General features: G+C 49.8%; 1 protein-coding gene across 1 annotated transcript; it reads right to left on the bottom strand.

Moving 5' to 3' along the window:
* Window positions 1–22,084: 22,084 nt before the first annotated feature.
* On the bottom strand, window positions 22,085–23,179 carry GPR25 (G protein-coupled receptor 25). The gene has a single exon (XM_073319604.1). It carries the CDS (start codon window positions 23,177–23,179, stop codon window positions 22,085–22,087), a length of 1,095 nt encoding a protein of 364 aa, XP_073175705.1.
* Window positions 23,180–69,034: the final 45,855 nt, after the last annotated feature.

Raw genomic sequence — 69,034 nt, forward strand, 5'->3', positions numbered from 1 at the left:
TAGATTTCCAGAAAGCCTTTGACAAGGTCCCTCACCAAAGGCTTTTACGGAAATTAAGTTGTCCTGGGATGAGAGGAAGATCCTTTCATGGATTGAGAACTGGTTAAAAGACAGGGGATAAAGGGTAGGAATAAATGGTAAATTTTCAGAATGGAGAGGGGTAACTAGTGGTGTTCCCCAAGAGTCAGTCCTAGAACCAATCCTATTCAACTTATTCATAAATGATCTGGAGAAAGGGGTAAACAGTGAGGTGGCAAAGTTTGCAGACGATACTAAACTGCTCAAGATAGTCAAGACCAAAGCAGACTGTGAAGAACTTCAAAAAGATCTCACAAAACTAAGTGATTGGGCAACAAAATGGCAAATGAAATTTAATGTGAATAAATGTAAAGTAATGCACATTGGAAAAAATAACCCCAACTATATATACACAATATGATGGGGGCTAATTTAGCTACAACTAATCAGGAGAAAGATCTTGGAGTCATGGTGGATAGTTCTCTGAAGACATCCACGCAGTGTGCAGCGGCAGTCAAAAAAGCAAACGGGATGTTAGGAATAATTTAAAAAGGGATAGAGACTAAGACAGAGAATATCTTATTGCCCTTATATAAATCCATGGTACGCTCACATCCTGAATACTGTGTACAGATGTGGTCCCCTCATCTCAAAAAAGATGTACTGGCATTAGAAAAGGTTCAGAAAAGGGCAACCAAAATGATTAGGGGTTTGGAACGGGTCTCATATGAGGAGAGATTAAAGAGGCTAGGACTTTTCAATTTGGAAAAGAGGAGACTAAGGGGGGATATGATTCTCATGGGTGACTTTAATTTTCCTGATATCTGCTGGGAGAGCAATACAGCGGTGCATAGACAATCCAGGAAGTTTTTGGAAAGCGTAGGGGACAAGTTCCTGGTGCAAGTGCTAGAGGAGCCAACTAGGGGGGGCGCTTTTCTTGACCTGCTGCTCACAAACCGGGTAGAATTAGTGGGGGAAGCAAAAGTGGATGGGAATCTGGGAGGCAGTGACCATGAGTTGGCTGAGTTCAGGATCCTGACGCAGGGAAGAAAGGTAAGCAGCAGGATACGGACCCTGGACTTCAGGAAAGCAGACTTCGACTCCCTCAGGGAACGGATGGCCAGGATCCCCTGGGGGACTAACTTGAAGGGGAAAGGAGTCCAGGAGAGCTGGTTGTATTTCAAGGAATCCCTGTTGAGGTTACAGGGACAAACCATCCCGATGAGTCGAAAGAATAGTAAATATGGCAGGCGACCAGCTTGGCTTAACGGTGAAATCTTAGCGGATCTTAAACATAAAAAAGAAGCTTACAAGAAGTGGAAGGTTGGACATATGACCAGGGAAGAGTATAAAAATATTGCTCGGGCATGTAGGAATGTTATCAGGAGGGCCAAATCGCACCTGGAGCTGCAGCTAGCCAGAGATGTCAAGAGTAACAAGAAGGGTTTCTTCAGGTATGTTGGCAACAAGAAGAAAGCCAAGGAATGTGTGGGCCCCTTACTGAATGAGGGAGGCAACCTAGTGACAGAGGATGTGGAAAAAGCTAATGTACTCAATGCTTTTTTTGCCTCTGTTTTCACTAACAAGGTCAGCTCCCAGACTGCTGCGCTGGGCATCACAAAATGGGGAAGAGATGGCCAGCCCTCTGTGGAGATAGAGGTGGTTAGGGACTATTTAGAAAAGCTGGACGTGCACAAGTCCATGGGGCCGGACGAGTTGCATCCGAGAGTGCTGAAGGAATTGGCGGCTGTGATTGCAGAGCCATTGGCCATTATCTTTGAAAACTCGTGGCGAACCGGGGAAGTCCCGGATGACTGGAAAAAGGCTAATGTAGTGCCAATCTTTAAAAAAGGGAAGAAGGAGGATCCTGGGAACTACAGGCCAGTCAGCCTCACCTCAGTCCCTGGAAAAATCATGGAGCAGGTCCTCAAAGAATCAATCCTGAAGCACTTGCATGAGAGGAAAGTGATCAGGAACAGCCAGCATGGATTCACCAAGGGAAGGTCATGCCTGACTAATCTAATCGCCTTTTATGATGAGATTACTGGTTCTGTGGATGAAGGGAAAGCAGTGGATGTATTGTTTCTTGACTTTAGCAAAGCTTTTGACACGGTCTCCCACAGTATTCTTGTCAGCAAGTTAAGGAAGTATGGGCTGGATGAATGCACTACAAGGTGGGTAGAAAGCTGGCTAGATTGTCGGGCTCAATGGGTAGTGATCAATGGCTCCATGTCTAGTTGGCAGCCGGTATCAAGTGGAGTGCCCCAAGGGTCGGTCCTGGGGCCGGTTTTGTTCAATATCTTCATAAATGATCTGGAGGATGGTGTGGATTGCACTCTCAGCAAATTTGCGGATGATACTAAACTGGGAGGAGTGGTAGATACGCTGGAGGGCAGGGATAGGATACAGAAGGACCTAGACAAATTGGAGGATTGGGCCAAAAGAAATCTGATGAGGTTCAATAAGGATAAGTGCAGGGTCCTGCACTTAGGATGGAAGAATCCAATGCACCACTACAGACTAGGGACCGAATGGCTAGGCAGCAGTTCTGCGGAAAAGGACCTAGGGGTGACAGTGGACGAGAAGCTGGATATGAGTCAGCAGTGTGCCCTTGTTGCCAAGAAGGCCAATGGCATTTTGGGATGTATAAGTAGGGGCATAGCGAGCAGATCGAGGGACGTGATCGTTCCCCTCTATTCGACATTGGTGAGGCCTCATCTGGAGTACTGTGTCCAGTTTTGGGCCCCACACTACAAGAAGGATGTGGATAACTTGGAGAGAGTCCAGCGAAGGGCAACAAAAATGATTAGGGGTCTGGAACACATGACTTATGAGGAGAGGCTGAGGGAGCTGGGATTGTTTAGCCTGCAGAAGAGAAGAATGAGGGGGGATTTGATAGCTGCTTTCAAGTACCTGAAAGGGGGTTCCAAAGAGGATGGCTCTAGACTGTTCTCAATGGTAGCAGATGACAGAACGAGGAGTAATGGTCTCAAGTTGCAGTGGGGGAGGTTTAGATTGGATATTAGGAAAAACTTTTTCACTAAGAGGGTGGTGAAACACTGGAATGCGTTACCTAGGGAGGTGGTAGAATCTCCTTCCTTAGAGGTTTTTAAGGTCAGGCTTGACAAAGCCCTGGCTGGGATGATTTAACTGGGAATTGGTCCTGCTTCGAGCAGGGGGTTGGACTAGATGACCTTCTGGGGTCCCTTCCAACCCTGATATTCTATGATTCTATGATTCTATGATATGATAGAGGAGGTGTGGAGAAAGTGAGTGGTGTGGAGAAAGTGAATAAGGAAAAGTTATTTACTTGTTCCCATAATATAAGAACTAGGGGCCACCAAATGAAATTAATGGGTAGCAGGTTTAAAACAAATAAAAGGAAGTTCTTCTTCACACAGTGCACAGTCAACCTGTGGAACTCCTTGCCTGAGGAGGTTGTGAAGGCTAGGACTATAAGATGGTTTAAAAGAGAACTGGATAAATTAATGGAGGTTAAGTCCATTAACGGCTATTAGCCAGTGTGGGTAAGGAATGGTGTCCCTAGCCTCTGTTTGTCAGAGGGTGGAGATGGATGGCAGGAGAGAGATCACTAGATCATTACCTGTTAGGTTCACTTCCTCTGGGGCACCTGGCATTGGTCACTGTCGGTAGACAGGATACGTGGCTGGATGGACCTTTGGTCTGACCCAGTGTGGCCATTCTTGTGTTCTTATCCCCTGTGCTACCTCTTACTCAGAAGTATTTTTTTGAAGAACTGGGTGTTGTGAGAGTGGAATAAGCTTGTTAATTTTACATAAATAAATAATATGTGACTATGTATGCTGAGAAATGTTTGAGGACTTCATCATTTTTTTTGCAATATGTCATTCATACTTAGGCCCTTCCCCCCATTAGCCTTAGGCCTCTCATAACCTCAATACAGCCCTGCCTAGGGGATGGCCATTTCCCTCCCGTGGCATGTAGCCATCCCCCACATGGGCCCACAGCTTCCTGCAGCCACAGGCTGGGATGGTCTCTGCGCCTCCCAGGACCCTGGTTCTCCCCTGGCTGGGGAGTCTCCCTCTCTCTTGCTCTGGAGTCGAGGTCAGGGCGGACTCCCCCGTGCTGCAGTGCCGGAACAGCCAGGTCACAAGCATGTGGCCCAGACGCCCCTCTGTCTTTACGGTGGGGCAGCAGGTCAGATGTGAGTGGCACTGGGATCGCATGGCCAGAGCAAGGCTCCAGCTGCAGCCGTCCTGATTTAGTGTGGGACCCCTGCTTGTGAGTGGTCAGGCCAGTCCCCTCCCCGCCCCGGATCTGGCCCCTATGGAACTTTGAGTAAGTGCAAAAACCTTTGGGGTGGCATTCGCCCCCAGCAAGCCCCCTATTTGGTATCACTCATGCCCCTGCTCCCACCTCCCTGCTCCCTAATGTCCCAGCCAGCCGCGTGCTCCAGAGGGGTCAGCCAGGGCAGATTGGGCTCAGCGAGGGTTTGACCCCTCTGGGTGCTCCTGACCTTTTCAGAAGGGGGCAAGTGACCTCAGAGTGTCCCAATGTGGGGGGCAGGAACAAAGGGGCAGGACAGGGGAATAGTTACAGGCTCAGCTGCTGCTCTGAGACCTTCCCCAGAAGGCACAGGCTAGCACAGCTCCCCTCGCACAGCGTCCCATGGGCTCCCACAGCTGCAGTCCCACGGCAGAGCCCAGCACATTGATCCTAGTGTGGGAGCAACACAAAGAGCTCACTGAGAGAAGGGAGAGAAAGGGGTTGGGGAAGGAACCATTCCCCAGAGGGCCCCACCTTGGAGGACAGGGTTAATTAAGTGGGTCTCTGGGACAACATCACTGTCAGAACCATGACAGTGCTGGGGACCCAGCTGCTAGTGGGCAGAGGAAGATTTCAGGAGTTCAGGCCCCTTCCATCCCTGCCCCTGGAGGAATCACTCCCCTCCTATTAGCAGGGCATAGCCCAGAAGCCATCTCCTTCCCTATCCTACGAGAACATTTCTTTCCAGCGGTGACAGAATACATCCCTGTATTCACACCCAACACACTAGTGTAATAATCTGGGTACATGGTATGCCTTGGAAGGTAACATTTGAAAGTCATAATTTGCTGGTCAGTATTGTCCTGGTAAAATATGTGTGGCAACACTGTATGTGAAGTTATAAGATTCTCCTGTATGAGGTTATTAACACACGTTCCAAACCCTACAGCCCTACCCAGTGTGATGGGATCCCTGGGGTACAACCTAGGACTGTGGGACCGCTGCGCCTTCTTAACTCTCTAGCCCGAGCTGTCTTTCACAATGCTTTGCTAGGGACAAGTAGTAAACCCCTCCCGGCACTGTTATCACTCAGCACAACAGCACGTGGAGCCCCACACCCAGCCAGATTGCATGAATGCTCCCAAAGCCACTCACAAATCACACAGAGAAAGGCACCAGCCAATTCCCCCCTGCTCCCCAGCCTTATACCCCAGAGCTGTACTGTCTTGCCCTGGTCAGAAGCCTGACCAGTGTAAATTCATTACCCAGTCCACTCTTCCCTTGATGTGGAGAGGAGACAAACAAGCCTTTGTAACCTGAGCTATTTCCCAAGCACTTCAACCAAAACCCACTGTTTTAGGGAAAATGTAAAACAGATTTATTAACTACAGAAAGATAGATTTTGAGTGATTATAAGTGGTAGGCACAAAATGTCAGAGATAGTTACCAAAGAAAATAAAAAGATAAGCACACAGTCTAAATCTTAAACCTTCTTAGACTAGACAATATTTGGATCAAGCACTTTTTCTCACCTCACTGGATCTTGCAGGTAGGTTACAGCCCTGAATACACAGGCTTGCCCCTTAAGCCTGGACCAGTCTCCTCAGTTCAAGTCTTTGTCTTCCCAGGGTTCTTGTTGCCTCTGGCATAAGTGTGGGAAGGAGAAAGGCCAAAGCATGATGCTACTGTCCTCTATTTTATATCCCCAGCCCATGTACCTTGAAAACTCTAGTCCAGACATGTCCTGGTGGGTTTTGCTGAGTCACAGGGTTGAGCAATCCCCCATTGTATGATGTTTGCACAGCCCTCTTACAACATTGTAAATCCCTTGATCACAACTTCCCTGCTGATAAATGGTCATTTAACACCCTTCTGTGAGTGGGTCACCTCCTTTGTTGTCACTGGAGAAATAGAGAACCCTCAAACTTACAACATATTTCAGAAACAATCATACAAGAAAAATCTCATAATTTCATACACTAAAGATATACATATTGTGACAAAATAATGACTTTTGGCAGATTGTGACCTTTCCTATGATATCTTACATGGCATATTTTGGATGAATGATGAATGATGCATATGAGGGTTTTAGGGTGCTGTTTTGAGGTACAAAGTGCCACACCCAGGCAGAAATCAGGTCTGTCCTAATCAAAAGAAGCAATGTGTTCTTGCCTTAATTTGCATTTAAGCAGGAAACAGGTTCATCAAGCAGGAAGGGAAACAAAGGAAGCTCAAACAGGTGAAAAAACCATCAGGGAACATCCTTCCACATAGACTTTTTGCCTCCTGGGTCTCAGCTGGAAATGTTTTTCAATAGGGGGACTGAAACTATAGAAAGGAGGGACAAATATCCCTCTCTCTTTCCCTGCCCACATAATTTTCTGCACCTGAGAAGACAAAGGGAAACAGTGGTTGGTTTCTGGGGGAGGAGTCCTGACCTGAAAGTTTGGTGAATAATCTGCTTGAGCATATGGTGAGAATGTTTGCTTTGCAATTAAGCTAGTTGCTTAAGTAGATATTAGTTAGCATTTTATCTTTATTTCTCTTGTAACCATTTCTGACTTTTATGTCTCATTATTTGCACTCATTTAAAACCTCTCTCTTTGTAGTTAATAAACTTCTTTTACTGTTTGATCTAATCCAGTGTGTTTAAACTGGAGTGTCTGGATAACTATTCAAGGTATCAAGCTGGCATGTTATTCCCTTAAAGGAATAACAGACTTAATATATTTGTACTGTCCAGGAGAGGGCTGAGCAGTACAGGACATAAAGTTCTGGGTTGGAAACTGGGACTGAGAGTGTGTTGGGGTCCCCCTGCAGTATAACCAAGGCTGGTGAGAGCCAGGGTGTAACTGGCAGGCTGCAGTTACACACGGGTACTCAGGGAGTGGCTTGCCTGCTGGAAGCCTGTTTGTGAGCAGCCCAGGTGGGAGCTACTACAGTATGGCATTGTGAGGCACCTAAGGTTGCAGGGCAGGAGTGACACAGCCCCCCACTGGTCTGGACTGTGCCCCAGTATCTCACAGTGATGCAGTGAACTCAGGTGTTTGCACAGCTTGTTACTGTAAATGAGGTTTATACCTTAAGCCCTGGTGTAGCAGCTTTAAGTGAGTATCAAGTGTGGTGGCTTCAAACAGTCACAGAGAGGTAACAGTTTGTTGTTTTTGTTTGCTTATTTTGGGTACAAGAAATAGAAACAGGAAAGTGTAAATGTGAGCCCCAGCAAAACAGCTGCAAAGCTAGAACTGGCCAGGCTGGAGAGAGAAGAAAGAGAAAGAGCCCCTAGAGAAGGAGAAGGAGAGGAAGCATAATCTGGACATGATGGCAAAACATGGCCAGACCCCACCCTAACCCTAACCCAACACTAGTCTCTCCCCCACTCAGGAAGCCTCATCTGGGTCAAGTTGTGCCCTGCACAGAAGGGAACAGATTGCACTGAAGAATACCTTACCACTTTTGAAAGGTTATGAGAGGTTCATAATATTCCTGAGGACAAGAAAGTCCCCATCCTGATTGCAACACACTCTGGTAAAGCTTTGAATGTATTTAATGAAATGCAGATTGAGGAAGCTTTGAGATTTTCTGAATTTTAAAAAGCTGTTTTGCAAAGGTTTAAAATTACTCCTGAAGTGTATAGGTTGAAATGTAAGAATCTCAGGAAAAGTGCTGACATAAATCATAGAGAATATGCCTATAAAATGTGAGCCCTAATGGGGAAAGGGATGAGGATGTTTAATCTCTTTGCCCAAGGACATTACTTAAGTACCTGCATTGACGAAGTTAGGAATATGTTATGGGACAAATCTTTACATTCTGTGGAAGCCATGCACACCCTGGCTGACTGCTTTGTGCAAGTCCAAATGTCTAATGAGCACCAGCCACAGAAAGAGGAGGGTACAAACCCAGTGTAAAGGGGGGACCCTGTTTTACATCTCAGAAGGAGGGTGTTGGGAGCCCAGGAACTCACCCCCCAGAATCGCTCCCCTCCTGAAAATCCCCATCACAACCCTGCTGTGAAGGAAGAGGATCCAGGAAGGTGTTTCCACCGTGACTCCACTGAGAAATCAGCTAAACTCCGTCCAATCCAGGGCTTAACGCAGAAGCCCCAGAGCTCACCTGATGAGTCTTAGGAAGGCTGATCCTGAGGGCATAGGTATGGAATTTATTCAAGTTGACAGAGAAAATAGCAAGGAGTGTGTAGGATGGAGAGACACTGGAGCCCAGATTTCTCTGCTCTCTGGAAGTGTGGTCCAAAGACTGGTATGTTGCCTGGCCGGGAAGAGGAGCATCTGCCAGTGGGGGACATAAGATTCCTGGCCCTCTAGCCATGGTGCACATGGAACAGGAAGGCTTTGAAGGTGTTTGACAGCAGGTGTTTGACAGCTTTTATGAACTTGGTGGTAATAATAATTTGCACATGGCTAAGGCTATTAATCTGGTAACCCTCAGCAAAAGGGAATGTTGTGCTGGAACCCCAGAAGGGAGTGGGAAACCTCACCGACTGCTGGTGGGGGAAAGGGAAGGTCTCTCTAACTCCTCTGCAGCAGAATGACCAGTGTGTTTCCAGGTGTGGAAGGAGCTGAGGCTGGCCAGGGGGAGGAGATGACCCCTGTGACTGAAGAAGCTGTCCCAGATATCAGCGTTTTGCCATTGAACAAAGGATAGATCCTATTCTGGGGAGCATAAGAGGGTGTGTCCTAGAGAGGGCCCCAAGCAGGGGAAACAGGGAGAAGAGTTTTGAAGAAGATGGAAAGTTGTATTGGGAGGCTCCTAGGGGAAAACAAAAGCTCTGGGAAGCCCTATAAGCAGTTGGTTTTGCCCACCCAGCACCATAGAGAGTTAATGGTGTTAGCACATGATTGTCCCTTTGCTGGTCACTTGGGGGCACAGAGAACCTAGAAGAGGTGAAAGAAAAATTTCTACTAGACAGGAACACAGAGGGACTGTTGCAGATCTTGTGCCTTGTGTCAAGAGAGAAAGAGACTTGCAGGACCCCAGAAAGCTCCCCTGTGCTTGGCCTGTGATACAAGAGACATTTCTGAGGGCATTTCTGTGGGCCCTATGTCATGTCCTACCCAAAGGGGAAAGAAATAATCCTGGTGGTGGTGGATTTTGCCACTAGCTATCCTGAGTCAGTAGCTCTGCCTAACACTGAGGCAGAATCTGTAGCAAGAGCCCTTGTCACTATCTTTAGCAAAGTGGGTTTCCCTAAAGAGATGTTGCCTGACCATTGGTCAAACTTCATGTCTCAGCTATTCAGTGAGTTATGGAGTTAGAGTGGGGTGAAACAAATACATGCCACCCCATGTCAGCCAGAGACAAATGGTTTGGTAGAAAGATTCAATGGGACTCTAAAATCTATGCTGGGGATGTATGCAAATAAAAGGTTTCATGATTGGGACAAGTTGCTACCATATTTTCTGTTTGCTTACAAAGAGGTATCCCAAGAATCAATAGGGCCCTCCCCATTTGATCTCCTATATGGAAGGAAGGTAGGGGACCCTTTGATCTCATCAGAGACTCCTGGGAAAGGGACACTGAGGCAGAGCCAGTAACTGAATACATACAAAGGCTCAGGATAGAGTTAAGACATGATGGGTATTGTTCAAACTACCTTCACAGACATTCAGTCCAGACAAAAGGTGTGCTATGATAAACCTACTTGCAAACACTCTTTTGTGATTGGAGTGTGATAGGCATTGGTGTTAAGCCCTGTCGGAAAAGTACAAAATGCCAAACTCTTGGGAATAACCCTTTTAGGTGATAGTAGTGGTACTGTAAATGAAGATACATATGATGTTAAAAAGCCTCATGGTAATGCCATCCCACAGCTCATACATGTAAACAGACTTAAAGCCTTTCACAGCAGGGAAGCTACAGCAAATATCTGCTGTGTAGAAGGGGAAACCAAGGCACATCACCTCACTGATTTGATGGCTGAATGCCAGACTGACTCATCTGTGGAAAGCATTGATGTCTGCAGTGAGTTAACACCAGTTGAAAGGGAAGAGGTGTTGTCTGTGCTGCAAGAACACAAAGAAGTGTTTTCTAGCAAGCCAGACACTTGCTGAAAAACGACCACAGCCACCTCCCAGCAGCTCCTACCCAGTCCTAGCAAGGTGCAGGAACTAATTCATACAGAAACGCAAAGCATATTAGATGTGAGAGTAATTAAAGAGTCTGACCATTCTTAGTCATCACTTGTGTTCTTGTTCACTAAAAAAGACACACTCCAAGATTTTTGTGTTTATTATAGAAAACTCAATGCTGTTTGTGATGTTCCCCTGATGTTATCGGGACCGGTGATCTGCTAGGTCACTCCAATCCTTGACTCTGGGAGCCAGCCTTACCCTGCTCTGCTGAGAGAACCCCCACTCCTGGGCTGTTCACACACAGCCTCTGACATGTGAGCTGCTCCTTGGATTGTGCAACCGAATGAGACTAGCCAATATCTCCGATTCCAGACACAACCCTAGGAACCTCCGTCTTGCAGTGTCCAATTATGCCCACTGGACACTACAAACTTATATGAGTTCGTCAATTTAACAAAGAAATTGATACGTACCAGGCTTGTGATCCCAAGGGGAGTCTCTGACCTGCTTCAAACCAAACACACTGCTTCAGGTAGAACAAACAAATAGATTTATTAACTACAATAGATTTTAAGTGATTATAAGTCAAAGCACAACAAGTCAGATTTGGTCAAATGAAATAAAAGCAAAATGCATTCTAAGCTGCTCTTAACACTTTCAGTGCCCTTACAAACTTTGACGCTTCTCACCACAGGCTGGCTGATTGCCCTTCAGCCAGGCCCTCCCCTTTGATCAGTGCTTGAGTCACTTGGTGGTGATGTCTGTAGACAGAGGAGGAAGAGCCTGGCAAACATCTCTCCCTTTTATCATGTTCTTTCTTCCCTCTTGGCTTTGCCCCACCCTTTCGGGGTCAGGTGAGCATTACCTCATCATAGTCCCTGACTGACCAAAGGAAGGAGGGTGACTCACTTGAAAGTCCAACAGATCTTTTGTTGCTGCCTAGACCAGTGTCCTTTGTTCCTATGAGGCTGGGCTGGGTTTGTCCCATGCATGCCCTGATGAGAAGTAAACTGCCTCTCTGTTCCTGGAGAGTTTTGCCTGGGCTTGTTTTAAGCCATGAGTGGGGAGCGACAGCTCAGTGGTTTGAGCATTGGCCTGCTAAACCCAGGGTTGTGAGTTCAATCCTTGAGGGGGCCATTTAGGGATCTGGGGCAAAAATCAGGGATTGGTGCTGCTTTGAGCACGGGGTTGGACTAGATGACCTCCTGAGGTCCCTTCCAACCCTGAGGACCCTTCTATGAGGACACATTTTTAGCCTCATAACTATATATGTGAAATTACAACCTATAACATTACTGTAACAACAATGCTCAGTGCATCAAGAGCCTTCCGAAGACACCCGACATGAAAAACTTTGCATTGATTACCACACAATCATATTATAAGGATGAACATGGGGGAGCAAGGTGTTCCCCGAGATACAGCGTGTCACACTGTCATAGTCCCAGATGTATATCCTATGCTTAGAATAGATGATATATTGGCCATTTTAGGCAAAGCTTATCTCAGCTCTTTTGATTTAACTTGAGGATATTGGCAAATTCCTTTAGATAAGGATGCACTGAAAACGTCTGCTTTCATCACTGATATGGGATTCTGAGTTCACAGTGTTAGCATTTGGCGTAATTAATGCAGGAGCCACCTTTCAGAGACTCATCAACCAAGTGTTAAGTGGTTTGCAGAGGGTGAATCTGGACAACATCGCAGTGTTCACAATACTCTATGTGATTACAAAAATCACTTGGGAATTGTGCTCTCACCGCTCAGAGGCAGGGCTACCCGTAAAAGCCTCTCAGTGTAAAATTGGAGCAGCCAGAGTTCCTTACTTGGGACACTGGATAGGGGAAGATAAAATATTCCCTGATCCCTTGAAAGTTGATGTCATTATAAATTGGCCTGTTCCCCAAACCAAAGAACAGATCCAATCTTTCACAGGTCTGCTACGCTCCGATGGAAGGTTTGTGTGGGTTCAGTGGCATTGTATCTGCAATCACAGATCTGTGTAAAGAGACTAAGCCTAACAAAGTTGTATGGACAAAGGCATGTCAAGAGGGTTTTAATAAGGTAAAGAAAATCTTTTCTAAGAAGCCTGTTCTAGCCAGTCCAGATTTTGACAAGGTATTTAAACTGTGTACAGATGTATCAGACACTGGGTCAAGAGCATACAAGATTTTGATATGGAAATTGTGTATATAAAGGAAAAATGCCCTGTCCAGAAAAAAAGGGCATGACCTGCTGCCTCCAGAGGCAGGTGTGACAGAATATGCCCCTGTGTTCACATCCTACACGCTAGTGTAATATTTGTACAAGGTATGCCTTGTAAGATATCATTTGAAAACTCAGAATTTTCTGGTCAAAATGTGCTGGTAAAATGTGTGACAATGTTTCATGAGAAGTTATAAGATTCCCTTGTAGGATGTCATTAACACATGTTGCAAACCCCACAGCCCTGCTCGGGCAGAAGTCAGATGTGTCGTAAACAAAGGAAAAATGTGTGCTCGCCATGGGCAGTGGGTGAACGCACCCCTGGGGGAGGCTAACCCTTGGCCCCTCCCCCTCTGCCCAAGACCCCACCCCTTCTTCCCCCCTCCCCTGTGGGAGCTCAGAGCACACCCACGGCCATCGGCCCCCAGCCCCAGTGCTGGGCGGGCAGCGCGGCCAGAGCACCCCCCAGCGCTGGGCGGGAGGGCAGGCAGCATGGCTGGACTGCCCTCAGACCCAAAGCTTGGGGGTCTTGTACGCACCCAGCTCCCAGGCTCAGCTTGTCTGCCCCAGCTTCTGGGCCACCACAAGGGAACAACACCAGGCAGGTAGGAGCTGGCTAGGGTGACCAGACGTCCCAATAAAATCGGGACTATCCCGATTTTTAGTTCTTTATCCCGCATCCCGACTGGCTTTGGCCACTCCGACTGCTTTTTTTTTTTTTTTTTTTTGCTTCCCCCATGTGTCCTGATATTTTGTCCGTTTCATCTGGTCACCCTAGAGCAGGGCTGGGGGTAGAGCATGGGCAGGGCCACATCAGGTAGTTTGGGTAGGCTGAGCCTTCTCTTGCTTACGAAACCTGCTGCCCATGGTGCTGGCCTTAATTTGCATTTAAGCAGGAAACAAGATCATCAAGCAGGAAGGGAAACAAAGGAAGTTCAAACAGGTGAAAAAACCATCAGGGAACATCCTTCCACACAGACCTTTTATCTCCTGGGTCTCAGCTGGAAATGTTTTTCAGGAAAGGACCTGACACTATAAAAAGGAGGGACAAACACCCCAAGGCACCCCTCTCTCTCCCCCTGCCCACCTCATTCTCCGCACCTGAGAAGACAAAGGGAAACAGCCGTTGGCTTCTGGGGGAGGGGTCCGGACCTGAGAGTTTGGGCAGTAATCAGCTGGAGCATGTGGTGAGAATGTTTGCTTTGCAGCTAAGCTAGTTTCTTAAGTAGATACTAGTACGTGTTTTATCTTTTTTTTTTAACCATTTCTGACTTTTATGTACTTGTACTCACTTAAAATCTCTTTGTAGTTAATATACTCCTTTTACTGTTTGATCTGAGAGTCTCATTGGTAGCCAAAGAAATAACAGACCTAATATATTTGTTCTGTCCAGGAGAGGGCTGAGCAGTACCGGACGTACAGTTCTGAGGGAAGAGCCAGGACTGGGGGTGTGCTGGGGGTCACCATGCAGTATAACCAAGGCTGCTGAGAGCCAGAGAGTAACCCAAGTGTGGCTGGCAGGCTGTAGTTACACACAGATGTTCAGGGTGTGGCTTGCATCCTGACAGGCTGTTTTTGAGCAGCCCAGATGGGAGCTACTACAGCAAGGCATTGCAAGGCACCCGAGGCTGCAGGACAGGGGTGACACAGCCCCCAGTGGTCTGGACTGTTCCCTGGGGTGTCACACGAATGTGAGCAAGGGGAACAGAGGGAAAGCCTTTGCACCAGGAGGCAGTGTTCAGTGATCAGGGTCTGTCTGCCAATCTTGCAGTTCTGCCTGTGTCCAGCAGGGGGCATCGTGAGCCATCTGCCCTTCCCTGCAGCCGGCTCTTCCCCTGCTAGCTGCTGCCCCCCTACCCCGCTGCTGGGCTTGGCAGGGCACGAGAGGCCCCTGAGCCCTGCGTGGGGCTGCCCAGCCAGGACCCGCCGGCTGGGGCAGGGAGGGTGCCGAGGGTAGGAGCTGGTAGCAGGGGCAGGAATGGGGGCAGGGGTGGCAGAGGTGCCACCCGGTGCGATATTACCGTGATGCAAGCCGCCCCATGCTCCAGCCCCCTCGCTAAAACTGGCCACCATAGCCCATTGCTCTCACAAGCCGGGGGCTGGGCTGCCTCAGGAGAAACGCTGCCCGTGCAGCCCCATGGCGCCCAGACAGGCAGTAAGGGGCCTGGTTATGTGGGACAGGGAACGACCCTGGGGGCAAGGGGGCTATGAGGGAGCAGGGACTCCACGGTAACAGGAAGAAGGGTTAGTGTGGAGGAAGGGAGACAGGGAAAGTGATGGGGCAGGCAGAGGGTCTGGGCCAGGATAACATGGCTGAGGCAGGAAGGAGATGGCACAGGATCCCATACTCAGGACGGGCAGTGTGAGTGGAGAGCAGGGTAGATGGGGAGGGGGCTGGAGAGGAACAGACTGGTCCCCTCATGCCCAGGGGTCAGCAGAGGGTAAGTGGAGCCCCATCCCGGTCAGCCAGGCCGTGGCATGTCTGTGTGCTTGGAGGCAGGATTTTCACGCAGAAGCTGCGGCAGAGGCCAGGGGCAGAGCAGGCATCAGAGCCAAATGGAGCATGTGGGCCTGGCATTTGCTGCATGCATGATTGCTGGGCCTGGCATTTGCTGCATGCATGATCGCTGGGCCCAGCTGGCTCTTCTCTGCAGGGTGAGAGACTCAGTGTTGGACCCATAGCGCCTGGCAATACTGGGAGCGTCTCAGGGGGCTTGGCAACAGGCAGGGCATCAGGGGCTGCGAGCAGGGGTAGGACAGGATGCAGCGGGGGCAGCAGGGAGGCTGCCTGGCGCTGGCAGTGCTGGTTGCTAAATAGAAGTGGATGCAGAATGGGTCAGAGGCTGGGAGATGGGTGGGAAGCAAGGGTCAGACTGGGGGCGTTGCTGGGCGCAGTGGGACTGGACAGCAAAAGGCTGAGATAGGGCAGATGAGTAGGGAGAATTTCCAGGGGATGGAGAGACGCCCTAAGCTTGAGCTGGAAAGTGAGACTTACACACAGTGAGAGACTCAGGGACTGAACCTGGGGGATGCAGGGTGGGGGGACCCTTCGTGGGAAAGAGCGGAGGAGAGAGTCCTCCCAAGTGAGAGGGAGGGGAAACCTGAGCTCCTGGGCCCGACTCTGCACTCATGCCTGCCAGTGCGACGTCTCACTGAGCCAGACACACTCCTGAGTCCCAGCAGCCAGAATGAGACCCTGGGGTGCGGTGGGTGGCAGAGGGGAGGCGAGCGAGTGACCAAAGGAGGGAGGGAGGGAGGGAGGGGAAGGACAGAAAAGAGAACCTGTGTGAGGGGGAGGAATGGAGATGAGACCCAGGAGGAGGGACAATTATTGAACTTCCCAGGGAGAGTGGATCTGGGGGGAGCAGAGTCCCCAGAAGCTGCCAGCTATGGAGGGGGGACCACAAGGAACAGAAGGGAGATGGCAAGGGATGGATTTGTATCTTGTGGCAGAAAAGATGCTGCCCATGTGCTCTGTCCCCTGGGCTGTCTCGGGGCACTTCTTCCAAGTGACCTGCGTGCCTCCCTGGGTGGCCTCCCTTTAGACTGGCTACCTAGACAGCACCCTCCATGTCCACCCACCATCCTGCCGGGTGACGGAGCAAGTGGTGCCCACGCCCCAGCAGTTCTCTGCTAGCTGCACCTCTCCCCGGGTGGAACCTGCAGCTCTCCTGTACTTAGACTGGACCCAGGGCCACAGACCCATTTCCAGCTGCTAGCATGATGGGCCTGACCCTTCTCCCTGGGAGCCATGGCCAGCAGCTGGTTACAGGGACTCACAACAGCTCCTTCCAAACTGCTGTACTGTCCAGCCGCCCAAAGGTACACAACGAGCAGCGCAAAGGGTTAACACCATGATGGGGCCACACTCCTGGGCCTTCCAACAGCTCCTTGCCTCTCTCAAAGGATGGATGAGCCCAGCTGCCTCAGCCGCATCCCGCAGGGCCTCTGCCTTCAGCCACAGCCCTGCTGCACACACAGCCTAGCTCCGGATCTGTCTGTCTGACATGCACCCCACAGCCCCGTCCTCTCTAGGCAGCCATTGCCCAATGGGTCTCTGGCCTTTGGAACTTAGGCTCTAGCCTGGGCCAAACAGCTGGGTCATGTTAGGCCAGCACCTCAGGAGAGCATCTGCCCTCGCTCATGGTCCAGCCATTGTCCTCCTGAAGTTGTTTAGCCTGAGCTATCTTAGCGCTGACCATTGTGCTGTTTCCTGCTTGATTTTTCCTAACAACCCTTTGCATTCAGTGCCGCACAGTCAGAGTCATATTGAGCAGGTAAACTGAGGCACATATATAATTCATTACAAAATCATGCAGCTCTTGCCCTGGTTCTCCACCCCATTTTTAGGGCTCTCCTAGTGGGACCATCTGTGCTATCAATCGCAGGCTGTAGTGCAGTTCAGTGAGCATGTTCGAACCTGTTGGGCTGGAGAGGGCACGTTCCTGGGCAAAGCCAGCTGAGTTTAGTTTCAGTATTGTAGGAGGTCATTGCATTAAAATGTTAACGTGCCAGTTATTGTGTGGGGGAGTGTAGGTAACGACTCTAGGGGGAGACAGGGATAATGCACACACCGGGAAGGGTTATGAGCGCCGAGGGACTCTTTTAACCAATGTGCCAGACAAGACTGAGCTCTTAGCTGAGTGGGTTTCCTAGGAAATACTTGGGAGGAGGGGACGGTAACTTCTCCCAACCAGACCTGGAGCTCATTGGCTGCTGATTACCAGTTCCCAGGGCCCAGAGATCAAAGGTGAAAGCTGCATTTAGGAGGGGCTTGTATCCATGGGGTGCTGTCTGAGCTAACAGCTGTTATGAACTTGTGAACACAGGGAAACCCTCTTGGTGGGGTTTGAAGGACCTACGCAAGCCCTCGCGGGAGTTGGGGTGAGCTCTGGTAAGCTTATCAGCAGGCGTGTAGGTTCCTTTATGCTTTCTCTGTAATGCTTTCACCTTAAGAATATCCATGCTTGCTTAGAAAGGGCTATGTGCTAACTTAACTGTGGCAACTGCACTGTGCAGCGCCTCTGAGGAAGGAAGGCAAAGCAGCGTGCTCTGGCAGTCTGCTGAGCTGGGGCACTCAGAGTGCAGGCAGGGAGCTGTGCAGCTGGAAATACCCCAGTCAGGAGGGAGAGAGATGTGGGTCTTCGCTCAAGAGAGGTGATGGCTGGGGATCTAGAAGCCTGAGAGATGATGCCCTGGTTGGACGATGAGGGGGAAATAGAATCATAGAATATCAGGGTTGGAAGGGACCCCAGAAGGTCATCTAGTCCAACCCCCTGCTCGAAGCAGGACCAATTCCCAGTTAAATCATCCCAGCCAGGGCTTTGTCAAGCCTGACCTTAAAAACCTCTAAGGAAGGAGATTCTACCACCTCCCTAGGTAACGCATTCCAGTGTTTCACCACCGTCTTAGTGAAAAAGTTTTTCATAATATCCAATCTAAACCTCCCCCACTGCAACTTGAGACCATTACTCCTCATTCTGTCATCTGCTACCATTGAGAACAGTCTAGAGCCATCCTCTTTGGAACCCCCTTTCAGGTAGTTGAAAGCAGCTATCAAATCCCCCCTCATTCTTCTCTTCTGCAGACTAAACAATCCCAGCTCCCTCAGCCTCTCCTCATAACTCATGTGTTCTAGACCCCTAATCATTTTTGTTGCCCTTCGCTGGACTCTCTCCAAGTTATCCACATCCTTCTTGTAGTGTGGGGCCCAAAACTGGACACAGTACTCCAGATGAGGCCTCACCAATGTTGAATAGAGGGGAACGATCACGTCCCTCGATCTGCTCGCTATGCCCCTACTTATACATCCCAAAATGCCATTGGCCTTCTTGGCAACAAGGGCACACTGCTGACTCATATTCGGCTTCTCATCCACTGTCACCCCTAGGTCCTTTTCCGCAGAACTGCTGCCTAGCCATTCGGTCCCTAGTCTGTAGCGGTGCATTGGATTCTTCCGTCCTAAGTGCAGGACCCTGCACTTATCCTTATTGAACCTCATCAGATTTCTTTTGGCCCAATCCTCCAATTTGTCTAGGTCCTTCTGTATCCTATCCCTCCCCTCCAGCGTATCTACCACTCCTCCCAGTTTAGTTACAGGTTTAAATACAGGTGCAATTGCCCTGAACTGAGACTCCTGGTTCTGTTACTTCTGTGCTCCATGACCAGTACCTTCACTGGGTACTGCAGGTCACGTTAGCCCTTTGAGTTCAGCCAGTTCCCTGGGGTTTATGAATTCTCTGGCTTGCATCCTGTGGGAGGACAGACTAGCTGATCATAGCAATCCCTTCTAGCCTTAAAGCCTAGGGGTCTATCAAAGGCAATCTGAGGAGGGAGCAAACTTTCTTACTGAGGACATAGCTATCAACACTAGCAAGGCACTGAACATGCTGAAACAATAATCGCTTTACTGGAGCATCAATTCTGCTGCAGCAAACGAATAAGGGAGGGCAGGACCCACTTTCTGCTCCTTTATGGTGGATCTCAAACCGAGAACAAAGTCTCGGAGAAAAATCTGAGCTTCTGCACTGCCAGCCAGCCTGCCAGTGAGTGTGGGGAGCAGGCATCCACCCCAGCCAGGCAGGAGGGCGGGAAGCCTTCAAGCCCTCTCCCAATCTGAGTCGCCACTCATAGTTTAGAAATTGCCCCACTTTTCTTCTTCTTCAGTGCCCATGGTGGGATCGGAGGGGGTGGGCCTTGCGGGTTTTCCCACAAATGAAGACCCACTATGGCAACTCCTCTGGGAACTCTGTTATTTCTAACAGAGTGCAGGGTTCTATGGGCATATCCAGTGGTGAGCTGGAGCCGGTTTGCACCAGTTCGCGCAAACCGGTTGTTAAATTTTTCAGCCGGTTTAGAACCAGTTGTTAAATTTTGCAGCCAGTTGAGAACCGGTTGTTAAAGGGGTGGGCAGACTCCTGTCCTGCCCGTCCCGCCAGAGCTCTCGGCTCCCCCTGTGAATTTGTAGTCACCTGGCGGCACTGTGCGCCTTTGGCGGCATTTCGGCGGCGGGCCCTTCACTTGTTCCGGGTCTTCGGCGGCACTTCGGCAGCAGGTCCTTCAGTGCTGCCGAAGACCCAGAGCGAGTGAAGAGCCTGCCGCCGAAGTGCCGCTGAAGACCCGGAGCGACTGAAGGAACTGGATCTTCAGCTTCTAGCAGCTCATCCCTGGGCATATCTGCACTCTGACCAGCAGACCGCTCTGATGCCTTGGCAGCATGGGATGGGGGAGGCTGGACAAGGTACAGGAGGCCCATGATGCCCTGGCTTCACTGCTATTATTATGTGAGCTAGCTTGGATTTAGCTAGGTCAGAGCCTGCGCTGGTATGTCTACACATGTTCCAATCACACCCCCAGACTGCAGAGTAGCCAGATTCTTAGACATTCTTACTGCTGTCTAAGCTACTTCCCTTCGGTATGACAAGTGTCTTCCCCAGGGAGAAGAACCCATGGCAAGGCTAATAACATTGGGCTCTGTTATGACACATGCCCTAACACAGAGGTCCAGTGGGATTTAATTAGGTTATTGTGTGTGAGTGAAATGGCAGCTGATTAGTAAAAACACACTTACTGGGACTGAACAAGAGCGTCACAGACATCTCTGGTAGCTGGAAACCTCAAACAAGGTTTCAGTAATTAACTGATATTTAATGAATAAGATGATTGTTTTATTGTGCTGGGGCTTTTAGAAGTTGAGGGAAGGTCATGCTATAGTGCAGAAGTTAGGGAAATATAGTATAAAAAACTGTCCAGTGTTATGGGCATTGTTTGTAACCCAAAGAATCCTCATGGGCTAAACGGTAAATGTGGAGTGGCAGCACTGTGCAATAGGTCTGTCTCGAAAGATGCTGATTTTAGATACCAGAGCGACTTCCTTCAATTCAGTAAAACCAGTCAGTATTAAAGCATATTTATTACACAACTATGTAATAAGAACAGAGCTGTTTTAATTGTGAATGTGTCTTTTCATTAAACGTACAGATTCTTGCTACCAGATCTATTTTTAGTTGTGTTAAGTTTAATAAAGCATATTTATTATACAACTGCTTAACAGAGAGAGAGCCCCACATGGTTCTGTCACATGGTCCCAACTTCAGTAATTCCGCCTTTGTTGTTACTGTAGATCTGTAACAGGAGCAAGCAGCCATGGTTTATTGAATTTGCAATAACTCTGAGAGATAAATTCAGGGGTGGCGATACACATTTAAGGCATTCGGTTTTATAACGTACACCTCAGGTGTGATTCCAGCCTTGGTTTCCCTGGTAGGAACCCACTGACATCAGAGCCCAAACCTGCCAGGCCTTGATCATGCGAATAAGCACATAGGCCCAGATCCCCAAAGGTAAACAGAGGTCTAGTTCCCCGTGAAGTTAGGCAATGACATACCCTTGAGGATGTGGGCCATAGAAATCAGTGGGGCTACTCACATGAGCAGGGATTGCTCCTGTGAGTAAGACTGGCAGAAGTGGTTCTCTGGCTTTGCGCTGGGGTAACCGAGACCAGAGTTTGGCCCCCTCTCCGGAATTCTCTATTTTTGTTGCTCAAGCAAACCTATTTGTAGTGCCGCATCCTGCCCTGCTGCTGCCACTGTTCCCCTCCCCCCGCCCCCGCTACTCCTGGGGAGTGTGAGCTCTCATCGCCGGAGCAAACCTCAGGGCTTGTCTACGTGTGAAACAGCTGCGCTGCTGCAGCCCTTCAGTGTGGACACTCCCTACGCCGGCAGGAGGAATTCTCCCATCGCTGTAGCCAATCCACCTCTCCAGGAGGCAGTGGCTAGGTTGAGGGACGAATTCTTCCACTGACCTAGCACTGTCTGTGCCCGGGGGTTACGTCAGCTTCGCTACGTTGCTCAGGGGGGTGGATTTTTCACATCCCTCAGCAGTGTAGCTGGGTGGATCTACAGACCAGGCCTAAGTAACCCTGATGCTTCTACAGGCTGTGAGGCTGCATTCAGGGTGGTTTCTCCCTCACTGTATTTCTGGGATGTGTGACTGCCCCTGGGAAAGGCACTGGATGTGCCTGATTTCCTTAGCAGGGGAAGGCAAGGCCAGTGGAGAATCCCTCTTCTCCCAAGGGTGCTGGGGAAGGAGAGAGCAGCTGTTAGGCGAGGTTTTCATTTCAATGGGAGCTGTGTGGCTAAATCCCCTAGTCATCTTTGAAAATCTTCAGCCTCTTCCTTTTCAAAACCTGTGTTATAACCTCTACGAATACCGAGTGAAACTCTGCTCTTGCAACTCCCTGGACATCAGTGGAGTTATGGCAGGAGAGGAGTGGATCCACTAAGGTTCTGCTGACACCCAGGTGAGACAGACTGGCGTTACAGCTCTACACAGACCTGGGGGGTAGCTTAGCGATGCTTTTAGAATGAGATCTGTCAAGAAAGAAAAGCCCTTGTCAAAATTAACCTGAAAGCTGTCCAAATAACTGGCACATTTTACCTACACAAGAAGCAGCAACAGCGACTACCTAGCCTGCCTCAGCCCTCAGGGTGGAGGCTTGTAACCCTACCCATCCCCTCTTACATCTCCAGCCGAATGGAGGCAGGTGATGGTGGCTTGTTCCGGCTGGCGAACATGAGGCTGGACTCAGTAGCGGATGAGACGGACAAGACCGAGGTTTGCCGTGTCTCCTGGAAAGCACCACAGACCCGGAGCCGTTGTTGCAGCACCTGGCGTCGGAAATGGTGATCCATCAAGGCATAGATGACGGGATTTACGCAGCTGTTCATGAAGGCCAAGCAAGCACTGATGGTCAGGCCCCGTCTGAGAGCCATTAATGCCCAGCAAGACAGATCTGCTCCCTGGAACGTAGAGGAGAAGAAGAGGAACGCTTTAAAGGCATTGAAGGGCAGCCAGCAGCAGATGAAGGCACCGATGATCGTGAAGATGATCTGGAGGGAGTTCTTTGTCCCCTTTCCCAAGCTGATGTGGTTCAGCAGCTTGAAGGAGATGGAGCAATAGCAGAATAAGATCACTCCCAAGGGCAGGAGAAAGGTCAAGATAAGCAAAGCCAGGCTGAGCACCTGGAAGGTGATAGAGTCCTCATCCTCGCACAGTTCACCAGTGGTATCCTCTGAGGGGCTGAGCTTCCTATACATCATAGAGGGAATGCCTAGGAGGAGAGAGACAGCCCAGATGCAACCACAGGCAATGATCAGACAGTTCTTGGTCCCAGTAGATTTGGAGTCCACACGCTTCATGACCACCAGGTAACGCTCCACACTCATGCCCATTAGGAACAGGATGCTGGAGCTGCGGTTCACAGAGATGATAAAGCTGCTGAATTTACACATGCCTTCACCAAAGTACCACTTGTTATCATAAGCTGCTGACACTGCCCAGAGAGGCAAGGTGCAGACAAAGACCAGGTCGGCAACAGCCAGATTCAGGACAAAGGTATCCACCAGCCTCTTGCTGCCTTTCTTCTTGGCCATCAGTACAATCACCAAGAGGTTGCCAGTGAAGCCAACGAAGAAAGCGATGAAGTAGAGGATGGGAATGTAGCACCAAGCGTAGGGTAGGTCCTGTGGTAGGCAGGTATTTTGGAGGGGATTATAATCCGAGTAGACAGCAGAAGATGCTTCATAATTTACAGTCCAGGGTTCAGTTGTCATTTTTACAGCTGTCTTCCCCACTGAGCAGCGAGAGTTGCAGGAGAGCGTTCTTCAGGCACCTGCACAGGGCTGGAGGAAGCACGCTAACTGCGTAGCTGACTGGGTGGTGTTTAAATCTCAGAATGTTTTTTTTGTTGTTCTGAAATCTTCTTAAGGCAATATTATGCACTTCCTCTTGCTGTGAGGGCAAGGATGGCAGGGCGGAGAGTGTATCAGTGGGTGTGAACAACTTGGGGATGAGATGAGTTAGATTTAATTTTGGAAACAAAAAAATAAAGAAAAATAGAAAAAATGAAGAGTGCATGACAGAGGTGGGGTGGTGGGGAACAGGGAGGGTTAGAATTTACAAGCAAATAAAGGCCAGAAATGCAAAATGCTCTTCTGAAAACACCCTGCAAACACAAAACCCTTCAAGTCCCAGTTCTTTCCTCCACACCTACAAATCTTGCAAAATGGTACAAAACAGAATGAACAGGATCAGTGGGGGCAAGAGGAGATACAGCTGCTGCTTTGCAATGTATGTACATAGCCTGAAAGGTTACTTTTCCCATCTTGGTTTTTACTTTGCAGAGCTCAAGAATATTATGTGTGGTGCTCCCTGCTTTTAGCTGAAGCACTGCTTGGAGGGTCTGACTTGACTTGTGAGCTTTCTTGAAGGGGTGGGGAGTTGAAACTTTAACAAAGGCATTTTTCTCCAGAGTGCTTCTTGAACATTTGATCTAATTAACCAAAGCAGAGTTTTAAACAGTGTGAATAAAAAACAGCCCCCCTTCAATTGGAGGCTTATCCAAAGCCCATGGAAGTCAAGGGAAAGATTCTCATTAACTCCAGTGTGTTTTAGATCACACATTTAATCAAAAAGAACAGGAGGACTTGTGGTACCTTAGAGACTAACAAATTTATTTGAGCATAAGCTTTCGTGAGCTACAGCTCACTTCATCGGATGCATAGAATGGAACATATAGTAAGATATAGATATAGACACATACACTGTTCCAGAAGCAGTGTTAGCCCATTTGTACCCACTGGGTAGCAATGCAGTGTGCAGAGAGGAAACTGAGGCATGCCTAGGCTTCAGAAAATTCCCACTTCATCACACACAGGGTTAACTTACTAAATGACCGATCCTTTAAATGTTAAAACTTCACACTTCCCTAGTCTCAGTGAAGGATTACTGGAGGTAGGGTGACCAGATGTCCTAATATTTGGGGCTTTGTCTGATATAGGCACCTATTACCCCCTCCACCCCGACCTGATATTTCAGAGAATCATAGAATATCAGGGTTGGAAGGGACCTCAGGAGGTCATCTAGTCCAACCCCCTGCTCAAAGCAGGACCGATCCCCAACTAAATCATCCCAGCCAGGGCTTTGTCAAGCCTGACCTGAAAAATATCTAAGGAAGGAGATTCCACCACCTCCCTAGGTAACGCATTCCAGTGTTTCACCACCCTCCTAGTGAAAAAGTTTTTCCTAATATCCAACCTAAATCTCCCCCACTGCAACTTGAGACCATTACTCCTCGTTCTGTCATCAGCTACCACTGAGAACAGTCTAGAGCCATCCTCTTTGGAACCCCCTTTCAGGGAGTTGAAAGCAGCTATCAAATCCCCCCTCATTCTTCTCTTCCGCAGACTAAACAATCCCAGTTCCCTCAGCCTCTCCTCATAACTCATGTGTTCCAGCCCCCTCATCATTTTTGTTGCCCTCTGCTGGACATTTTCCAATTTTTCCACATCCTTCTTGTAGTGTGGGGCCCAACACTGGACACAGTACTCCAGAAGAGGCCTCACCAATGTCGAATAGAGGGGAACGATCACGTCTCTCAATCTGCTGGCAATGCCCCTACTTATACATCCCAAAATGCCATTGGCCTTCTTGGCAACAAGGGCACACTGTTGACTCATATCCAGCTTCTCGTCCACTGTAACCTCTAGGTCCTTTTCTGCAGAACTGCTGCCGAGCCATTCGGTCTCTAGTCTGTAGCGGTGCATTGGATTCTTCCATCCTAAGTGCAGGACTCTGCACTTGTCCTTGTTGAACCTCATCAGATTTCTTTTGGCCCAATCCTCCAATTTGCCTCGGGCCCTCTGTATCCTATCCCTACCCTCCAGCGTATCTACCTCACCTCCCAGTTTAGTGTCATCTGCAAACTTGCTGAGGGTGCAATCCACACCATCCTCCAGATCATTAATGAAGATATTGAACACAACCGGCCTGAGGACCAACCCTTGGGGCACTTCACTTGATACCGGCTGCCAACTAGACATGGAGCCATTAATCACTACCCGTTGAGCCCGACAATCTAGCCAGCTTTCTATCCACCTTATAGTGCATTCATCCAGCCCATACTTCTTTAACTTGCTGGCAAGAATACTGTGGCAATGCCAAAAGCTTTGCTAAAGTCAAGGAACAACACGTCCACCATTTTTCCCTCATCCACAGAGCCAGTTATCTCGTCATAGAAGGCAATTAGATTAGTCAGGCACGACTTGCCCTTGGTGAATCCATGCTGACTGTTCCTGATCACTTTCCTGTCCTCTAAATGCTTCAGAATTGATTCCTTGAGGACCTGCTCCATGATTTTTCCAGGGACTGAGATGAGGCTGACTGTCCTGTAGTTCCCAGGATCCTCCTTCTTCCCTTTTTTCACACTTGCTGTCTGGTCACCTTAGCTGGGGCTGAGCCTGAACAATATATTTAGTTTAACGGTGGGGTTTTTCAAAGCCTCGTGCATTGCCTGAAACCTCGTGCACATGGGGAAGTGATTGTGCTTTAGCTATCCCAATCGAGTCATAGCAGTGCAGCGCCCCCTAGTGTGGACACACGTATACCAACATAAAGGTGCCCATACTGGCATCAATCTTCCCGTGCGGGAAAGGGAATACGGGTACAGTTAAAGCTATAGGCCAGGTCTACGCTAAGCATATGCCAGTATACATATACTGCCATGGGCTTTGGGTCAGGATCCAGGAGAAGGTTAGCAGGTGGAGTCCTCCTCTCTTTCACAACTCACTGGGAGCAGGAGCTTCCTTGTAAAGTTGTTGGTTTTTAGAACTGTCTCCTGCTTAAAAGCAAACAGGCTCTTCTTTTGATCAAATCTCATGGATTTTTAAGCCAGTCCCATGATTGTTGGGTCTGACTCATGCTTTTGGGGAGCTCACTAAATTGGAATAGTGAGGGCCTCACTATCTATATGGGGTGGGGTTAGAGAAATCCTCAGCACTAATTAAATCTGTTTGCGAGTATAAATGAGGTACTCTTGGAAAGGAGATGAGAGAGACAGATGTGGTTAGAACTGCAAATGCAACTCATTTCAGGTGGCATTTTCTCAGTGGTGCTCATGGCCGGCAGCTCCAAATAAGGTAATAATCTCAACTGGTTTTGAATTGATATAGGTGTATTGGTCTGTTTGCAAAGCTAGACTTGATGCAGTGTAAGAAACAACACTCATGCCCTCACCCCTTCCCTGGCGAGTTCTTGTTTCGTAGGGGATTTTATTTGATTTAAGTATTATCAAAGTTGATCAGATCATGAGAACAATAAGTGTAATCGTAGGGAAAACAGACTATCAACTTATCAGTTGATAAGAGTGTCTTGCCCAAGGTCACCCAGCAGCATAGTGTTCAGAAATGTAATATCCAGGTTATGGTAATACCCATATACCAAATACCAGTGTCTTGACACCAGCTTCTAAGACAAAATGCTGATGGTTTAAGGGCTATATTTTATCTTTCCTTTTCCATCATTAACACCCGAAACATTCCCCGATGCAGCTGTTTTAAGAGGCTGATTTAAGTCCACTAAAACCAGAACATGCAGGTCACTGTTGGAGACTGAGGGTGGAGTGTCACTCTCACCTTTTCATCTAGTTCTGCTCTGTGTCGGTTTGCACACACTGTCCCCTCTCTCCCGAGCTGCCCTATGAACCTCCAAACTCAAAGCTAAATATAGTCAAAACCTCAGACTCTCCCCTCCTCTTGCATCTCCCTGTGGACTGCTGAGTTGTGTGTTTATGCCCTGTGAAACCATAAATAGATTCAAGGTTCAGTTGAATGGATCCAGGTTCCCTCAACAAATTCACAAACCTCAGTAAACAAACTGGAAAGCAGTTTTGCAGTTTCAGATTTCATGGTGAAGACTGGCAAACTCCATCTCCCAGTCTATCTTTTGCCCATTCCTTGGTGCTGGCATGTAGGGTCAGCCCAGACCTAGGGTTGCCAACTCTGATTGAAGCTATTCCAGGAGCGTTTTTTTCCAACATGACATAATGTCATTTTCTTAAAATAGCCTATTAAAATCTCCCAGATTGTTTTCATTAGTCACTGGGAGATTGATGCTGATTCCAGGAGACTCCAGGCCAATCCTACAGGGTTGGCAACCCTACCCAGACCCCCCCCAATAGCTCAGATAAGGCGCTGGGTTAAGGGTAGGTTTCCAGCATTCGCTCCAAACATCCCTGGTTTGGTGGGACCAGGTCAGGCCATTCACTATTCTCACCATTCTTGAGCTGCAAATGCTAAAGACTGTCCAAACACTCCATTACAGACAGCTGTGACTCAGCCCCATCTATATATATTTTAGTGGTTTATTTCCCCCGCCTTTCTTTAAATCCCAGCCATCTTGGTTTCATAACCAACTCCCCCCGCCCCAACATGCGAAACCAGGCCCATTCGCACTGCTCCCAGGGGCTCCGAGTCTGCAGCAGCTCTGGTATTCACTGGCGTTCAGACCCGCATGCAAACTGAGACACCGCTGCTTGTACCACTCAGAGGTTGTGGTACTTTACTGAGGAGAAAACATATTTTTCATACAGGAGGGTAAACAACGGGTGGCCTGTGTCCTGGCTGAGACCTGTGAGCGCTCTACAGCTGGCTGTAGTGTAGTGGTCGCCCTTCCCCTTTTAGCTGCTCCACTCCCTTCCTCCGTCAGCTGCTCAAGCTTATTGCATCCGATGAAGTGAGCTGTGGCTCACGAAAGCTTCTGCTCAAACAAATGGGTTAGTCTCTAAGGTGCCACACATCCTCCTGTTCTTTTTGCGAATACAGACTAACACGGCTGCTACTCTGAAGCTTATTATTGGCCATGCTTTAATGTGCACATCTAGCCATTTCCTCTAAGGCAAAGTGTTCAAAAGATCTTAGCATCTTGGTGCGGGGCTCTTTCCGAAAGCTGGCCCTTGGTGCAGTGCCCACCCGAGAGCTGAGCCCTTCCGACAGTCAGCCCCTCATGCCATCACTCCGCTGGGCCCCTCTGCAACTACCCTGACTTCTGCCCTGGGGGATGGCCAAACTTCCCTCATGTTTGCAAAGGGCTGGAGCTCCTGGGTGTGCAATTGAGCTAGGAGTGTGATGCTGCACTCAGAGGATGTGGTACTTTACCAAGTAGAAAACCTGCACAGTAGTAAGAGCTGGAGTATGTGAGCTGGGGGGACGCTGCAGCAGAAAAACTGAGCACAGCCGCAGTCAGCGGGTCTTTTCCTTTGGGAATGAGCTTTATAGCAAGAAATTAAAGTGAGTGAATATAGGCAACAGAGAGCAAACCCTAGACGCTCCCCAGCTGGGGTCTAACTCTGTCCTATGACCCTCGGCGTGGAACCCGACCTCCCTTGGGCATTCTCCATCTCCGCCCCCACCCCCTTCGCAGCCACTTTTACCCTTTCCCCTGAGCACCCAAGCAAGATGTGGGGGGGAAGGGATCAGCTGAGGGGTGGTTAACCCTTTGTTCCCTGGAGACTATGGCGTGCCCCTGCACCCAGCACATACAAGTGCAAGGTATTATTGTTCTTATGAAACCTGATCATGTGGCTTTGTTTTCTTCGTAATAGAGAAGTACTGTTCTGGGGGTGCGGGGGGGGGGTCTCAGGGCTCCATGAATCAGGCGTTCCTGAGTCATGCAATAGCAGCTGGCTGAAGATAAGTGGTGAGTCTGGCTAATCCCATTGAGGGCTTGGGCAGCAGCAGAAACTGTCAAGAAGTCTGGGATGGGCACAAGCACTTTGGGGAGGCAGCCTGCCATGCAGAGCACTATGTAACAGGGATCCTAGGGGTGCTGAAGGCCTCTGCTGTGGGGGAGATCCTGGCTCTCTGCAGGACTGTTAGACAGAGGAGGGTACAGGAAACGCTCTGGGGGCAGGTAGAGGGCACGTAGGCTGTTTGGAGCATGATTGCAAACCCTTCCAGCTGGTCAGGCTACGCAGCATCGCACAAGCCTAGGTGGGTATTGGTGGGGTCCAGGCTAGGGTTAGAGTCTTATTGTGGTTGTTGCCAAAGGGGCTAGTAGGGAGAGGATGGAAATTAGGAGCCTCCCATCCCATAAAGAAAAGTAAGTGGGAGGGGAAAATAAACTGGAGAGGGGCGGGGGGAGGCAAAGGTCAGGACACCTCCCCTCAAATATATCACCTCTTTAAAATTACACTGTAGGGGAGTACATGCTCAGCCAAGCATAGCCAGCTGGTCATCTCTGCCAAGCTCCAGCGCTCCTCCATTCCCCCCGCCTCCAAACTCCCTGTGGGCCACCCTCCCATCCCCCTGTAATGCAGGGACTCCATAGGCATAGTTTGTTGAGGGGAGCATGGGAGGGTGTTGACCCCCCCACCCCCAAACTGGCAGCCTGGGTGTGCAATGTAACAAGTTCTGCAGAGGAGACAGGAGACTGCTCCCAGTTTGCGCCCCGGATGCCGGGAGTCAGAATTTTGTTTATAAACAGAGTGATTAACAGATGATTAAGATAAGAAAGGACTGGTAGTGTAAGCAGGGTCTGAATGAACTGAATGAATTCTCCCTGACCACTAGCTCCAAGCGGGGAGACTTCAGGAGAAAACTGTATTTATATGAACACACCTACTCTGCCTAGTTATCCAGCAGATAGAGCAGTGTTGCTCAAAGTGATCAACTTTGGCTGGTGTTTGGTTACAAATCACTGTAGTACTGAATGCAGGGGGAATGAGATGCTGTTACCAATGTGCTGTCATTATTGTATGAATGAAGGGAAGCAGAACTGTGCTTAAGCTGTCCCCAAGGTTGGGGTCACCCAGTGATGCTTTGTACCTCCTAGGAACACTCTGCACCCTCATGGTCATCCTTATAATATGATTGTGTGGTATCTAATGCAAAGTTTGTCATGGCAGGTGTCTTCAGAAGGCTCATGATGTACTGAGCATTGTTGCTATTGTAATGTTAGCGTAGTCATTGTTACAGTAATGTTATTGGTTGTAATTTCATGTATATAGTTATGAGGCTGAAAATATGTCCTCATGGCTTAAAGCAAGCCAAGGCAAAAACTCCCCAGGAGCAGAGGGGCAGTTTACTTCTCATCAGGGCATGCATGGGACAAACCCAGCCCAGTCTCAGAGGAACAAAGGACACTGGCCTAGGCAACAACAAAGGATCTGTTGGACTCTCAAGTGAGTCACCCCCTTCCTTTGGTCAGTCAGGGACTATGATGAGGTAATGCTCACCTGACCCCGAAAGGGCGGGGCAAAGCCAAGGGGGAAGAAAGGACAGGATAAAAAGGGAGACACGTTTGCCATGCTCTTCCTCTCTCTTCCAGCTCCATCTACAGCCATCACCAACACACCAACTGACTCAAGCACTGATCAAAGGGGAGAGCCTGGCTGAAGGGCAACCAGCCAGCCTGTAGTGAGAAGCATTTATGTTTGTAAGGGCACTGAAAGTGTTAAGAGCAGCTTAGAAAGCATTTTGCTTTTATTTAATTTGACTAAATCTGTCTTGTTATGCTTTGATTTATAATCACTTAAAATCATAGAATCATAGAATCATAGAATATCAGGGTTGGAAGGGACCCCAGAAGGTCATCTAGTCCAACCCCCTGCTCAAAGCAGGACCAATTCCCAGTTAAATCATCCCAGCCAGGGCTTTGTCAAGCCTGACCTTAAAAACCTCTAAGGAAGGAGATTCTACCACCTCCCTAGGTATCTTTGTAGTTAATAAATCTATCTTTGTAGTTAATAAATCTAATTTGTTTATTCTACCTGAAGCAGTGCATTTGGTCTGAAGCGTGTCAGAGACTCCCCTTGCGATCACAAGCCTGGTACGTATCAATTTCTTTGTTAAATTGACAAACTCATATAAGCTTGCAGCGTCCAGCGGGCATAACTGGACACTGCAAGATGGAGGTTCCTAGGGTTGTGTCTGGGACTGGAGATACTGGCTAGTGTCATTCGGTTGCACAATCCAAAAGCATAATCAAATATTGGTGAGGAGCCGGAATAGGGGCTGCAGCCTGGCACACTCCAGATATGTGTGCCAGGATTTCTCTCACACCGCAAAAGGGGCAGGTGTCTGGGATGGGGTGAACTGCGCCAAATACATGCCCGTGCTCACGGCTCCATGAAGGAGCCTCCAACTGATATCCCCGGCAGGCCTCAGGACCAAGGTGGAATATAGGCTGGCCCACTGGGTCCCGCCATTTTGTATCGGGGCGGGACACGAGGATGAGGGCTTGAAGGGTGTGGAGCACGAGTGTGTATAGATGTTTCTTTGGCATGGTCTGGAAGCAGACTGGCTGAAGCTTGTGCAGCCGGCTCATAGTGAAGGGGTGGGGGCCCCATGAAAAGGTCCAGAGGGCCTGGAGTGGAGGGTGGGTGGGGCGTGCTCTCGTGCAGGACCCGGTCAAGGTAAGCCCAAGCAGCAGGCGGCAAAGCGGCCCTCACCTCCTGAAGTACGCACTGGGGAGTACAAGGCCTGGAGAGCCCCATACGCTGAGTGAGCGTCAGGGGATCCAGCCAGTCTCCCCGGTCATAATCCAGGAGGTCTCCGACTCTGGTGACTTCTGCCAGGACCAACCTCTGGTGCACTGAGGGGGACTCCGCCACCTGCACATGGAGCTGGGGGTTGTGTAGCAGGGGCTCCGCGAGGAGATGGTGGCCGTCACGGACCTGGTTGTTGAAAGCAGTTTTCAGGTCCGGAGGAGGTCCTAGTAGAAGACCGGCAGCCCGGAGAAGTCTTGCGGAAGACCTCTCGGATGGAGATAAAGGAGCCGCCGGTCGTATTGGAGCCCTCAGAAGCGGCGCAGGAAGGCATGCGCCAGTACTTTCCACGCCGGACTACCTGCACCATAAAGGAGCCTCTGCAGGGCCTGGAGGTGGAAGACATGGACCTGAGTGTGCAGACACTTCAGGCCCTGCCCTCCCTCCCTCCAGGGTTAGATGGAGAACCCCTGCAGGGACCCAGTGCAGTCCTGACCAAAAGAACTCCAGAATCGATGTCCGGAGGTTGGCCAGAAAACCCGGGGCCGGGACCAGGATGTTGAGCTGGTACCAGACCATGGACAGGACTAGTTGATTAAGCACCAGCGCTCTTCCTCGAAGGGAGAGACACCGGAGTAGTCCTGTCCATTTCTGGAGCCGCTCTATCACCCTGCCCTCTAAATCATGCCAGTTCTTCAGCAGAGAGGGATGCGTGGCAGAAAGGTAAACGCTGAGATAGAGCAGCGGACCCGCGCTCCACCGGATGGCCTGAAGCGCGGGTGAGAAGGAGCTCACCTGCCAGCCGTCCCTGACTACCACGCCAGAGCTCTTGACCCAGTTGACCCGGGTGGAGGAGGCTGCCGAATAGATGGCCTGGCAAGCCTCCACCCGTGCCAAGTCGCCTGGGTCCTGGACCACGAGGAGCACGTCAGAGTACGCCAACAGGACCAGCTGCAGCTCCGGCTCCTGCAGCACCAACCCAGTCAACCTCCTGCAGAGGAGAAAGAGGAAAGGCTCAATCACCAGAGCATACAGCTGGCCTGAGAGGGGGCACCCCTGCCGTACTCCTCGCCCGAAGCTGACCGGTTTGGTCAGGATCCAGTTGTGCCTGACCAGACACTCTGTGGAGGCGTACAGCACCCAGAGAAAACCCACAAACTGGGGTCCAAAGCCAAATGCTCGCAGAGTGCTTAGGAGATACCCATGATCCACCCTGTGAAACGCCTTCTCCTGATCCAAGGACAGGAGGGTGAACGACGGACCATCCCTACACCCGAGTTCCAAAAGGTCCAGGACCAGATATAGGTTGTCAAAGATGCAGCGGCCCGGGATGATGTAGGTCTGGTCTGGATGGACCACGTCCACCAGCATGGAACCTAGTCACAGCGAGATGGCTTTTGCTACGACTTTGTAGTCTGTACTGAGGAGCAAGACGGGATGCCAATTTCGTAAATTGCGGAGGTCCCCCTTCTTTGGCAATAAGGCGAGCACAGCTCACCTGCATGAAAGAGGGAGGACTCCGCTCCGCAAAGACTTAGCCCAGACAGTGGCTAGGTGGGGACAGTGACTAGGTCTGGGCCGAGGACGTCCCAGAACACGAGGTAGAACTCCACGGTCAGCCCGTCCATGCCCGGAGATTTACTGGTGGGCATGCGACGGAGGGCTTCCGAGAACTCGGCCAGAGTGAGAGGCAGCTCTAGCTGGTATCGGTCGCCTGCGCTGACTGTAGGGAGCTCCTCCCAAAGCACTCTGCAAGCGTTAGGATCAGTTGGATCCAGGGAGAAAAGGCTTGGGTAGAAGGCTCTCTCCCTCCCGCACATCTCCACCGGATCCGTGAGGGGGGTGTCGTCTTCTGCCAGTGAAGTGATGTGTTTCTTGGCCCCCCTCTTTTTCTCCAGGACATAGAAGAAGCAGGAGCCGCGATCCATCTCCCGAAGGAGGCGGATGCAGTTTCGAACAAAGGCACCCCGGGCCCGATGGTCCTCGAGGGCCCGTAGCTCCTCCCGCTTCTCCCGGCATGCTCTGCAGAGGGGCGGATCCTCGGGGCTGGCGGCCAGAAGCCTCTCCAGCTCTAAGACCTCCCATTCCAACTGCTCTATTGCCTCATCCCTCCATCAGCCAGTGCCCCAGGTATAGTCACGACAGAAGAGCCGGGCGTGCACCTTCCCCAGGTCCCACCACCGCCGCGCCGAGGGAAATGCACGCCGCTGCCCTCGCCAGGCCAGCCAGAACTCCCGGAAGGACGTCACGAAGCCCGCATCCTCCAACAAGCTGTTGTTGAAGTGCCAATAAGCCGGCCCCGGCCTCTGCGCGCAGAGGGAGGCCGTCACGGTGGCTAAATGATGTTCAGAAAATAGGGCCAGCCCGATGCTGGAGAAGTGGGCTCGTGAAAGGTGGAAGCGTGATAAATAAATGCGGTCCAACCGGGAGTGGCACGACCAATGGGCCTCCGCCCGGACAAAGGCGAACGTGGAAATGTCACCCGGGTGCTGGTCGCGCCAGCTTTTCCCTTTACTGAGTTGGCACTACTAACTGTCTCTGAGGAGGCCAGTCCTCCTTGTGCCCACCAGAAAGGGTCTCGTTGTATAAGAGTCCCCCTTCCATAACAAACCTGGGCCTATTGGAAGAGCTGAGAGGTGGTGGGGTGCTCCGTGCCGCCGTCCAACTCCCTTGAGGTTCTCATCCGCTTTCTGCTCTGCCTGGAACTTCTCCCTTGATGCTGGAGACATTAGTTCATCGCTAGGTTGTGGACTTGGGCTTGGTCCCAGTGGAAGTGATGCAGGTGATGGGGGTGTCTCTGTTAACTGTGAATCGCTCTCCGCTGAGGCACTAGGTTGTATTTGAGGCTCCCGTTGAGCTTCTTGTGCTGGTTTAGCTACTGCTGCAGGTGCTGGCTCCCCTGACTCTGGCGGGGTTGCAAGCACGGGCTCTGGTGCTGACTGCTCTGCCAGTTCCGATCCTTGGGCTGGTTCTGGCTGGGTCCCCAGAACTGGATTTACAACTGCTTCCATAGACTTTGGTCTTGGGTCTGGTTCCACCATGTCGGGCTGGGTCCCCGGGCCTGTAGTATCAGGGGATCCAGACTGGGCCCTTGTAGGAGGCTCAGGAATGGAGTTAGGTGTTGAGGCCTGTTTAGCCTGGGTGCGGGTGACTATCCCCACCCTTTTTGTTAGCCTCTCATGGTTGGCTAAGTCTTCTCCCAGCAGTATGGGAATGGGATAATTGTCCTAGACTGCAAAAGTCCATATTCCTGACCAGCCCTTGTACTGGACAGGCAACTTGGCTGTAGGCAAGTTAAAAGAGTTAGCCTTAAAGGGTTGCACCATCACTTGGGCCTCTGGGTCAATGAATTTGGGGTCCACCAGGGATTGGTGGATAGCTGACACCTGTGCTCCAGTGTCTCTCCAACCAGTGATCTTCCTCCCGCCCACACTCAGTTTCTCTTCACTCTGGGGGTGTTTGCAAGACATCTGGGCCTGAAGGCTCTCAGTGGGATCCCAGGGTGAGGAGTTGCAGTTGGCTGGTGCTCTTGGGGCAGTTGGCCTTCAAATGCCCCAGCTCATTACATTTGAAGCATCACCCTGCTGACTGTGGGCTGGGGGAAGGTGGGTGGTTGGAGAGTGGGGTGGTGGGATGAGAGGGCATCTGGGGTCTCCCTGGCTGTGTAGAGGGCTACTCCTTGTGAGGTGGGGCCTTGGGATGACTCCGCTGGTTGGGTGTCATCTCGGGTTGCCCCTTCTGGTATCCCCACCAACTGCTACTAGCTTTCTTCTTCTCCGCCACCTCCACACATTTGGCTCCAATCTCCCCCGCCTCAATTACAGTTGTGGGCTTCCCATCTAGGATGTACCTTTCTGTTTCCTCAGGGACACCCTCTAGGAACTGCTCCATTTGCATTAGGAGAGACCGATCTTCCCGAGATTTAACACATGCTCCTGATAACCAGACATCCCAATTTCTTACAATGTGGTCGGCATGTCGGGAAAGTGCCACGTCTGGTTTCCATCTTAGGGCTCTGAACCACTGACAGGCCTGCTCAGCGGTTAGCCCCATTCTGATTCTGGTCTCTTGTTTTAAAAGTTCGTAACTGTTCATGTGTTCTTTAGGCATTTCAGCTGCCACCTCTGCTAAGGGTCCACTGAATTGTGACCTCAGCTCCACCATATACTGGTCTTTAGGGGTGTTGTACCGAAGGCAAGCCCTTTCGAAAAATTTTAAGAAGGCCTTTGTATCATCGCCTACCTTGTATGTGGGGAATTTCTTGGAATGGGGAGCGGTACCTGGAGAAGGACTGTTAGGGCTACCTGATTGATCCAGCTTAGCCCTTTCCAGCTCTAAATGCTTCAGCTCTAACTGCGCCTCCAAGTGCTTCTCCTCTGCTTCCGCCTCCAAGCGCTTCATCTGTAGGAAGAAATTCCTGTCTTCCACAGTTAGAACTCGGTCTGGGTTAAGGGCATCCCTCCATCTTGGCACTCGGATCTCGGGTGGGGGAAGGCTGACCCTTCCCTCCTGGAAAATCTACAGTCCCCCATCCCCTCCCTGCATTTTTGTCATGGAGCTGGATGTCTGGGCTTGATCTGGGTCTGTCTTCTCCATGGTGTGCTGCTTTGGGAAGACTAGTTGCCCTAAGGTTTTGGTGACCGACTGCAACCTCATGCACAGGTTGCCCTCCTCTAGCCTAGCTATTTCATTGCAACGAAGCTAGGGGGAAAAAACAAAACCAAAACCAAAACACACCTGCTTGTTGGACTCCCTGGCTTTGCAGGCTGAACCCTTTACGTGCCTGTTCCCCCTCAGGCAGCAAAGAAAAGGGGGAAAAAACCTCCCTGGCTTTACAGGCTGCCAAAAGGAAAAATGTGTCCTTTTAAAATCCTGAGGTCTGTGCTTCTGGTTCAAAGTGATCCCCCTGCTCTGCCACCATGTCAAGGCTGATTCCCCACTCTGGCACTACGAGGGCAGAAGGTGGGGGCCCGCAAGGACTCTAAACATTAATACTGGCCACTCCAGGCTTGTATGAAACTCCCAAGGTTACAGCGTCTCTCTGACCTTGGATTTGTAGATGCTGCCACCACCCAAGTGCAAAACCTGTTTGAGAGACCAGGAAGGCTCACTTGGGAATTCCTTCCTGTGGGGCACCCTCAAGCCCTTTCCCTCTCAACCCCAGGAAGAGCTGAGAAAGAAAGATAAAAACAAACAAACCAGCTGTTGCCACCAGTTAATTTAAAAAAAAAAAAAAAGAAGTGCACAAACCTCTTAACACACAGAACTCCAATCCTGTTCTTTAAAAAGGTAAATTTTATTTAAAAAGAAAGAAAAATACATCTGAAAACTCAGGCTATTGCTAGATTTAAAAAGAGCAAATACAAGAATTAGGCATCAAGGATAGCTTTCTTGAGGTCCAGCTTAGAATCATAGAAGATTAGGGTTGGAAGAGACCTCAGGAGGTCATCTAGTCCAACCCCCTACTCAAAGCAGGACCAATCCCCAACTAAATCATCCCAGCCAGGGCCTTTGTTTTTTAAGGCCTGGCTTGACATTCTCCCCTCCCCATGGTCTAGGGGATCAATCATTCAGGGAATCGATGCGCTAAGCTCTGTTGGGCTCTGGGCGAGAGGAGCGGGGAGTTGTGCTGGAACATGTTCCTTGGTGCCATTAGCCATTTGTTTGAGCTAAGCCAGAGAGCAAAGGTGCTGGAAGCTGTGGAGCAGGAATTGGGCTGGCAGGTAGTTTGAGGTTTGGTTGGCCATTTGGATGTGGAATATATATTGGGTTGGATCTTGTCAGGGCTCTCTCCCCACCCTAAACTCTGGGGTACAGACGTGGCGACCTGCATGAAAGACCCCCTAAGCTTATTTCTACCAGCTTAGGTTAAAACTTCCCCAAGGCACAAATCCCTTCTTGTCCTTGGATGGTATTCATTGCCATCACCAAGTGAGTTAGACAAAGATTCAAGGAAAAGAACCACTTGGAGTTCCTGTTCCCCAAAATATTTGCCCCAAGCCCACTCACCCCCTTTCCTGGGGAAGCTTGAGAATAATATCCTCACCAATTGGTATAGGTGGGCAGAGGCCAAATCCCTGGCATCCGATGAAGTGAGCTGTAGCTCACAAAAGCTTATGCGCAAATAAATTTGTTAGTCTCTAAGGTGCCACAAGTCCTCCTTTTCTTTTTGCGAATACAAACTAACATGGCTGCTACTCTGAAACCAATCTGTTTTTTTTAAAAAAAGAATCTGAACTTTATAATAAAGAAAAAAAAGTAAAAAGCACCTTTGTAAAATCAGGATGGAATGTAATTTTACAGGGTAATCAGATTCAAAACACAGAGGATTCCCCTCTAGGCAAAACTTTAAAGTTACAAAAAAACAGGAATAAACCTCCCTCTAAGCATAGGGAAAATTCACAAGCTAAAACAAAAGATACTCTAATGCATTTCCTTCCTATTACTTACTATTCCTGCAATTTAGATGCATCATTCAGTAGGAGTTGGATTACTTGCTTGGTCTCTCTGTCTCCTGAGAGAACACACACAGAGCACAAAAACAAAGCCTCCCCCCCCCCACGATTTGAAAGTATCTTCTTTCCCCATTGGTCCTTCTGGTCAGGTGCCAACTAGGTTAATTGAACTGATTAACTCCTTACAGGTAAGGGGATTCTGTACCTCTGGCCAAGAGGGATTTTATATTACTGCATACATAAAGGTTGTTCCCCTTCCCTTTATATTTATGACAGATCTGGTTTGAGGTTTGGGTTGGATCTATGCTGAGCAGATGGCAGGGGCTCTATGTGTCCCCTGTTTCCCCCCTTTGGTGTCCAGGTTTCCCCAAAATCAATCGGGGTCTGTCCACTGAGGCCTAGGATATTCCCTGACCTTTTGGAATTGATTGGATGTGGCCTTCCGAAGTTCTCCTCTCGCAGACAGATGGATGGAGCAATGCCATGGAGGGGAGGGAGGGAGGGGGGAGTAGCTGAAAGGAGTCCCTGAACTAGATGAGGGAGGACGGTGGCCACAGAGAGCTTGTGATCCAGAGGTTTTGATAAAGAAAATTGCCCGTCGGAAACATAGGCACCAACTCCGTGGGTGCTCCAGCCCTGGAGCACCCATGGGAAAAAATGGTGAGTGATGAGCACCCATCGGCAGCCATGACCTACCCAGCGCCTCCCATGTGCCCCGCCAATCAACACCCCTCCTCCCTCCCAGTGCCTCCCATCCGCTGGTGACCCCCTCCCAGCACCTCCTGCCTGCCATGGATCAGCTGTTCTGCTGAGGGGGTGCTCTCAGGGGAGCGGGCAAAATGGGGCAGGAAGAGGCAGGGTGGAGGTGGGGGCTTGGGGGAAGGGCTGGAGTGGGGGTGGGGCCAGGGCCAGAGTGGGGGTGGTCGTGCACCCCCTGGTACATTAGAAAGTTGGCACCTCTGGTCAGAAAAGCCAGTTCTGGCAAGTCCTGAGTGTCTAAGCTGCGTACAGATTGTGCACCTCAAAAGGGAAAGGAAACATGGTAATGGACACCCTGTCCAGGAAAGCGAGGGGTCAGGGAGCTGATACCCAGCTACCAAGGGCCAGGCTTCCTTGTGCTGGAGGCCAGGGGTAACAAGGTGACTCTCAGGCGATGGTTCTCTGGGCACACACACAGCTGGTGAGGGAAAATGAAGGGCTGAAAGGAGACCCTGGGATGTTCAATGCACTCAGTCTGCAGAACTACAAGTGTTATATAAACAGCCAAGTCCAGCCCGCTCCCTTGCAGGCAGGCTCCCCATCCCTATGTCCTCCCTCCCAGAGGCGACAGGTCTAGAGGTGTGGCTGGAGAGTCGTTCATCAGAGTTCTCTTCGGAAAGAGGTGGCCCTTGCTCCTGTCCTCATTCTGCCATTGTCAGCCTCTGAGGCAACGAGTGGTTTCCCAGTTGCTCGGGCAGGCACCAGACAAAGCGGTCTGTGATGGCACCCACTAGAAGATGTGCTGGCCTCATGCTGAATGCCTCAGCCCCTGCTTCTACAAGAGTCCCCAGGAAATGACGTTGCCACCTGCCCCTCAGGTCTGCCTCATGCCTGTTTCTCCAGATAGCTTGATCTTCTTCAGGCTCTCCTTGACGAGGATGAACTCAGGCCTGCGCTCCTGCTCCCCCTTCAAGGCCAACTCTCGCTCAGACTGCGGAGAAAAGAAAATGCACAGCTCCTGGCTGAACCGGTCTGTGGAATGTGACAGCCAGCAAGAAATTTCTGACAAACCCCAAACCAGACTCCGTGCAAACCTCAAGGCCACATCTGAATGAGCAGCCAAACCGGAGCCAATCAATGTTCCCTCTAATTTTTGACAGGCCGTGTGCGCAAAAAAATTCTTCTGTGCAAATTTTTGAAACAGTTCAAATTTGTGCGCCATGAGACAAATGCGCCCAAGCGAGTAAAATGCTTATACATTTAAAAAGTTTTAATTTGCAATTTGTGATGATAGTTTTACACCATGTTATTTTATAAATGTCATTTTTAAATCCTTAGAAAAAGGACATTTAACCTCCTTTCCCTTTCCCCCGGCTTGCTAGCTAGTAGCATCTGGCTGTGTTGATAGTTGGCAGGTGAACAGTGTCAAAAGTCGCCCATAAATGACATTTTGGCTTGGAGGCATTGATTCATGTGTTCTGCGCGCGGTGTTTCGCCGTGTGCGCGGGGTTTAGGATCTGTGTGCACATGCGCACAGCTTAGAGGAAACAGTGATCCCAATCCACCCCTATTCAACACCCAAACTGTCAGCCAAACCTCAAACCACATCACAATCCAATCCAAACTCTGCACCTGAGCCATCAGCCAAACCTCAAACTGGAGCAGAACCCAACCCCTACTCCACACCTGAGCCATCAGCCAAACCTAGATCCCAAACAAACCCCTCCTCCACTCCCGAACAACCAACCAAATCTAGAACCCAATCCCAAACCAACCCCAGTGCCATACCTGGAACTCTCAGCCAAACCTTAAACCAAATCCCAACAAACCCCTACTTCACACCTGAATTGTCAGTTAAACCTTGAACACAATTCCAACCCAACTCTTACTCCACACCCAAACTGTCAGCCAAACCTCAAACCGGATCCAAAACCAAACCCTACTTGACACTCGAAACTTAAGCCAAATTGAAAACCAGATCTCAATCCAGCATCTACTTCACAGCGAAACCGTCAGACAAACCTGCAACCGAATCCCAAAACAATCCCTACTCCATATCCTAACCACTAGTGAATCCTCAAACCAGATCCTATTGCAGACCTTACTCCAAAACCAAACTATCCGCAAAACTTCAAACTAAATCCCAACTCATGTGCACCTCAAAACACATACCATTAGTCTAAACTCGAAAAGGATCTCAACCCAGCTCCAACATCATATCCGAACTGTCAGTCAACCCTCAAACTGGATCCCAAGGCCAACCCTACTCCACATCCAGTCAGCCAGCCAAACCTCAAACTCCTACTTCACACTAAATAGTCAACCAACCATCAACCAGATCCTAGACATATCCCTACTCCACACCTGAACCACCAGCAAAACCTTGAACCGTATCCCAGCTAACTCCTACTCCACACCTGAACCATCAGCCTACACTCAAACTGGATCCAAACCCAACCCTTACTCCTCACCCAAAACACACTTCACATGCAAACCGTTAGCCAAACCTCAAAAGGGATCCCAACACAACTTCTACTCCCACCTGAACCTTCAGCCAAACCACAAACCGGATCTCAACCAAACAAATACTCCACATGCGAACCTTCAGCCAACCCTTGAACTGCATCACAACCTAACCCCTATTCCATAATTGAACTGTCAGCCAAGTCTTGAACTGGATCCTAAACCAATCCCTATTCCCCAACCAAACTATCAGCCAAATCTCAGAATGGATCCCAACCCACCCTCCACACCAAACTCAAACTGGATTGAAACCGAAACCCCTAATCCACACCTGAACTATTAGCCAAACCTTGAACTGAATATCAACCCAATTTTTATTCCCCACCCAAACCATCAGCCAAAACAAGCCAGATGCCAGCTCAATCCCTACTCCACAGTCAAGCCATCAGCAAAACTTCAAACCAGATACCAAACCACCGACTACTCCACAACTGAACCGTCAGCCAAATTTTGAAGTCAGTCTCAACCCAAATCCCACTCAACATCTGATCCATCAGCCAAACTTAAAACAGGATTGCAATCAAATCCCTACTCCACATCCAAACCACAAACCAACTCTTGAACTCTATCCCAACCCAATATTTCCTCCACACCCAAACCATCAGGCAAACTTTTAACCATATCTCAGCAAACCCTTACTCCACACCAGAACTGTCAGACAAACCTCAAATGTGACCCCAAACCAATCCCTAGTACACATCAAACAATCAACTAAACCTCGAACTGGATCTGAATCCAACCCTTACTCCACACCTGAACTGTCAGCCAAACATTAAACCCAAACCAAATCCCTACACCACAATGAACCACCAATCAAACCTTTAATTGGGTCCCAACCCAAACCTTACTCCACACCTGAGCCATCAGCCAAACCTCAAACCAGATACAAACTCAATCCCTACTCTAGATCTGAACTGTCATTCAAATCTCAAAATTAGATCTCCAACCAAAACCCCACTCCAAAGCAGAATCATCAGGCAAACCACAAACTGGTGCCAACTCACCTAACCATTACAACACCCTAACCATTAGCCAAACCTCAGAATGGATCCCAATCCAACCCCCTACTTCAAACCCAAATCACCAGTCAAACATCAAATCGGATCCCAACCCAACCCCTGCTTGATATCAAAACCATAAGCCAAAGCTCAAACCAGATACAGACCCTATCCTTATGTGACAAAGTGGGGATTTTCCCTTATGTTGTATGTGAGCCTATGTGAGTTTTACTGTTTTGCATGAATACTGTGTGTGCGCCTCAGTTTCCCTGTGTGCTGCACCAATGCCTAGGTGGTAGGAATAAGGATGTGTGACTATCGCTGAGACCCTTGGGAGCAAGTGAGACTGCTCCAGCTGCCTGCATGTAGGCTATGGCCGGTGTCATTCGTAACCTGAGACCCAGGAGGGGGATGCAACCGGGTGACACTTTGCCAGGGAAGCGAGACAAAGACCAGGAGGAGCAACAGAGGTGTCAGAGGTCAGGTCGCTGGAAACTGGGCAGTCTGCTTGAGGGGACTGGAGAGGTGGTCCAGGGCATCTGGCCCGGGATTCCCGCAAGATGTACTTGTCTGAAAGTCACTGATTTCTCTGCTAACAAGTTCAGTCTATGCTGTGTTCTTGTTGACTAATAAACCTTCCGTTTTACGCTGGTTGAGAGTCACATCTGACTGCGGAGTTGGGATGTAGGGCCCTCTGACTTCCCCGGGAGCCCCGCCCAGTGGACTCACTGTGGGAAGCGCACGGTGTGAGAAGGGAATGCTAAATGCTCCGAGGTCAGACCCAGGAAGGTCGAAGCTGTGTACGCTTCTTGCCCTGGAGACAGTATGCTCCCCCACAGTACTAACTGGCTTCATATGGAGTAGTTCCAGCACATTGGCCCGGTGACTCCATGACACCCTGCACCGCACCACACCAAATTGTCTTGCCAGTCCAACTCCACAACTGAACCGTTAGCCAAGCCTCAAACCAGATCCCAACCCAGACCCTTCTCCACACTTACCAAACCTCTAACGAGATCCCAATACATTGATTATTCCTCACATGAACTGTCAGCCAACCCTTGAACTAGATTCCACCCAAACCCATACTGCACGACCAAACCTCGCACTGCATCCCAACACAACCCCTACTCCACACCCAGCAGCCAAACCTCAAACCAGATCCAACCCAATATATATTCCATATCCAAATGGTCAACCAAACCTCAAACTACATGCCAGCCCAACTCCAGCTCCACACCCAAACTGTCAGACATCTCAAACCAGAATCCATCTCAACACCTACACCCTATGCAGAACACTAAACCAAACTGTTACCTAGCAGCTCTGTGTTCTTGGGGAACCAGGGTGTAGTACCCAGCCTGTCTGACTCACAAAAGACCTTCCCCGCCTCCACCCCAGCCAAATCCACATGAGAAGAAAGACTTAGGCCTTGTTTACACTTGCAAGTTAGGGCGCCTGGGGCTGATTTAACGTGCTCTAACTCCTGAGGTGTCCACACTGGCAAGGCACGTAGAGTGTCTGGACTCTGCAGCTGGAGCGCTCCTGGTAATCCACCTCCACGAGAGGCATAACGATTGGCACTGCGGCACGCCAGCCAGGGCGCAGCAGTGTAGTCTATTAATGCGCTCTGATCAGCCTCCAGAAGTGTCCCGCAATGCCTGTTCTAGCCACTCTGGTCATCACTTTGACCTCTGCTGCCCTGCCCTCAGGTGACCAACCGTCAGACCCGCCCTTTAAGTTCTCTGGGAATTTTGAAATTCCCCTTCCTGTTTGCTCAGCAAGGCGCGGAGTGCTCTCAGTGAATCTTTCCAGATGACCATGCCTCCACGCACCAGGCGATCCCCAGTATGGCATAACGGTGAGGTGCTGGACCTCATTGGTGTTTGGGGGGAGGAAGCGGTCCAGTCCCAGCTGCACTCCAGCCGTAGGAATTACGATATCTTTGGGCAGATATCAAGGGACATGCTGGAAAGGGGCCATGACCGGGACGCACTGCAGTGCAGGGTTAAAGTGAAGGCACTGCAGAATGCCTACCGCAAAGCCCACGAGGCAAACAGCTGCTCCGGTGCTGCGCCTGTGACCTGCCGTGTCTACAAAGAGCTGGACGCGATACTGGGGGCCGACCCCATCTCCAGTCTGAGGACCACCATGGACACTTCAGAGGCCGTAGCAGCATAGAGTACAACAAGGCAGGAGGAGGAAAGCGGGAGCGAGGGTGCTGACGCAGAGGGGGCCCAGAGCCAGCGGTTGGCCTGGCATCCCTAGATACATGCAGCGAGGAGCTGTTTTCAAGCCAGGAGGAAGGTAGCTAGTCACAGCAGAATGTGCCTGGGGAAGAACAAACAGCAGAGGAGGTGCCAGGTAAGTGGCTTTTATTTTGGGAAGGAAGTTGTTCGGTGTGGGATCTCGGAGTGAGGAGGGTTAGGGCTGCATGCATGCCTAGATGTGGAATAAGGGGTTGATGTGCTCTCTCACATCGTGGTAATTGGCCTCAGTGATGTCTTCAAAGGTCTCATCCAGAACTTGGGCAATCTGCTTGCGCAGGTTCCTTGGCAGAGCTACTGTGTTCCTTGTCCCAGTAAGGCTAACATGTCCCCACCACTGTGTCGTGAGGGGTACGGGGACCATTGCTGCACACAGGCAAGCTGCATATGGGCCAGGGCGGAAGCTGCATTGTAGTAGAAGACCCTCCCTTGCTTCCCAGGTCACCCTCAGCAGTGAGATATCTTCCAGGATGAACTCATCCTGTGGAAAATGTGGGGACAGTGTTCAGTATAGGGGGCCCCTGCAGCTGTTGGCTCTCCCCAAGGCACAGAACCAACCCCAGAGGACACTATGGCCCTGAAACAATCAGTCCCCCTTGCCCCTGTGCTTACTCACCATTTTGGGGCTCCTGTAAGTTATGAGCGCTCGTTTTGGGACTGTCACTTTCTGCTATTGTGTACACTGTACTTGTCTTTAAGTGTGGTCGAATCATTGCTCTGTCTAGTGTTTACAATGCTGCCTCTGTTAAGTGTTGCATTTTGTCTTTACAGCTGCAACCTTGAGATCCCAGTCACCCTTGTTATCAACGGCCGAAAGACTACAAAGAATCAGGAAGCGTCGGCGAAGAACCAAAGAGGACATGCTGCATGAAGTCATGCAGCAGTCCCTTACTGAAAATCAAAAAGTACAGGAGTGGCGGGAGACTGAAAGGAGGCTCCGCCAGCAGAATGCGGATCGCTGGCACCAAAGCACGGAGCGGCTGCTAAGCATCATGGAGCGCCAAGCGGACCTGATCCAGGCGCTCGTAGCACTGCAGACAGAGCAGATCCACGCCCCCTCCTCCGCCCCCCACACTGCAGCCCTTGTCCCCAAACTCTTTCCCTTGTGCCCCCATGTCACTGCCAATCCACTTCCCTCAACATCGGTTTCTTATCGCCACCAACTGCCTCCAACACCTGTAGCTTCACCACCCGACCCTGCAAACTACGACCCCGACCCACTGCACTCAGCCCCATCACCCTGCAGTATGGCCATCCTGAGGTGCAGCACTCATTGCGCGGCACTCCAGACAGGAAGGCTGAGTATGGTAACAGGACATACGCAAATCTGTGATTGTCCCGTTCCCCACCCCACCCCCTTCCCTCCTCCCACACAGCACAGATGGGTCATGCCCTTTCTGTTTCCCCAGCAGCTGTGTTTCTTTTCAATAAATGAATTTTTTGGCTTTGAAAACATTCTTTATTGCATTAAGGAAAAGATACCACAGCCCAGGAAAGCAACAGGCACTGCAAGTCAGTGCATCGTACGTAGCAAACACAGATGCCTACTAGCATTGGAATCACTGCACTTCACTCCCGTGCAGGGCACCAAACGTTACTGGTGGCTTTCAGCCTCAAATTGCTCCCTCAAGGCATCCCGAATCCTCCCTGTGCTGGGCCCCTCTGATAGCTCTGGTCTCTGGCTGTTCAAATTCAGCCTCCAGATATTGAACCTCCGTGGTGCACGCCTGAGTGAAGCTTTCACCCTTCCCTTCACAAACGTTATGGAGGGTACAGCACGCGGCTATTACCGTGGGGATGTCGTCATCAGTCAGGTCGAGCTTCCCATACAGACAGTGCCAACGGCCCTTTAAACGGCCAAAAAGCACCCTCAACAGTCATTCTGCACTGACTCAGCCTATTGTTGAACCGCTTCTTGTTGCTGTCAAGGCTCCTGGTGTAGGGTTTCATGAGCCATGGCATTAAAGGGTAAGTGGAATCTCCAAGGATCACAACAGGCATTTCGACTTCCCCTACAGTGATCTTCTGGTCTGGGAAGAGAGCCCCTGCTTGCAGCTTCCTGAACAGGCCAGTGTTCTGAAAGATGCGTGTGTCATGCACCTTTCCGGACCAGCCTGCGTTAATGTCCATGAAAAGCCCACGGTGATCCACAAATGCCTGGAGAACCATAGAGAAATACCCCTTCCGATTTATGTACTTGGAGGCTCGGTGGGCTGGTGCCAACTCTGGAATGTGTGTCCCATCTATTGCCCCTCCACAGTTAGGGAAACCCATTTGTGCAAAGCCAGCTACAATGTCACACAAGTTGCCCAGAGGTACGGTTCTTTTGACCAGGATGTGATTAATGGCCCTGCAAACTTGCATCAACATGATTCCAACGGTTGACTTTCCCACTCCAAACTGGTTAGTGACCAATCAGTAGCTGTCTGGAGTTGCCAGCTTCCAGATTGCAATAGCCTCCTGCTTCTCCACCGTCAGGGCAGCTCTCAATCTCGTGTCCTTGCGCCACAGGGTGGGGGCGAGCTCCTCACACAGTCCCATGAAAGTGGCTTTTCTCACCTGAGAGCTCTGCAGCCACCGCTCATCATCCCAGACTTACATGACGATGTGATCCCACCCCTCAGTGTGTGTTTCCCGAGCCCAGAAGCGGCGTTCCATGGTGGTGAGCATGTCCATGAATGCCACAAGCAATTTCATGTCATATGCATTATGCGAGTCGACATCATCATCGGACTCCTCCCTGTCAGTTTGTAGCTTGAGTAACTCGACTGCAATTCGTGACGTGTTGGAGAGACCCATCAGCATATTCCTCACAAGTTCGGGCTCCATTCCCGCAGACCGAAAGGGAAGACAGCACACTCAGTACAAAAAAACTTTGAAAGATGGTGCCAAATGTGGACGGAAGCACAGGGATTGTTGGGATGCGAAGCGATGCATCATGGGGCATTGGGCCAGGACCCAGAATGCCCCGCACTCCCCGCCCCCTTCCCACAAGCCACAGCTCCAGAACGGGAAGAGACACTCTGTGGGATAGTTGCCCATAATGCACTGCTCCCAATGCCGCTGCAAGTGCCGCAAATGTGGCCACGCCACTGTGCTTGCAGCTGACAGTGTAAACACACAGCAGCGCTTTCCCTTCTGCGCTCTCCAAGGGCTGGTTTAACTCAAAGCGCTCGACATCTGCAGGTGTAGCCATACCCTTACATAAAGCAACGAAAAGGTCGTGGGAGACACACCTAAGCCCCTGGGATAAGGGTGACAGGAAATTCCCCTAGCCTCATTTGCATCAAAGATAGGACAAGGAGGCATCTCCATTAGCACACAGAATGGAGAACAGATTCCAAAGCAAGAACCGCATGGAACTCTGGGACCAGAAAAGCAGAGAAGCACTGCATGATGTGGGGGGATCTCTGCTCCAGATTTAACTAACCCATGCCTGCACACACCCAGCTGAGTAGTTATCAGACCAATTCTAGTAATAAATCCTTTATTGGTATCCAAAATAGTGAAGCTCCTTAATTGCATTGTGAACTCCCTCCAAGGAACACTGCCTATTGCCAGGAATGATCAGCTCCCATGTCTAGCCTGAACAAAACAACTTTGATATTCTCCCTTGTTTACACACGAACAAATCTAGTGTTCTCCCCAAACCATTGTTCTTTCCCTACAAAAACCCCGACCCATGCTCAAGTAAGTGCTCTGATGCCTGGATCCAAACTCTGCATCAGCTCCATTGGGACTTCACCTTCTCCTGACTGATCGTGCTGGGGGCTCTGCCTGTCTCCAGCACTCCAGACCCTCAGCTACCACCACCACCTGGGACCCCCGATCGATTCAAGCTTCATGGAGTGGTGAGAACACAGCGCCCACGCTCTCTCCTTCTCCCCCGGTGGGTGTTTTGGCTTCCCCATTCGCTCTGCAGCAATGCTCCTCTGACCTAAGCTAAAAGATCCCTGCAGCCCCCAAAAATCCTGTGGGGTTTGCTCATCAAGCGGGTTACGACCAGAACAATTGTAATGGAAACGTGGGGATAGGGACGTGCTGAACCTGGGACATATGAGGGTGTCAGATTGAAAGTGCTGCTCGACCCAGCCTGCTCAGGCGTGCTCTGTTCCGGTGCGGTAGCCATGGCCTATGAGGGGGGCAGCTTGGAGGTGCTGTTCAACCCAGCCTGCTGAGTCCAAGGGCCTATAAGGGTGGGGCTGGAAGAACCCAGCCCTGGGGAACCTACGTCCTGTAGGAAGCTCCACTGGGAGGGAACTTGCAGCAGGAAGAAGCAGAGCTCTGTATGAGAACACAAGTGATACAAGCAGTACATTGATAGAAGTACAGAAACAACTCCCCCAGGGAAGAGGAAACCTAATAAATGAGCATACCCCAAAGTACCAGGCAAAGCTGGTAACAAAACCACAAACTGGATCGCAAGCCAACCTAAATTCCACACCCAAACCTTAAGTCAAGCTTTGAATCAGTTTCCAACCCAATCCCTACTGTGCATTTGAACCATCAGACAAACCTCTCATGAAATCCCAAACTAACTCCTACTCCACACCCAAACCATCACCAAACCTTGAACCAGACCAAAACCCAACCCCTAACTCCACATCTGTACCAGCAGCCAAACCCTGAACCAGATTTGAACCCAACCCTACTCCACACATGAATCAGCTGAACCTCAAATTAGATTCCAACCCAAATCAAACTCCACACCAGAACTATCAGCCCAACTTCAATCCAAACTGCAACCCAACCCATATGCCAGACCTGAACCGTCACCCAATCCTCAACCCAACCCCTACTCCCAACCCAAACCATCATCCAAACTCAAACTTAATCCCACCCCAACTCCTACTCCACATCTGAACCCGTATCCAAACCTCAAACCTGATAAAACCCAACACTACTCCACACCCAAACCATGAGCCAAATCTTGAACCAGATCCCAACCCAACGCCTACTCAGCACATGAATCATCAGCTAAACCTTGAACCAGATCCAAACCAAACTCCTACTCCACACCCATGCCATCAGCCAGAGCTCAAACTGGGTCCCAACACAACCACTGCTTCTCATCCAGAGCAGTAGCCAAACCTCAAAGCTGATCCCAACCAAACTTCTCCTGTACAACCAAACTGTCAGCCAAACCTCTAACTAGATTATAACCCAATCCCTACTCCATACCCGAACTGTCCGCCAAATGTCAAACATGTTCCCAATCCAGTCACTGCTCCACACCAGAATCATCAGCTAAACTTCAAACCAGATTCCTACCCAATCACTACTCCACACCCAAACTGCCAGCGAAATCCTGGATAGGATCTAAAATCAACCCCAGTCCACACCCGACCATGAGCCAACACTTAAACTTGATCCAAACCCACCCCCTACTCCAAACAGCCAGCCAAACCTTGAACTGGATCACAACCCCAAACCCAAATCAGTGGCCAAACCTTGAACCTGATCCCCATCCAACACCTATCATACATCCAAGTCATCAGGTAAACCTCTAAAGTCATCCCAACCCAATCCCTATTCCACACCCAAACCATCCACCAAACCTCAAACTAGATACCAAAACAACCCCTACTCTACAACTGAAACATCAGACAAACCTCAAACCACATCCCAATCCAATCCCTAAACCACACCCAACCACCAGCCAAAACTCAAACTGGATCTGCAACAAAACCCCTAATTCTCAACCAAAACATCAGAAAAAACTCCAATTAAATCCCAGTCCACGTCCTACTCCTCCCCAGAACCAGCAAAACTACAAGCCTGATCTCATTCCAACCCCTACTCCACAACCAAACCATCAGGCTAACCAGGAATTGATCCCAACCTAAATTCTACTCCATAACCAAAATATCAGTCAAACCACAAACTGGATCCCAGCCCAACCCCTACTCCACACACAAACCATCAGCGAAATCTAGAACTGGATCCCAGCCCAGCCTCTACTCCATGCCTGAGCTATCAGCAAACTTCATACCAGATCCAAACCCTACCTCCTCCACACCCAAACCATCAGTCAAGCCTCGAACCAGATCCCAGCAGAAGCCCCACTTGACACATGAACCACCAACTAAACCTTAAACCAGACCCAAACGCAACCCCTACTCCACACAAACTGTCAGCCAAACCTCAAACTGGATCCCAACACAGCCAATGCTTCTCAACTGCACTGGTATCCAAACCTTGACACTGCCCAGCCCCTAATCCACATGAAGCTGTCAAGTAAAACCTAGAACCTGATCCCAATCCACCTCCTACTGCACAAACTGATATCCCAACCTCAAATTGTATTGCAACCCAACCACGAATCCACACTTGAACAGTTAGACAAACCTTGGATGTGCTCCCAATCTAACCCCCACTTAACACCCAAACCCTCAGCCAAAACTTCAACTACATCCAAACCCAAACCCTGTTCCTCACCAAAACATCAGCCAAATCTCAAACTGAATCTTGAACACAACCCCTATTCCAAAACAGAACCATCAGTCAAACCTCAAACTTCAACCGCTACTCCAACGTCCAAACTGTCAGTCACGCCTCCAACCAGATCCCAATCCAACAACTATTTCACACTCAAACCATTAGCCAAACATCAAACCAGATTCCAATCCAGATCCTATTCCACAGCAGAACAATCAGACAACCTAAAACTAGATCCCAATTCAATCTCTACTCCACACCCAAGCCATCAGACAAACCTTGAACCAGATCCAAACCAAACAACTACGCACCACATTTGACCCATCACCCAAACCTGGAAGCATATCCCAACCCAAACACTATTCCATACTCAAAGCAAGAGCCTAACCTCAAACTGGATCCCAACAATACCCCTACTCCGGACCCGAACCATCAACCAAAGATCAAACCAGATCCAAACCCCGCCTCTACTCCATACCCAAACCATCATTCAAATCCCAAACTAGATTCAATCCGCACTGCAAAGCGCAATCATCGGCCAAACCTCAAACTGGTCACAACTCAGCTCTTAATCCAGACCCAATTCTTTCACCACACCCGAACAGTCAGCCAAACCTCAAACCACATCCCCACTGTAGCAGAGCAAGACTCATCGGTGCAGTGCCTCCTGCTGGTCATCTTGGGAATTAGCTCTTGTCCAGCTCAGAGAGCCCTCTGCAGGCCCATCTCTTGCCTGCCTTAGGGCCCCCATGTCCCTCCAAGACCCCAGTGCCCCTTACCCTGGGGTTCTGCCCACCACAGTACTCCCACACTCTGGATCTCCCCTCCCCGGGGAACCCCCAACCCCCTATCCCCACCTTGCCTCAGTGGCTACTGCCCATCGTCATCTAGCCCCCTCTCACTGGGGCAAACTGCAGTCTGTAATGGCCACTCATCATCAGCAAGGGGGTAGGACCTGCTGCCTTTACCTATCCCTGGGCTGCCCCTCTGCAGCCCCAGTACCTTCTTAGGCCTTAACCAAGGCCTCAGCCTGGGGAGTTGCCAGGCTGGAGCTCCCCAGCTCCTTTGCCCTTCTCCAGCACTGCTCAGCCTCAGGTAACCTTGCTCCTTCAGACAGCTAGGTCCTTCTCTCTCCAGAGAGAGAGACTCCAACCGAGCTCTGCCCTCAGCCCTTTTATCAGGGCCAGCTGTGGCCTGATTGGCTAAGCGGCCACAGCTGCAGCCACACCCAATCTGCCTACCTTTTTCAGGAGCGGGGCAACTGCCCCACTACACCCACCCAAACCCTACTGGACACCCTGTCACCAAACTTTGAACTAGATCCCAACCCAAAGCCTACTCCACACATGAACTGTCAGCCAAACCTCATCCATACTCCACAACCAAAGAGTCAGGCAAAGGTCAAACCACGTCCCATCAAAATTTATACTCCACATCTGAACCATCAGCCAAACCTTGAACTTGAACCAACACATCCAAACCATCAGTCAAACCTCAGACTAAATGCAAGCACCACCCCAGTCCAAACCCAAAACTTCAGACAAATCTCAAATTGTATTCCATCTCAATACCTATCCCACACCCAAACCATCAATCAAACTATAAACTGGATCACCAGTCAACCCAAACTCCACACCCAACCCCAAGTCAAACGTTGAACCAGATCCAAGCCCAATCCCACCCCAGCTATACACCCAAAGTGTCAGAAAAACCTCAAATGAGATCCCAACCCGACCCCTACTCCCCACACAAACGGTCACCAACCCTCAAACCAGACCACAATCCCACAATCACTCCGCCACACCTGAACTGTCAGAGAAACCTCAAAGTAGATCCCATCCCACCCATTCTTCATACAGAATAAGTGGCCAAACCTCAAACCTTATCCACACCCAACTGTTGTACACCCAAGCTCTCAGGCAAACCTTGAGCCTGATTCCAACTCTATCCCTATTTCACTCCCAAACCATCCGCCAAACCTCAAATCACATCTCAACCCAACCCCTACTCCACATCCTAACCATAAGCCAAAGCTTAAACCAGATCCCAACACAACCCCTACTCCAAACAAGAACTGTGAGCCAAATCTCAAACTGCATTCCCATCCAACCTCTGCTCCACACCTCAACTGTCATCCAAATCTCAAACTGTATCTCAAATCAAACCCTACTCCACACCCGGCCATGACCCAAAACTTAAATTGGATTCAAATCCAACCTCTACTCCACACCTGAACAGACAAACAAATCTCAAACTGAATCTCAACCCAAACAATCTACACACCTGAATTGGTGGCTAAACCTCAAACCTGAGCCACATCCAACCTCTATGCCATCAGGCAAACCTTGAACCTCAGACCAACCCAATCCCTATTCCACACCTGAATTGACAGCCAAATCTCAAACTGGATCCCCAAATCAAACCCTAATCCTCAACCAAAACATCAGAACAAACTCCAATTGTATCCCAACCCAACCCCTACTTCCCCCCAGAACTGTCAGCAAAATCACAAACCTGATCCTATTCCAAGCCCTACCCCACAACTGAAACATCAGTCAAACCACAAACTGGATCCCAATCCAACCCTTACTCCACATATGAACTGGCAGAAAAACCTAAAACTGGATCCCAAACCAAATCCTACTGCACACCCAAAACATCAGACAACCCTCAAACCACATCCCAATCAAATGCCTACTTCACATCCAAACTGTCAGTGAAATCTCAAACTGGATCTCAGCCCAAACTCTACTCCACATCTGAACTGTCAACCAAACCTCAAACCAGTTGTGAGCCCAACTCTTACTCCACACCCAAACCGTCAGCCAAACTGAGAACCAGACCCCAAGCTAATCACTACCGCACACACACAAGCCAAATCTCAAACCTGACCCCATTCAGCACCTATTCCACGCTCGAACTTTCAGCCAAACCTCTGCTCACATCTGACCCAATCCCTATTCCACACTCAATTTGTCCACCAAACATCAATCACTTTTCCACACCGAAACCACCTCCAAATCTTAAACCAGATTCCTACCAAATTGCTACTCCACACCTGGACTTTCAGCCAAATCTCAAACTGGATCCCAACTGAAACCAATCTTGACATCCAAATCAGTGTCCAAACCTCGAACCTTATCCACACCCAGCCCCATCATACTCCCATGCCATGAGCCAAACCTCGAACCAGACCCCAACCCAAATCACTACTCCACACACAAACCATCCGCCAAATCTCAACCTAGATTCCTATTCAATTGCTTCTGAACATGTGAACTGCCAGACAAACCTTGAACTTAATCCACACCCAACACCTACACCACACCCAAGATGTCAGGTAAACCTTGAACCTGATCCCAACCATCGCAGGGCTTCCCCCTGCTTCCCTGTAGGGTGGCCGGGGGCATGGCTGAAACCCTTAGCAGGGAGCCCAGGGGCAGACCCAAACCAGGGTAGGCTCAGGGTGATCTGCTAAGCCAAGTGGAACCAGCTGGGTTGAGGACTGGGCAGGCATATAAACCCAGGGAGGAGCTCAGTGAGGAGAGGCTAGCCAGGCAGGAAGATAGAAGGGTCGTAGCTCTATCCCTGCTGGCTGACACCAGCCTCAAAGGCCAGAGGACCCAGTGAGGGGTCGGGCAGGGACCGGTGTTGGAGGGGGGGAATTGGGACTGCACAGCCACTGTCAATAAGGAAACACGGGTGAAGCACCTGCAAGAGGCATCTGAGACCCTTTCTTTTGCCAGCTCAAGCGCAGGGCGCTAGGAGAAGGGGGAAGAAACCTGTGCCACCCTGTGACACCAACCCTATCCATTTTCCACACCGGAACTGTCCACCAAACCTCAAACTGGATAGCAACACAAATCTTAGTCCACATCCCGTCAGCCAAGCCTCAAACTACATCCCAACCCAACACCATTCCACTCTCAGACCAGCAGCCAAATCTCAAACTGGTTTCCCAGTTTGGATGGGCTAGCACCAGCAGGAGAGTGAATTTGTGTGGGGGGGTGGAGGGTGAGAAAACCTGGATTTGTGCTGGAAATGGCCCACCTGTTGATCACTTTAGATAAGCTATTACCAGCAGGACAGTGGGGTGGGAAGAGGTATTGTTTCATGATTTCTGTGTGTATATAAAGTCTGCTGCAGTTTCCACGGTAAACATCTGATGAAGTGAGCTGTAGCTCACGAAAGCTCATGCTCAAATAAATTGGTTAGTCTCTAAGGTGCCACAAGTACTCCTTTTCTTTTTGCGAATACAGACTAACACGGCTGTTCCTCTGAAACCTGGTTTCCCAATGCAACACGTAATCCACAACCTCAGAAATCTCAGAAAAAACTACAATTTTATGCCGATGCAATCCTACTACTCACCATAACCATCTGCGAAACCTCATATCTGATCCAATTCCAACTCCTACCCCACAGCCAAACCGTCAGCCTAGCCACAAACTGGATCCCAACCCAAATCCTACTACATATTTGAACCATCAAACTACCAACTGGATCCTAACCCAACCCCAACACCGTATCTGAAAGGTCAGAACAACCTCAAACTGAATCCCAAACCAACCCCTACTCCACACCCAACCATCAGATAACCCACAAACCAGATTCCAACCCAATGTGGACTCCACATCCAAACCATCACCGAAATTTGAAACAGTATCCCAACACAACTCCTAATCCACAGCCTAACCATTAGCCAAACTTCAAACCAGAGCACAAACAGATTGCTATTCTATACCCAAACTAGCAAACAAAACTAAAAACAGATCCCAACCTAACCCCTAATCCACACAAAACTGTCAGACAAATCATGAACCACATCCCCACCAAACCCCTACTCCACAACTGAACCATACACCAAATCTCATGCTGGATCCCAACCCAACCTCTACTCCACACCCAAACTTTCAGCCAAACCCCTAATCCATGCCTGAACTGTCAGCCAAACCTCAAACTGGATCCCCAACCCCTACTCCACAGCTGAAATGTGAGGCAAATATGAAATTGAATCCTAATCCAAAACCTACTCCACACCACAACTATCAGCCAAACCTCAAACCTGGCCTCATCCCAATCCCCACTCCACACCTGAACCATCACTGAAGTTTCAATCTGGATTGCAACCCAATTTCTACTCTACGCCAGAACCATCAACCAAGCCCCAAACCAGATTCCTACCCAACTCCCCACTCAAACTGTTGCCAAATGTCAAACCATATTCCAGCCAAACCCCTATGCCGGATCTGAACTGTCAGTCAAACTTCAAAACAGAAGCACTCTATGTAGAAGGCCGAAACAACAGACTGGACTTCTACATAGAGTGCTTCCGCCGACGTGCACGGACTGAAATTGTGGAAAAGCAGCATCACTTGCCCCATAACCTCAGCCGTGCAGAACACAATGCCATCCACAGCCTCAGAAACAACTCTGATATCATAATCAAAAAGGCTGACAAAGGAGGTGCTGTCGTCATCATGAATAGGTCGGAATATGAACAAGAGGCTGCTCGGCAGCTCTCCAACACCCCATCATCTCAGGCATTGGCACCCTCACAGCAGGATTGTCTGGCTATGTAGACTCCCTCCTCAGGCCCTACGTTACCAGCACTCCCAGCTACCTTCGAGACACCACTGACTTCCTGAAGAAATTACAATCCAATTCCTGAAAACACCATCCTGGCCACTATGGATGTAGAAGCCCTCTACACCAACATTCCACACAAAGATGGACTACAAGCCGTCAGGAACAGTATCCCCGATAATGTCACAGCTAACCTGGTGGCTGAACTTTGTAACTTTGTCCTCACCCATGACTATTTCACATTTAGGGACAATGTATACCTTCAGATCAGCGGCACTGCTATGGGTACCCGCATGGCCCCACAGTATGCCAACACTTTTATGGCTGACTTAGAACAACGCTTCCTCAGCTTTCGTTCCCTAATGCCCCTACTCTACTTGCGCTACATTGATGACCTCTTCATCATCTGGACCCATGGAAAAGAAGCCCTTGAGGAATTCCACCATGATTTCAACAATTTCCATCCCACCATCAACCTCAGCCTGGACCAGTCCACACAAGAGATCCACTTTCTGGACACTACAGTGCTAATAAACAATGGTCACATAAACACCACCCTATACCAGAAACCTACTGACCGCTATTCCTACCGACATGCCTCCAGCTTTCATCCAGACCGCACCACACGATCCATTGTCTACAGCCAAGCTCTACGATACAACCACATTTGCTCCAACCCCTCAGACAGAGACAAACACCTACAAGATCTCTATCAAGCATTCTTACAACTACAATACCCACCTGCTGAAGTGAAGAAACAGATTGACAGAGCCAGAAGAGTACCCAGAAGTCACCTACTACAGGACAGGCCCAACAAAGAAAATAACAGAACGCCACTAGCCGTCACCTTCAGCCCCCAACTAAAACCCCTCCAACGCATCATCAAGGATCTACAACCTATGCTGAAGGACGACCCATCACTCTCTCAGATCTTGGGAGACAGGCCAGTCCTTGCTTACAGACAGCCCCCCAACCTGAAGCAAATACTCACCAGCAACCACACACCACACGACAGAACCACTAACCCAGGAACCTATCCTTGCAACAAAGCCCGTTGCCAACTGTGTCCACATATCTATTCAGGGGACACCATCACAGGGCCTAATCATATCAGCCACAATATCAGAGGCTCGTTCACCTGCACATCTACCAATGTGATATATGCCATCATGTGCCAGCAATGCCCCTCTACCATGTATATTGGTCAAACTGGACAGTCTCTATGTAAAAGAATAAATGGACACAAATCAGACGTCAAGAATTATAACATTCAAAAACCAGTTGGAGAACGTCAATCTCTCTGGTCACTCGATTACAGACCGAAAAGTTGCAATTCTTCAACAAAAAAACTTCAAAAACAGACTCCAACGAGAGACTGCTGAATTGGAATTAATTTGCAGACTGGATACAATTAACTTAGGCTTGAATAGAGACTGGGAGTGGATGGGTCATTACACAAAGTAAACTATTTCCCCATGTTTATTCTCCCCCTTCACCCCCCACTGTTCCTCAGATGTTCTTGTCAACTGCTGAAAATGGCCCACCTTGATTATCACTACAAAAGGTTTTCCCCCCCAGCTGTCCTGCTGGTAATAGCTCACCTTAAGTGATCACTCTTGTTACAGTGTGTATGGTAACACCCATTGTTTCATGTTCTCTATGTATATAAATCTCCCCACTGTATTTTCCACTGAATGCATCCGATGAAGTGAGCTGTAGCTCACGAAAGCCTTTGCTCAAATAAATTGGTTAGTCTCTAAGGTGCCACAAGTCCTCCTTTTCTTCTAGCATACATAGTTGCCCAACCCAACCCCACTTCACATCCGAACCTTCCGCCATATATCATACCATAGCCCAACCCAACCCTATTCCATACCCGAATCTTTTGCTCTATATCATAGCACAGCCCAACCCAAACCTACTGCCATGTATTATACCACAGCCCATCCCAACCCTACGCCACACCCAAACCTTCTGCCATACATCATACCAGAGCCCAACTGAACACTACGCCACATGGGAACCTTCCGCCATATATCATAGCACACCCCAACACAATCCAACTTCACACCCAAACTTTCTGCCATGTATTATAGCACAGCCCCACCCAACCCTACGCCACACCCGAACCTTCTGCCATATATCATACAACAGCCAAACCCAAACCTACACCACACTCAAAGCTTCTTCCATATATCATAGCACAGCGCAAACCAACCCTACTCCATACCTGAAACTTCTGCCATATATCATAGCACAGCCCAACTAAATCCGATGCCATACCTGAACCTTCCACCATATATCATACCACAGCCCAACCCAACCGTACTTCACACCTGAACCTTCTCCCATATATTATAGTACAGCCCAACACAATCCTACTCCATACCCAAACCTTCTGCCATAGAATCATATAATATCAGGGTTGGAAGGGACCTCAGGAGGTCATCTAGTCCAACCCCCTGCTCAAAACAGGACCAACCCCAACTAAATCATCCCAGCCAGGGCTTTATCAAGCCTGACCTTAAAAACCTCTAAGGAAGGAGATTCCACCACCTCCCTAGGTAACCCATTCCAGCACTTCACCACCCTCCTAGTGAAAAAGATTTTCCTAACATCCAACCTAAACCTCCCCCATTGCAACTTGAAACCATTACTCCTCGTTCTGTCATCCAGTACCATTGAGAATAGTCTAGATCCATCCTCTTTGGAACCCCCTTTCAGGTAATTGAAAGCAGCCCCCCCTCATTCTTCTCTTCTGCAGACTAAACAATCCCAGTTCCCTCAGCCTCCCCTCATAAGTCATGTGCTCCAGTCCCCTAATCATTTTTGTTACCCTCCACTGGGCTTTTTCCAATTTATCCACATCCTTCTTGTAGTGTGGGGCCCAAAACTGGACACAGTACTCCAGATGAGGCCTCACCAATGTTGAATAGAGGGGAACGATCACGTCCCTCGATCTGCTGGCAATGCTCCTACTTATACAGCCCAAAATACCGTTAGCCTTCTTGGCAACAAGGGCACACTGTTGACTCCTATCCAGCTTCTCGTCCACTGTAACCCCTAGGTCCTTTTCTGCAGAACTGCTGCCCAGCCACTGGGTCCCTAGTCTATAGCGGTGCATGGGATTCTTCCGTCCTAAGTGCAGGACTCTGCACTTGTCCTTGTTGAACCTCATCAGATTTCTTTTGGCCCAATCCTCTAAATTGTCTAGGTCCCTCTGTATCCTGTCCCGACCCTCCAGCATATCTACCTCTCCTCCCAGTTTAGTGTCATCTGCAAACTTGCTGAGGGTGCAGTCCACGGCATCCTCCAGATCATTAATGAAGATATTCGACATTGGTGAGGCCTCATCTGGAGTACTGTGTCCAGTTTTGGGCCCCACACTTCAAGAAGGATGTGGATAAATTGGAGAGAGTCCAGCGAAGGGCAACAAAAATGATTCAGGGACTGGAACACATGAGTTATGAGGAGAGGCTAAGGGAGCTGGGATTGTTTAGCCTGCAGAAGAGAAGAATGAGGGGGGATTTGATAGCTGCTTTCAACTACCTGAAAGGGGGTTCCAAAGAGGATGGCTCTAGACTGTTCTCAATGGTAACAGATGACAGAACGAGGAGTAATGGTCTCAAGTTGCAGTGGGGGAGGTTTAGATTGGATATTAGGAAAAACTTTTTCACTAAGAGGGTGGTGAAACACTGGAATGCGTTACCTAGGGAGGTGGTAGAATCTCCTTCCTTAGAGGTTTTTAAGGTCAGGCTTGACAAAGCCCTGGCTGGGATGATTTAACTGGGAATTGGTCCTGCTTTGAACAGGGGGTTGGACTAGATGACCTTCTGGGGTCCCTTCCAACCCTGATATTCTATGATTGTTATTCTATGATATTGAACAAAACCGGCCCCAGGACCGACCCTTGGGGCACTCTGCTTGATACTGGCTGCCAACTAGACATTGAGCCATTGATCACTACCCGTTAAGCCCGACGATCTAGCTGCTTTCTATCCACCATATAATCCATTCATCCAGCGCATACTTCTTTAACTTGCTGGCAAAAATACTGTGGGAGACCATATAAAAAGCTTTGCTAAAGTCAAGGAACAACACATCCACTGCTTTTCCCCTCATCCACAGAGCCAGTTATCTCGTCATAGAAGGCATTTAGATTAGTCAGACATGACTTGCCCTTGGTGAATCCATGCTGACTGTTCCTGATCACTTTCCTCTCCTCTAAGTGCTTCAGAATTGATTCTCATCCGCCAACTTCTCTAGCACTCTCGGATGCAGCACATCCGAACCATGGACTTGTGCTCGTCCAGCTTTTCTAAATAGTCCCAAACCACTTCTTTCTCCACAGAGGGCTGGTCACCTCCCCATGCTGTGCTGCCCAGTGCAGTAGTCTGGGAGCTGACCTTGTTCGTGAAGACAGAGGCAAAAAAAGCATTGAGTACATTAGCTTTTTTCGCATAATCTGTCACTAGGTTGCCTCCCCCATTCAGTAAGGGGCCCACACTTTCCCTGACCTTCTTCTTGTTGCTAACATACCTGAATAAACCCTTCTCGTTACTCTTAACTTCTCTTGCTAGCTGCAACTCCAGGTGTGATTTGGCCTTCCTGATTTCACTCCTGCATGCCTGAGCAATATTTTTTATACTCCTCCCTGGTCATTTGTCCAATTTTCCACTTCTTGTAAGCTTCTTTTTTGTGTTTAAGATGGTTGCCTGCCATATTTACTATTCTTTCTACACATCGGGATGGTTTGTTCCTGCAACCTCAATAAGGATTCTTCAAAATACAGCCAGCTCTCCTGGACTCCTTTCCCCATCATGTTATTCTCCCAGGGGATCCCGCCCATCAGTTCCCTGAGGGAGTCAAAGTCTGCTTTTCTGAAGTCCAGGGTCCGTATTCTGCTGTTTTCCTTTCCTCCTTGTGTCAGGATCCTGAACTCGACCATCTCATGGTCACTGCCTCCCAGGTTCCCATCCACTTTAGCTTCCCCTACTAATTCTTCCCGGTTTGTGAACAGCAGGTCAAGAAGAGCTCTGCCCCTAGTTGGTTCCTCCAGCACTTGCACCATGAAATTGTCCCCTACACTTTCCAAAAACTTCCTGGATTGTCTGTGCACCGCTGCATTGCTCTCCCAGGAGATATCAGGGTGATTAAAGTCTCCTATGAGAACCAGGGCCTGTGATCTATTAACTTCGGTTAGTTGCTGGATGAAAGCCTTGTCCACCTCATCCCCCTGATCTGTCACTTGCTGGAGGATTCTCTGCTCCTTGAGGTCTTCAAACTACAATTTGAGGACTTCAATAGCACAGATATAGGTGTGAGGTCTTTTTTAGGAGTGGTGGGTGAAATTCTGTGGCCTGCATTGTGCAGGAGGTCAGACTAGATGATCATAATGGTCCCTTCTGACCTAAATATCTATGAATCTATGAATCTATGTTGGTCTACAGCAGACTCCCACCATAACATCACCCTTGCTGCTCACACTTCCAAACTTAATCCAGAGACTCTCAGGTTTTTCTGCAGTTTCATACCAGAGCTCTGAGCAGTCATACTGCTCTCTTACATACAGTGCAACTCCCCCACCCTTTCTGCCCTGCCTGTCCTTCCTGAACAGTTTATATCCATCCATGACTGTACTCCAGTCATGTGAGTTATCCCACCAAGTCTCTGTTATTCCAATCATATCCTAATGCCTTGACTGTGCAAAATATCATACCACAGCCCAACACAATCCTACTGCACACCTGAAACTTCTGCCCTGTGTCATACTATAGCCCAATCCAACCTTACTTCACTCCTGAACCTTCCGCCATATATCATAGCATAGACCAATCCTATGCCATACCCGACCCTTCTGCCATATATCATACCGCAGCCCAACCCAACCCTGCTCCACACCCGAACCTTCTAGCATGTATTATACTACAGCCCACCTACTCCTACTTCATACGTGAACCTGCTACCATACATCATACCAGAGCCCAACCCAATCCTACTTCATATCCGAACCTTCTGCCATATCATAGAATCATAGAACATCAGGGTTGGAAGGGACCTCAGGAGGTCATCTAGTCCAACCCCTGCGCAAAGCAGGATCAATCCCCAACTAAATCATCCCAGCCAGGGCTTTGTCAAGCCTCACCTTAAAAACCTCAAAGGATGGAGATTCCACCACCTCCCTAGGTAACCCATTCCAGTGTTTCACCACCCTCCTAGTGAAAACGTTTTTCCTAATATCCAACCTAAACCTCCCCCACTGCAACTTGAGACCATTACTCACGCCACAGCCCAGCCCAACCCAACCATACTCCACACCCGAAACTTCCGCCATATATCGTAGCTCAGCCCAACCCAACCCTATTTCACACCTCAACCATCTGCCATATATCATACTAGAGCCCAACCCAACGCTATGCCACACCCGAACCTTCCGCCATATATCATAGCACAGCCCAACCCAACCCTACTTCACACCCGAACCTTCTGCCAAATCTCTAACTGAATACCAAACCAAACCCAAATTTCTCCCCTCCTCAGTTACAACAGTGCAGCCTTATTGATTCCAATGGAGAGGCACTGGTGTGAGGAGAGACTATGCCCCTCCATGTTTTTAATGAACTCTCTATTTTTCTTCTTAAACACATCCCCCACGTCTGATTTCATGTTATTTTAAGATCCAGTGAATAGTTAAGCTCTCTCGGTCAGATTCTCAGCGGGTGTAAATCAGCAGCTTGCCACGGATATCAATGTTTGTGGAAAAGTGGTGATAGTAGTTCTGAAATAAGGTAAGTAAGCCGGGGAAGACACCAGAGCCTCCCTTATGGAGGAGTCCTGCTGATTTTCATAAAGAGTGAAATCCTTTCTGTTGAATTTTTAAACCCTCCTGAGGATTCCTACACCAGGGCTATAATTCTCTATTAAAATGGCACAGGGTGGTTTAAAAGTTCTATGGGAAAGACTTGATTCTTCTTTAGATTTTATTAGAGTCTACAGTAGTTTGCAGAGAGCCCTATTCACCAGGCTCTGAGCATAGCCTTCCAAGCCCATTGGGCTGGCTCCCCTCAATACGCCCATCCCGAGGCCAGCCACTGAGCAAATGGCAGCTGGTCTCCAAGGCTTCCGCGCGTAAATCTTTGTGCCCCAGTCAGACTGCATGTGCCACGGACATGAGTCTCCAGGTATGGAGCCAGTGCAGGTGTCTCCACACCACACACTGTACCTGCCCAAGAAACAGCTCAAGCCGCACGAGGAGAGATTCCGACGCGTTCTCTCGCCATCCTTCCTTGTGCTGCCTTCCACAGTCTTGTCTGCGCACAGTGGCTCCAGGGCCACCTGACAGTCTCCCCTGCCCAGCCTCCCTCAGAGAGCACTGGAAAGCCTAGTCTGCGGGAAGCGCTCACCCAGTCTGTGGACTTGGACAGCAGAGAATATGCTGGGGTGCTGGCCTTGCCACAGTAAGCCAGGCCTCAGTGACCTCCGGGTTTGGTCGGTACAACTTGCCTCTAGGGGCAGGTTTATCCAGCTACGCCGCTGTAGTGTAGACACTATGGTGGTGGAAAGCGTTCTGTAACTGCTGTAGCAGATCCATTGCCTCGGAGAAATCTTCTGTTGACCTAGCTGCATCAGTGGGGCGGGGGGGCAGGGTGACCGAACTACTTTACCCAGGGCCCAGAATTTGTCACAGCCCTGAGTGATGTAGCTAGGCCGACCTGCATTGTAAGTTTAGACCAGGCCTAGGAATGAAGTTGTGTGCCCTGGAAATGCTCTAAATGATGCAAAACACCCCAGCCCATCTCCTGAGCGACGCAGGCCGCTGGCAACTACTGCCCTGGTGCTCTGCTCACTGCACCAGTTCCCCACAGAATCAAAGGCCAGTTTAAAAATCTCTGTCCTGATATTCAAACCTCTCGACAGGGTTGGTTCTGGCTCCTCTCCCTCCAAGACCATGACCAACCCCCATGGCTATGCTCCATTGGAACAACAAGACTGTTGACTGGTCCTGGGAGACCAAGGAGAGCGCGAGACAGAACTTTCACAGGGGCTGGACTTGGAGAACTCACTGCCCCTAGAGATAAGATATAGAAATACTGTATAACATAGAATATCAGGGTTGGAAGGGACCTCAGGAGGTCATCTAGTCCAACCCCCTGCTCAAAGCAGGACCAATCCCCAATTTTTGCCCCAGATCCCTAAATGGCCCCCTCAAGGATTGAACTCACAACCCTGGGTTTAGCAGGCCAATGCTCAAACCACTGAGCTATCCCTCCCATCATCATGCTCATGAGCTTCTCAGCGGACTCTCATTTTGACTTAGCTTTCCCCCTTCGTGAGTTGTATTCTTCCACTCACTTGCCCTTCAGTGCCCACTCACGCACCACAGAACAGAGGATGACCCTATAAACTAATGAGGCTGCAGTCAGGGAGGCGAGAAAGAGGAAGATGGTTGCTGTTTCTTGCTGGCTGTGAGGGAAGGGCTCTGATCTTGTGGCAGGTGCTGGATTAGTGAATGACTGGCTGGCACAGACCTGCTCCAGCATCCGGTGTCGTTTCCTCAGCTCCTCTTCCAGATCCGTTCGGGGCCTCTGTGACTCCTGCTGCTGCTTCAGCTGCTTGAATCTCCTGGTCTCCAGAACCTTCTGGAGCTCTGGTTTGTGTTCTGGCAACAGCCCCCTGCAGAGAGGGGATGAAAGGGACTTTAATGAAGTGGGGTGCTTCCTTGTTTCTTCTGCACCTGCCTTCTCTCACTGCCTCCCTTCTCCCTCTCTCTTTCAATTGCCCACCCTGTTTCCTCTGCTCCCTGGTCCAGTCAGAGCCTGCGGGATGCCCTGACATTCCCCCCGGCAGCAGAGCTGGCCTGGTTGTATTCAGGTCCTTGCATTCGCTCTCCTGGGGATAATCTATTCATTCCCCAAGCTCCTTGCCCCCAAGCCTGGCACCAGTCTGCTCACGTCCCTGCCCCCTGGAGCGATCAGTACAGGACACATGTCCCTCTCAGTGTCCCCTTCCAGGGGGCTCTGGGAAGCTGCCCAGGTCTGTGAGGCATCCATGCTGTCATGGGAGAGACTGTGACCTCAGGAGCATTCTCAGGGACTCCCGCTCCCGGCCCACTGACCCAGGCCTGCCGAGGGAACTGCAGCCAATAACTGGGGACACCAGCACTGTTTGGCAAATTCAGCTAGGCTGCGGGAGGTGCCTGAGGATCAGGCGTGCCAAGGAGCTCCCACATAAAGTAGGAAAGGCCAAGGACCTGGCGCTTCCTCATTGTGCCAGGTGGAGTAATGCTTCCCTGGGCCCCATTCCCTCCTGGCACCCAGCAGCATCACTCACCTGCTGTGGCTGAACAGCAGCTCCCGATGGAGCTCCTGGTGGGTCTTGGACTCTCGGACCGGGTTCGGCAGCTTCTTCGGCTCAGTGAGGCCACTGTTGCTGTCTGCTGCCAGGTAAGTGCCACGGTCACAGCCCCTGCTACCTGCCTCTGCAACGCGAAGATGGGGTGAGTGAGGCCAGCCGTAGAGGGCAGGGACCGGGGCCTCGCAGCCCAGGGCAGGTCCCACCATTCCTCACCGTGGTCCACCTCCACGTGGGCACTGCAAAGTGCCAGGCCCCTCCCCCTTCCCTCGGAGGGAAGTACCACCACGCCCCCACCATTACTCTCAGATGGCTTACATGCCCAGATGGAGGGAGATTTCCTCCATGATCCCAGTGGAATCCAAGCAGCTCCCGGCTGAGCACAGCGCCCCCTCCATGGTGGGCTTCTCTCTCGGGCCCCATGACTGTTCCACTGCAGAAAAATATCTCAGCAGTCAGTGGGCCAAGAGAGAGAGAGAATGATTCTGTAGCCCAGTGCTTGGGCACCACCAGGAGGGAGCCCCATGGTCCAGCCCCCTGCTCCAGTCACCCTTTCCTTATCTACCCACTGTGGAACAGCTTCCACAGGAGAGTCTGCAGGAGCCCCGCATCTGACTGTCCCCTCACCCAGTGGTTAGAGCATGCTCCTGGCAGGGGGAGACCCCTGTTCAAAGCCTCTCTCCCCTAAGGCAGAGCTGGGGGTTGACCCTGGGCCACCCCCACCCCCAGGCAGTGTTCTATCTCCTGGGCTGCACAACCTCTCCTCCACCGGCCATTCAGTGTGGCGCAAGAAGGCCTCTAACTCAGTACCGCCAGGGACATGTCCTGACTCCGGTAGCAGCTTCCCATTCGCAGATCACTAGGAGAGCGAGGCACCTCCCTGCAACCCCAACTCGGGTGCCTGTCTTGGGGGGGTGGGGGAGACTTGGAACACTCCTGACGTTGGCATCTCCCATTGGCTGGTTCGGGGGCTCCCCATTCAGCATGCTGCCTTCTGACCAGACTGGGCCAGAGACAGGGACCCAAATGACACCAGCACCTCTATTGGCTCTGCATAATCCCAAATACCATCTAGGATGTGAGTCTGCCATTGCCTCCCCCCAGCCCATGTGTGATCTTTGCCTTCCCCACCTTATTTCTTCTCTTTCCCCTAGCTAGAGACATAAAGGGTAACAAGAAAACATTCTACAAATACATTAGAAGCAAGAGGAAGACCAAGGACAGGGTAGGCCCATTATTCAGTGCTTGGAGTGAGGGATAATAACAGAAAATGTGGAAATGGCAGAGGTGCTTAATGACTTTTTTGTTTCAGTTTTCACCGAGAAGCTTAATGATGATTGGACATTTAACATAGTAAATATCAGTGAAAGTAAGGTAGGATCAGAGGCTGAAACAGAGAAAGAACACGTTAAAAATGACTTAGACAAGTTCGAGGTCTTCAAGTCACCAGGGCCTGAGGAAATACATCCTAGAATACTCAAGGAGCTGACTGAGGAGATATCTGAGCCATTAGCGATTATCTTTGAGAGGTCATGGAAGACGGGAGAGATTCTAGAGGACTGGAGAAGGGTAAATATAGTGCCAACTATAAAAAGGACAACCCAGGGAATTACAGACCAGTCAGCTTAACTTCTGTACCCAGAAAGATAATGGAGCAATAATTAAGCAATCAATTTGCAAACATCTAGAAGAGATGAGGTGATAAGTAACAGTCAGCATGGATTTGTCAAGAACAAATCATGTCAAACCAACCTGATAGCTTTCTTTGACAGGGTAACAAGCCTTGTGGATGGGGGGGACGCAGTAGACATGGTCTATCTTGACGCTAGTAAAGCTTTTGATACTATCTCACATGACCTTCTCATAAACAAACTAGGGAAATGCAACCTAGATGGAGCTACTATAAGGTGGCTGCAAAACTGGTTGGAAAACCATTCCCAGAGAATAGTTATCAGTGGTTCACAGTCATGCTGGAAGAGCATATTGAGTGGGTCCCAGAGGGATCAGTTCTGGGTCCGGTTCTGTTCAATATCTTCATCATTGATTTAGATAATGTCATAGAGAGTACAATTATAAAGTTTGCGGACGATTCCAAACTGGGAGGGGTTGCAAGTGCTTTGGAGGATAAGATGAAAATTCAAAATGATCTGGACAAACAGGAGAAATGGTCTGAAGTAAATAGGATGAAATTCAAGGAGGACAAATGCAAAGTACTCCACTTAGGAAGGAACAATCAGTTGCATACATACAAAATGGGAAATGACTGCCAAGGAATGAGTACCGCAGAAAGGGATCTGGGGGGTCATAGAATCATAGAATATCAGGGTTGGAAGGGACCTCAGGAGGTCATCTAGTCCAACCCCCTGTTCAAAGCAGGACCAATCCCCAATTAAATCATCCCAGCCAGGGCTTTGTCAAGCCTGACCTTAAAAACTTCTAAGGAAGGAGATTCTACCACCTCCCTAGGTAACGCATTCCAGTGTTTCACCACCCTCCTAGTGAAAAAGATTTTCCTAATACCCAACCTAAACCTCCCCCACTGCAACTTGAGACCATTACTCCTTGTCCTGTCCTCTTCTACCACTGAGAACAGTCTAGATCCATCCTCTTTGGAACCCCCTTTCAGGTAGTTGAAAGCAGCTATCAAATCCCCCCTCATTCTTCTCTTCCGCAGACTAAACAATCCCAGTTCCCTCAGCCTCTCCTCATAAATTATGTGCTCCAGCCCCCAATAATTTTTGTTGCCCTCTGCTGGATGCTTTCCAGTTTTTCCACATCCTTCTTGTAGTGTGGGGTCCAAAACTGGACACAGTACTCCAGATGAGGCCTC

The sequence above is a fragment of the Lepidochelys kempii genome, chromosome 21 (genome assembly GCF_965140285.1).
Source record: "Lepidochelys kempii isolate rLepKem1 chromosome 21, rLepKem1.hap1, whole genome shotgun sequence".
Classification (NCBI taxonomy): domain Eukaryota; kingdom Metazoa; phylum Chordata; order Testudines; family Cheloniidae; genus Lepidochelys; species Lepidochelys kempii.

Bases quoted from the DNA above. Each gene is read 5' to 3' on its own strand.
- GPR25 (XM_073319604.1), bottom strand. From the start codon at position 23,179: ATGACAACTGAACCCTGGACTGTAAATTATGAAGCATCTTCTGCTGTC.